This window comes from Oreochromis niloticus, linkage group LG10, assembly GCF_001858045.2.
Source record: "Oreochromis niloticus isolate F11D_XX linkage group LG10, O_niloticus_UMD_NMBU, whole genome shotgun sequence".
NCBI lineage: Eukaryota > Metazoa > Chordata > Actinopteri > Cichliformes > Cichlidae > Oreochromis > Oreochromis niloticus.
Genome location: NC_031975.2, coordinates 28,392,044 through 28,464,132, shown reverse-complemented (window position 1 = coordinate 28,464,132; position 72,089 = coordinate 28,392,044). Strand labels below are relative to the sequence as shown.

The following is a 72,089-nucleotide window of genomic DNA, read 5'->3' as shown; positions in this document are numbered from 1 at the left end:
TTTGAATCAATGTGATTCTTGTAAGGAACTGCATTTTAGGTGAGGCATATGTAGACAAAGATTGACTTTGAGAGTAAGCCACTGAAGAGAATGAGACCGAGTGCAGTGATAGTTTGATTTCATTTTTGTGTCCTGACATATCACTGTGGCTGCGTTATTGCTGAATAAACTGAAATATCAATGGTATGTGCATCAGTCTGTCAAACGAAATGAAAAATCTTTGACTCAAATTGGTTTTGCACTGATGAAGGTCATTTCATTGGAAAAGAGCAGACCAGCTGAAAAGAAGAATTGACTCTCACTGTTTCACTGCTCTTTTTTTCCTGCTTCAGTTCGGCGTGCTCATCTTTAACAACCACCACGGCAATTGCAAAATGCTGTACTGCACAGAACTCCCAGTTAATTTAACAGCCATACCACATGTTTGGATGGCAGTATCTTTGGAAGCTTATAAAAGCCCTTTTTCCATTAGTACCTACTCAGATCGGCTCGATGCGACTTGAGGCAGCACAACTCGGCTCAACTAATTTACCATTAGGATCAAGTACCACGTAGTGTGCATAGGGTCATCATTTGTATGATCCAACAAAGGCGGTGTCGAGGCAATGATATACCTGCTGCGTGGCTTTTCATCAGACTCTGGGATCATGGAGTTGTTTCTATGTAACCATTTCCCTCGTTCCCGGGTTCAAAAAATTTGCAGTTTTAATTTTCATGAAGGAGAAGCTCTCATGACTCAGAAGAAGAAAAGCCTTGGCCCTGGCAACAAACAGAGATTTAAAGATACACGAGTCAATTAATTGTATTGTACCGAGACTTTGAGAAAGTCTGAACAAAATATTTATTCTGCTCCACAAAACTACAATCAGCCCATAAACCCTCTTGTGAGACTGAATAGAAAAAGGGGAGGGGTAAGGGACTACAGATATATACAAACAGTGTTTTGGCAAAACTAGCAGATCTAATAAATATGGTTTGGTTTAAAAAACTGCAAACTATTTTAAAGTGCTGCTATAAATACTGTTTTTCAGCACACTGAGAGCACCACTGTTAATATAGAAACTTGGTATATCGACATGTCAAAGTAAATTAAGACAATTGAAATTACACTTATTTCAAACACTAATTTACACAAAATGCCACAGAAATGAGGCTATGGTGCATTTGGCTTCAATAAAAACAAAGAAGAAAGTTGGTTTTTTTCGTCCCTTTCACAAGGAAAAAAAGATTCAGTGATTATGCTAATTTAGTAAAATGTGAAGGGAAAATACTTTAAGCTTATTTATCCAAAACAAACTAAGGTTAAACCATCAGGACCAGAATTTAAATAAATGACATTAAATGTTGCACATCATAGAAATCACATAATATATCTGAATGCATTAAAACAGAAGTAATCTAACAAGTCTTCAGTATACAGAATGATCAAAGTGCATGATGGCTTTACACCAACACTTCTTTAATGGTTAAACAAGTTTCTGGCAGACACCTGCTCGTATTTAGGAAAAGCAACTCAAACAGCCTCACAGTGATGTCAGGATTAATATTTAATGTCTGTTCATATTTAAATCCTTTTAAGAGGAGACACACGGATTGTAATTTTGCTTTCTGATGTCCCTACTTCAACTCATTGTGGACACAACATGTTGGCTAATTATATTATTTTTTGAGTGACTGAACATGCAAGTCTGAAGTTACTGCTTTCAGCTATGGGTTACATTTGTAAATGGACTTTATGGTTAACTGGTAATTCTAAAGTACCCGAGGGATGTGCTGCATGTTGTCTGGCTTTTTAATGACATGGGCATCAATTATTCAGTTGAAAACATTTCACTGCGGGAACCAGACGGTCACTTAATGATTCAGATTTGTTATTTGCATTTAAATAGAAATAAGAAGAAGTACTCTTGAAATATGAGTAGTGTCTACACATTCAACCTAGTTGACATGTTGTATTATGTTATATTTATAATGAGAACAGCAGAATAATTAACAATGAATTAGCATCAGAGTTTTATATAAAGATGTAATCTACACCTCACAGGTTTGCTCATTACCAACAAAACTGATCATTTTCAAAATTCATCATAACTCTGTGTTCCCCTCTAGGCCATCTTACAATGATTTTAAGATGTTTTTCTTTTCTGTTCACAAGTCTCACTACAAAACTTGTTGAGGGTCGGACTTTGACGATGACATGATAGCCCTGGGGTTTTGAAAAGGTTCCTCATCTACCCTCAGGGGCTTAGTTCACCACTCAGCCAGTGCAGGCACTGAATATACAAAATAGACAATGCTGGAAAAAATAGTCATTGAGGCAGCAATAAGAGATAACAAATGTGCTGAAGGCTTTGCAGCCAGAATGTTAAAAAAAAAAAAGCAGACTTACATTTTTTTCACTTTTACAGAAAAGGAGGAAGGAGCTTGGAAAGATGGATGAAAGGACAAGAGGAGGTAGAGGAAGAAGAGGGATAAAAAGACAAGGGTGTATAAAAATATAGTGAGAACAGGAGGAAGCATGAGGGGGAGAGAAAGTGTTGGTTGTTTTTGTGCGTTTGCTGGAGTGTGAAATGCAAAACAAATTTCTATGCATGTAAACAGAAAAGTATAATGTCAAAGAAAAAATAGGCTACTGGCGGTGGTGGAGGAGGGCCTGTGTACCCTCACTAACTTTACAAATAAAGTACACGAACCCCCCATCCCCCCTACCCACCGCCTCTTTTGTGCTCAGCAGCCAGGGGGAAAAGAGCATTTCAGGATATACAGCTACATCAACCAAACCCATTTATAGAAAACACCTCATATGCAATATGAGGTCAGTTAAATGTAACATGTGTCAGGTTATCTGAAAATAGAGATGAAGCGAAAAGAGATTACTGATGAGATTTTAAACATTTTTCTAAGGAAATATTTACTTCAATAGATTTATAATCAGACAGAATGAAACAAGATTCTTGTGGTCCACTTAAGCAGACAGTAAGAAAAGGCAGCAATTAGAAGCGTTTTAATGAAGCTAAAGAATGTAGTGAGGACTACAACACAAACCTAAGGTATGCATCTCTGCAAGGTAAGTTTTCTAAGTACCTAGCTGGCTAATCTGTTAGCTTCTAGACCTGGCCTTCCTTCCCTTCAACCTGGTGTCAAGATATGGTGGTGTCAAGTCCCCACTCAAGTTCACATTCCTGCCCTTCCTTCTCTTGCTGCCTCCAACACACACACACACACACACACACACACACACACATATAAGTCTTGCAAGTGCAGTGGACTCAGACTGAGACTGAGTCCAAAACTAAAATCTTCACTTTCTTGTTCCACGTCATCACCTCTAATGATCAAATCTGCTAAGATACTGACCCAAGGCATTCCTCAATTTCCCTCTCTTATTCCATTTGTTTTCCAGTTCCCTTCTTTATACCTTCATCTTTCAAGTTCTTCTAGACATAAAAGTGCACCACAGGAGAGGCCTTAACCTCAGGGTTGGAGCAGCTGCATGATGACAGAGTAGAGATCAAGCAACAATACAGAGATGATTGAGAGCAGAAAACACCACAGACACGGTTTCTTTACATTAGCTTATTTTGTCCACGCTTTATGTGCATTAAAAATGTAGTTCTCAAAGAGTATGAATCAGATTCCAAGTTTTTTGTTGTTTTAGTAAAATAAACCTATAAACACATTGATCTTTGTATAAGATGCAGGTTTTTGAACATCTGGCATTGCTTTTTTCAGTTTTTGTTTTAATAATTTGATCAAAGTTCAGGCAATATACATCAGTGAGCCTTTACTGATGCTTCACAGACTTTTCAAAGTGGGCTTCAGACAACAGCAGCTGACAAGCTTCAATTTGAAGAACAAGCCACTCAATCCAAATGGCCATCTGGCTTTGAAAAGGCAAAATTTTGGTGCAAAAATAGATTGTATCAAAAGGGACCAGTATTATGATTCTAAATGATATTGTCAGATATCTACTTCGTGCATAGATGTGTGTGCTTGCATTAACTTCCTCTCATCCTGCATCATCATTACTGCACATGTTCAGGTGTGCAATATTTGTTATAAAAATTGATCTTAGAGGTGGTAATCACATTTTCTCTTAATATTGTCCAGATCACTGAAAAGTAAAAAACATCATTTTATTAACATGCTTTGTCCAGACTGTTTATGATTTACATTGTGTAAACATATTATTTAAACCAGACCTTGTTCTGTTTGTTTACAACAGTCATTGAAAATGGACATCTGATTTCTGATGAGGAGACTGATTACTTTTGTTTAATTACTTTGATTCCTGTGTATCTGCTACCCCAGTTTAACACAAGAACACAATATAATCTGCCATGTACAACAACAAGGACACAGACAGACACCCATTCACTGTCTACACAGTCCCTGCAGGCGAGTAGTGTCTTAATAAAGTTTTACAGATCTACGTTGGAGTTCAGCTTGCATCATCAATTCCCTTTTGTTTATTCATTTTCCAAATATAATTTCCTACTGAAAAAGGCGTAGATCCATAAAATATGCATGACCTCCCCACTCCCACACAGGCAGAGAAAAACAAAAAGAAATTGTACAGTAAGAAAACAGTACAGCCTTGTTAATTCAAGGTTACGAATGCAAACTGGAAATGACTGTTGCTTATAAATAATGTTTATTATTAACATTTCATCAGTCGTCAATGACGAGAATTGTGTTGTGTTGTGTACAAGACTCAATGTGTCTTCTCAACTTTGGGCTATGATTTTAATTCATGAATTAGTTGTCTGTCATTTGTAACCCAACTGAAAGCTAATGTGGGTAAATTTAAAATTTAAGAGGTTGTTTGGAGGTCTGATAGAACATGAGGCTCCACATGTTTCTCCAAGGGTGCCATCATCTAAAAAAACACAGGCTACATAAATTATGCACTGATGCTCTTTTAAAAGTTACGCAGTACAACCCTGTCAGCTGGTCTTCAGACATGGAAAAGCATGCGATGGAATGGAAGCGCTGAAAAGGTGTCAGTACCACCACCGAGTGGTTAAATAAAGGAACAAGTTTTGCTGAAATGCTGCAGAGTAGTCACATGTCACATGTTTCCTGTGCCACCAGTGCCCATGAAAGACCAGATGTTGTAATAATGGCTGCCACGTGATAATGCTCCCATTTTAAGGATTAAGGTTAGGTTACTTGGATAATGATACCATAAACTGCAGGTGGTTCTAATGGAACAACTTTATATTCTCCAATTTCTGATTTGTTTTGTTTGTCCTTTATTTTTGTTTAAATTAAATTTTGGCAGCAGGGATTACTTGGTTAGGTTTAAGAAAAATAAAGGATCATGGCTTGGATTAATATATGGCCCTTAACAGTAATCCTAATTGCTGACAGATGAGTGGGATGTGACAGAGCCCTCTCACTGCTGTCATAGTCCAGTACATCAGGGCTCAAAGAAATCCTTATGTGTAAATGAGCCACAGCAGTGACTTTGATGAAATGTCACTAATTGTTGCTCCAGGGATGAGAACGGCCTGGCGATACCGAAATTAGTACCTCTTGAATATAGCTTCCCATCACATTTGCAAACACATGTAGATGTGGACTACTGGCCTCTACAAAGCCAGGCTGAAAGCTTATGCTTGATCGCAGCCTGTATTACAAAGTGAATTTGGTGGGCTGAGCATGCGCTCAAAAGGTAGTTTCAGATTTAATTGGACAGGAGGTACTGGTCCTTGTAGTTGTTCTGTTCACAATAGTCATGGAGATATCCTCAATAATGGAAATTCAGCATGAGAGGTTAGGGAGAAAGTGCACAGTCAAGTGTGCATCTCTTACCAATTCAATCTTCCTCTTGTTGGAGCTTCAGAGTGAATTCAAGCTGAGGTTGTTTTATGATACAAATCCCATTTTACATAAACTCATACAATTTATAATAATAATAATGATAATAATAATAATAATAATAATAATAATAATAATACTAAGTGTGCACTCCTCCCCCCTTCTAAAATGCTTTTTAAAACAGATCTCTGCTAGCTATAAAACAGAAGAATGTCTGCAGTTGTCCCCAGCACACCAGCATATGTGCTGTCAAAGTTGGTTTATCTACTTCATGTAAGTGGGTTAGTGGCTGTGCTTAACAATCAATCATTATGTCTTTAAAACAAGAACCCCTGACACTTTATAATGCTAAATTTTAATAGCTGTTCTCAAAAGGTGATGGAAAAGGATCTGCTGGAGTTGTTCATATAAATAATGGTGCACACAAATTCTGTTTGAATGTGTTCATACAAAAAGTGAACCAGTGTCCTGAATGCCAATCATGGTGGGCCTTTGAAGCTCAGGAGGTAGAACATCTAGCTGAAGTTCTCCATTTACTGCAGTCCACATGTCAACGTGTACATGGTCCATCCAAAAAGGTGAGCGTATGTGCATTAGAGCTAAAAAGCATGTCCATAGAGGAATACAGCTAATAGTATAAAAACAGTGATGTGTGATTCAGCAAATTTTATATGATCCAATACCAAGTAAATACAGGGCAAGTATACCAACTGAAACTTTTAATTTATAAAGGGCAGCTTACTGTATGTATGGGAGAGCAGTATGTCAAGATTTATCTGATAGATCATCAGTTTTTAAATCCTGAATACATTTTAATGACCACTTCATCACTGATTTTTACTTTACCACAATAATTAATCAACAAAACAAAACACACTTAGCTTTTCATTTCATAAATGTGCCTGTCCCTAAAGCACTATGGGTCAACTTCTGTTTAAATGTGATATAGACTACAAGTCTAGAATTTAAAAAGATGTGAATGTCCACACAAAACAGATGTTTTTGGGGGGAGTTTTTGTAGTGCATGTTTTCATTTCCAAAAATATAATTTAACACACGCTTTAGTGGGCAACATACAGAATTAGAGGCTGGAAACAAAGTATCGATGATATCGTGCTAGTATTAGCATCAATACCAGCGCTGGTATCAATATTTGGATCAATCCTTCCACCTCTTGTATAAAAGCACTTCAAATGCTTTTAGTAAGTGTGTATACAAGTACCACTCCAATTACAGTTTACCAAATGCCATTTAAATGATACTGAATCTGTTTGAAAGTGTTATGTCAGGTAACACCAGGCTCTAAAAAAAAAAACCAAAAAAAAAAAAAAAAACAACAACAGCAGTGAGACAACACTGCAAACTCTGAATTATCTTTGTAATCACAACAAGCCATTCAGTCAGCACTGTCCTTTGGTTCCTCTGAGTCAGAGCCGAGTCTTAATATGACAACAGGGGGATTTTTTTCTTTTCTTGGAGCTGCAGCGAAATGAAACATGTCCCGACCAGAACTGAGGGCTCCTGACAAGCCTGTCACCATGAGCGTGATGCTACCTAAAGAGCACGCACTGACAGCTGAGGGGGTGGAGGGTGGTGACATGGGGGTCAGATTGGTAAGAGTGAAGGGAGAGTGATGCGTTTCTGACGGCTGGGTGTTACCCATGTCAAATCAGTCCTTACAGGGCAGTGCTGATTCACGCAGTGTCATTCAGTGATGGAATAAAATGATAGTGGTGAGAGCGTGTCACACAGGCAGACAGGCCAGAGAGACACAATTACCATCAGATCCCTTAGAGAGAGACAGAGACTAAGAGAAGGACATGAATAAATTGAAAGAAGAGAATTAAAAATGAACAATTTGAAAGAATATAACAAAAAGTGGAGAATTTTTTTAAAAAGGGCAGAAGTGTTAAGTGGCAAGGTGGTAAGTTTCATTACCCGCCATTAAAAGAGTTGCATATTATCCAGGTCAGGGCAGCTGAGAGTCCTACAAACTGTGGCTGAGAGTCCTCTGGGCTCTTTTAAATTTAAATCGGCTACTCACAGGTGGCAGGAGATGAGGAGACAAAAGTATCAAAGTCGAGGAGGGAGAGGGTGTACGAGACTCAGATAACTAATGTCAGGAAATGAGGGAGGAGACTGATGGCTGCGATCAGGAGAGACAGGAAGACTGACAGCTGCTAAAGCGGTTTATGGAGTTGGTTGGAGTGTGGCAATGATGTTGATATCAAGTGCATTTATATACTAGATGGTCTAAATGCCACAACATTAAAAAAGGAATTCTGTAATCACAACTATAGGTGGTCTATTGGGCCAAACAACCAGGATTCCAAGAAGACACCTAAGAAACTAAGCTTGATAGATAAATAGCAATAATTAGCGATAAAAGCAATTAAAAAATAAATTTAAAAAGCTCTTTAGCTTTCTGGTGGCGATGCTAATATGGCAGTAACAGTTTACACTGTAAATATAAGAGAGTAGGAAACAGAGGTGTAAAGGAATGAAGCTACAGCGTCAAGCAAGACAAGCAGCCATCAATTAGCTGCTCCGGGGAGGTTTATGGGAAACATACACCGTGGAAACAACGTCACCCGAAGCAATACAAGCAAGGCTGCACAGACAAACAATTTCAGATCTTCATTATACCATGTTTCTTTTTGGATTGTAAATCCAATTGTCTCAAATCTCTCAAGAAGACCCCGAGGGGAATTCTAATTAAATTCACTTGGATTCAATGAACAGATTCAAATCTGGCGATCAAAATGTCAAGGTCACTCATCACAGAAAGCACATCTTTGGCCCCAACACAAGAATATCGTAGCCAATAAGTTATAAAAACAAAATGTCAGCATCATCGTGATGTTCTGCAGAGACTTCTCTGGCTAAAGGGAGAACATTTTTTACAACAAGACGTTTTGGTCAGATAATAAATTTGTGCCAGTCTGATGTGTCCGCCTTCAAATTTGTGGGGGCTGAAACGGTGTGAAAGAGACACATTTTAGAATTAGCAATGCCCATAATATCATAGCTACAACTTTGTGTTCTAACATCATCAGCTTTTATGGCTTCATAGCAAACACTTTCTGTCCTTCAATGAATAATGAAGTGACCGGATAACAAGCATGTTTAGTAACAAAGACAGTATCATTCTTAAACTGGCTTTCTAATTTAGGTTGGAGTCTTTACAAGGTCATTAAATACAATTCAAGTGCTGCTGCAGATATGGAATTGGACGAGAGTCAGGTTTATACGACATGTACAATAAATTTTGGCAACATGAATCTCGATGCTCTGACAGCACTGCTGCTGCTGGCATCCACAGCCATCTGCTGTGGCTGAAAAGTGGCCTAGAGGAAGTAGGGAGAGGCACCGAGATCCAACTGATGGTTTTATGAAGTTAAAAAAATAAAACAACAAAGCAACTTTGTCTCTAAACACAGTGGAGACAAAAAACTTCTGTTTTGACAAAGACCAAAAATTGATCCACATAGTCTTGAGGTAATCTTGACCTCTACAAACAAAATGCACAAAGTTCACTTCAGATGAAGAAAAGCCATCAAGTCACAGGACAAAAACACTGCATGGTCAACAACAGACTACTATTACCAAGATCTAGATCTTCCACATATCTGACAGCTGCAAAAGCGCAAGTTATTAAGAAGTTTAATTTGTCTGAAATAGCTCTGTCTGTGGGATTTTTTTTTTTTTTATTTGTAAATTTGTATCACTTTTATGGTGAGTCATGTGCAGCCATAATTCTTCTGTTGTTTTGTTTCATTACAGTTTTGCTCCTCTTCCAACACCATTTTTAGCTCGCCTGACAAACTAAACAAATTAAAACCATGGCACAAGACACAAGACACAAGCTTTCTGACAACTCCCACACCAGAGGGACAAAAGATCCAGACCAGAAACTCAAAACTAAAACGCTTGTGGAGGAGAGCAGTGGTGAACTGAGCTAATTAAATCTCACTTCCCAACTTAAATTGACCAAACAACTCAAAGGCAGGCAAAAGGTTTTTTGTAAGAACTCATAGCACCTGCAGGCAATGATGCCTAACGAGGCCTCTGAACACCAGCAGATTATAATTATCCAAAAAGAATTGAACTGTGTTAATAAAGCCTGGAGTAAAATGTTCAACTATCATACATAAAAATAAACACCTCAAGCAAGATATGTTTATGACGTGAAGAAGGAACCTATTAAAATTAAAGAAGTAGCTTAATTCTTGTTTAGCTCATTTTACATGAAATGCTGATTTGGCTTCATGATGATGGTGCCAATCAGATGCCTGAAGACACAGTTTCTATTAGCTGTTATTTGTACAAATATATTACAAATACCTTCTAAACTGCATTAACTACAAATCAAATTAATTAATGCTAGTATTAGAAGAGTGTGTGATTCCAAACTCTATTCTCGAACTATCAATGGCCATATTCTGATCTTTTTAACCTGGCTTAAATGTTTTAGCAGAAGTCTGATGTGTGATCCACAGAATTTTACAAAAATATCTCCAGTTCACACCTATACAAAATGAACATCCTGAAGATATTAATTCACTCAAAGATGTTGCAGTAGATTTAAGATGTGTTCAGGTCTGTTTATGGGAATCAGAATCAGATCTATTCCAGCAGACCTACGGCACCAGCTTCTATAAAGAATTGCTTTATGAGTCGTTATAAACACTGCTGTTTCTAGTCTAGTGAGTTCCTCATATTCATTTTTGAGTCTTTCAAAATTACGCGATAATTTTGTACCTAATTTGTGATATATTTTACAGCCAGGGATTTATGTGTTGACTGAAAATGAGTAAGGTGTTTCTTGAGCTCTTACAGCAAAAACATACCAGTGACTTTATGTCACAGTGTGTCATGATGATGAGCAAAGATCACACAGCATCATTTTAACAACTTCAAAGAGTCTGACAAAAAAGTATGTGACTGATGACAAGTTATGCATTGATGTTTGATTTGTGATCCGCTTTCGTGAATGCCACTCTCAACAAATGCTGGAATCCAAAAACCAAAGTGCAGCCTACGATGTAAAAAGTTTTTACAATTTGTTGCCGTTATTTTATCCAGCAGATGGTTTTTGTCAACTGAAAATAAAGAAATATATCTTTATTTGGTAAAATTGAGTGTCTTTGTCTTATAAGGCTTCCACACTAGAATTTCTTCCACTTAGACATTTTACACACTGAGTGGCTTTTATGGACTCAGCTTTGTTTAATAACAGTGGAATAATAAGCTCCATGGGAGGCAATTAGTGAAACACTCTAAACTGATACCTGTGATCACATGAAATAAATCATTAAGCAGACTGAATGCAGAAAAAAATTAGCAAGTCATGGCATGTAGTCAACATTTACACTGAACATAAGTATAAAGAGATGTTTGTCTAACAGGAAGATATATTAAACCACACTCATGTGATTAATTGAGGGGAGAAACTAAACTCTTGACTCCTACAGTGAGGGCATTTGGAACCTCTGTTATGGAGTAGGGGTGCCTTTGCTGTTTCCTTTGAGAAAAGGATACTGAAATCCACCCATCCATTCAGATGGACGTCATCTTCTTTAGAATTATTGATCCACCCAAAGGGAATGATGGGATCCCGAACAGTTTGAGTTTGTGAATGTGGTTAGCTTCCCATCACCAAACCTCAGCCTGATTAAACACCTAAGTGGACATACCAAACTGCAAAAATAAAAAAATGTATATTTTGAACTTGTACAGATATGTAGTCCCATCTATTGGTGCTTATTTGCATTTTCTAATATTCTTCTCTAACTGTGCCCCAATAGAACAGCTTCATCTTTCGTCTGAAGTCACTATTTGACACCAGTTGACCTTTTGCCACTTGATTAAAACATCAAAATGATTGGCACCCCATTTCCAGAAACTCTTCTGATGTCATGTCTTGGCTTACTGAAGAACATAACGAGTAACAACATTGATTTTCCTTTAAGTTTTCTTTTATCTCTACATGTATATTTTCCTATTTTGTACCTGTATTCCACTACAAAAAACTAAATTGAGCTTATGTTCTCAATTTAAGATGGAAAACGTTCCAGTGTGATATATTTTTGCCCAGTTAACTTAAAGGACAACAAAAAGCCGATGGTAATAGTTGCAATATGTATGTGTTATATTGTGAAATGTGTTATATTGTAGATACCAGCTTTAACTGTTCATAGCATATATTTTTTCCCCTCCGAAAATGAAAAAAGAAAATATTGGAGCGAGAATGACATCGATGGGGGTGAAATCACTTCTTGAAAGGCTTCACATAGCAGGAGAGAACAAACAGCAGTGTGATTTAACTCCCCCAAAAGCTGCCATAATCATTCAACACTAATAACCAGGAAATGAAACTGGACACCACATTAGCCCAGCACTGCAGTGGAACATCCAGTTGCTCTCTGTCAAATTACCACATTAGTTCTAATGGCACATGGAGCATTCCAGTCGGACACAGCCCTCAACCTGTCCAGCTACAGGAGGTGGACTCAAGATCATGAGCATTTGTGAGGTCTGAATGATAATGTTGTGGTTGTGTTTCCTTCTTTACGGTCTCAGGGGAGAACAACTAAAGTCTTTGGAATGTGAAAGTTGCGTAGAGATGAGGGTTTCGTGTTTAATGTAAAACAAAAGGCGTCGTTCATTGTTCTGACAAAATGATGTGGATAACTGACATTACAACAGTGAATAAAAAGAACAAATGCTTGTTGTAGTGAACATTAATGTCCAACTGAACTGAAAATATTCTGACTGGGGACAGCCCAAACTGCCTGCCTCTACTTTGCTATATTCGTCATCCATCTTCGTCACAAGGCAGGCTCAATCACTGGGCCCTTTTCCGACTGGTTAATATTCAAGGCATGGCAAAAGGCATCCTAATGGGACATCAAATGAACCACATGGAGTGGGCTTGTTGCCATTAGCCAGCAATCACAAACTAAAGACCCTTGTGACTTCTTGCACATTTGATGCTATGATAATAAAACCTCTGCTTTAATGAAGCAACTCAAAAAGATGTAAAATGAAAGAAAACAAAAATATTTTCATCTCGTTAATGGTCTTCATGTGGTGGTTGACGGTTGCAAGAACTGCATCTCACAAGGTGTGTGGGAGTGGTAGTTACAGATTGGTGCAGCCATCCAAATAAAATGAAATTTAAACTTCTATTAAAATCAAGTTTGCAGGTTGGTCTTACTGTGGGACTGCATTTAATTAATGAGTGATGTATCCTGCACATCCAGGTGATCCGGGGTCTAGCAAAAGACAAATGCAAACTTTATCCTAAACAGACATTAACAGCACACAACTATCGACATGCTTCTTTCATAAGAAAGAGTCCACATAGCAAGAGTCAGTAGAAGCACTGAGAGAAGGAAAGTGCTGATGATCAAAGCAAATTAAAGTGAGCACTGCAGATTGTACTGCCAGTTAAGGGACAAACGATCCATCCATCCATCTTCTTTGCTTATCCAGTTCAGGGTCGCAGAGAGGTCGCAGGTGTTCCCATGTGTCATAGGGCAAGAAGCAGGGCACACCCTGGATCAGTGGCCAAATTCATATTCACGTCCGTCTACTGCCTTTCCTTCACTTGTTCTCATTTTCTGAATAAAGTCGTCTTTCTTAAGGTTCATATTAAAACATTTGTCTCCATGTGATTAACAGCCAACCATTTTTGCTTGTGTAGTTTCACACAGGGAAAGCAATCAAAAGCACTTGCAGCTTGTTTTTGGAACAGCTGGATGGGTCATTTGAAGGGACTCACAATCGACTGGGATCCTAGCCCAGTATCTGTCCCAGCTTTGATCTCACCGGATTCCTAGCAGGCGCACAGAGCAGAAACCAAGGAAAGAAATTGCCTCCAACAAAGTCTGAATTTCTATTCTCTTTTCTCCTGAGGTGTGTTTTATCCCCAGCTCGCTTTCTCTCAGTTGATGAAATGCAATATTTGGATTTCCTTAAATGACTGACTGAGCCTCTTATTGTGACTGACTTTTCTTACTAAACCTCAAGACACTTATTCTAATATTCCATTCTGCGCGTGCATGCACACACACACACACACGCGCACACACACACACACACACACAGAGAGAGAGAGAGAGACAGAGAGACAGAGGGGGGGGGGGATTCATTTGACATTTTATTTATTGAGGAACTCCACTCCACACAATAAAACTATGAAAAAGGTCTCATCTTGTTTATTTTTGGGCCAAATTGATATAATTTAGGGCAGTTAAATTAATTTCACATACAGATAATAGGTATGAAGATAATGTTAAAAATTAGTTTCATTTGATATTTTAAAAGGAAATATGTTTGGAGGACTCCACTGGCAGAATTAAAGAAATGAATTTAGAAATGAAAAAATATATAAAATTTGACTTATACATACCACTACATTAACATCTGTCCTCCATGTCATTGCTTCCCTGTTTTTATTGAGCAGTGTTTTTAGTTTTCGTTGGTAGGCTGTGGTGTTCAAACGATACACAGTTGGTATTAAGTGGCCCAAAGTGTACCAAGAACATATCCTCCATTCCACATCCATCCACTTGCACCATTGATGGATGGAGCCACCCTTTCATCTTGCCAACAGCAATGAAGACTCATCACATTTTTTTTCTCCAATTTTCTGTTGTTCAATTTTGGTGAGACCCTACAAAACTGTAGCCTTGGTTTCCGCTGTACTCCATGAGCTTCAAGGTTCGATGTGATGTCCATTCAGAGATGCTCTTCTGCATGCTTTGGTTGTAATGAGTGTGGGTTTTTTTTTAAATTACTGTTGCTTTCCTATCAGCTCAAAGTGGTCTAGCCATTCTCCTCTGACCTCTGGCATCAACAATGCATTTTCTCCCAGAGAACTGCTGCTCCTTGGATTTTTTTTCTTATTTGGACCATTCTCTGTAAACCCAAGAGGTGGTGTGAGAAAACCCGAGCAATTTTTGAAATAGTCAGACCAGTCCAACTGGCACAAACAGCCATTCCACATTCAAAGTTAGTAAAATGACCTTTCTCTGCTATTCTGATGCTCAGTGTGAACTTTAGCAGGGTGTCTTGACTATGCCGTAAATGTATTGATGTATTGAGTTGCTGCCATGTGATTGGCATATATATAACTATCCCTCACTCTAATAAAACACACACATATATATGTGTGTTAAACAAAAACTGACTTAATGTTATTGAGGTTTTACCTTGTGAATACTGAGTTTGATTTTATACACATTTACCAGTAATCTTGGGGAAAGTTTCAAGCTGCAAAATGTGATATTAATTTCCCTCTCCAAATTGATATTCTCCATTCCCTAAAGAAATGTCGGGGGAGCAAAATAAGAGCAGATATTGACTTTTTTGAGTCACCGACTTGACTAGTCAATCAATTCCAGTTTCCTAAATATTTACCCTGGAGCTCACTGACAGTAATACACCACAAGTCATTATTTCTTCTCTTTTGAACAAATGTCAGCAAGGTAAAATGACATTTTCTCACACTGGAAGATGAACTCTTATTCACCCATGTTGCTTATTTGAATATCATCAAGCATCAGCAGTGAGACAGAAGGAAGTTTTGGTTTCAAGCTCAGACAAAATTATATTCAAACAAATTTGGAAATGTGAGTATAATCACCCCATTCTCAATCCAGGCTGTCAAACGTTCTTTTATCAAAGCCCCTGGCCTCTCAAAAATACAGTGTTAAGCTGTCATCACACACCAGGTTTATGACAAAGATGAGATGACCTGTCACTCCCAACACATTACACAGGGACACTTGTGAACGACCCCTTTTTGTATCAGCTTTAATCACAGGCTACGTCTACACTAATCCAAATAAATTTAAAAACGTCTTTTTCGTCTTAAAACGCTCCACATCCACAGTAGCGTTTTCAATCATTTCCGAACAGTTGTTCATCCACACTGAAACGACTGAAAACGCTTACGTTGCTGTATTGCGCATGTGTGACACATTCGACCTGTGTTATTTCTGTCTGCCGTTTATTTACTTTCCGGCTCTTTGAAACATCACGGCAAAACGTCGAGGAAAAGCACCGAGTTTTTTAAACTGACAATGAGGCGGAGTTGTTGCTGCGAATAACACAAAAGTACAAAGTTGCAAAAGCGAGTGAGAATAAAAGAATTTGAAGAAAAGCTATCTGGAGCATGTACAAACTGATATTAATCTTTAATAGGGCTGTCAAAATTGAGAGCAAACAAAACAACTGCTGTATAATACCCTCCGCTATCTTAGTTTAATTGGTCACATGACTACATCATATGACTAAAATGCGTCATCATTTTAAAAAGTCTCAGTTTACGCAGTCTACACTGCACCGCGAAAACAGCGTTTTCAAATGTTTCCGCTTTGGAGAACATTTTCAAAAAGCTCCGTTTTCCTTGACCAAAATCACCATCTCAGTGTGGACGGAAGGCCAAAACTGAGAAAAAAGGATACGTTTTCAAATGAAAACTTATTAGTGTGGACATGACCACAGTAAGGTTTAAATATGGAGGGTTAATGGCATGAAAGGGCATATTTTAACCCAACCCTTGATCCGTTCCTAAATCTAACCAAGTATTCTTTGGTGCCTAGACCTAACCAGGTGTGTGAATGCAAACGTAAACTGCAAGTGAAAAGGAAACAAACAAAATAGAGTGCAAAACACAAAGCTTCCAAATGGGACATGAACTATGGTCTGCTGGCTGGAACACTTGTGATTTAGTCCACTAACTCTGAACAAATAATTGAGCCAACAGCTGTATAGAACAATCATTACTGGCTACCCTAATGACCACTACCACATTTAATAAAAATCTGTGATATGTCAAGAAGTCTGCACAGTGTGAAATCTCCTCACATTTCACCCTTCATTTCTCAACCTGTTGTCTGCAATTAATTTATGGTTAATGCTTTTTCCTTGAAGTATCAAGGTTAGGAGTGCATCATTTTCTTCTTTTTAAATTAATCGTTTATGATTACTGTGGTATAAAGCTTAAAACAGCAATCTGAGTTTTCTAACACGTTCTGTCCTCTCCTCATTCTTCCCACCACCCTCAGGGTAAACTTCATTTTTCTCCCCATCTTCACTTCTATCATCCTCTATCATATCTTCCTGCTCACTATCTGCTACACATACAAGCTCCCAATTACATTCTAACTCTTTTGATGCTAAGGCAGATCAGAAGTCAGTCCGATCATCTGGGGAACCTGCTGCTTCTTCTCTGGCTGAGGCATATAAGCCCTTTTTCCATTATTACCTACTCAGGTTGGCACCCCATGGCTCGCCTCAGTTTTCAGGGTTTTCCATTAGGTTAAAACCCTAAAAAACCCTGGTACCCGCTACTTTTTTAGTACCTACTAAGGTACTAAGTTAAGGTGTCACTCGATGAGTCATGAGAGCGTCTCCTTCGCAAAAAATGAAAACTGCCATTTTTGAAACCTGGCGAGGTTTCAAAAGGATGGCCACAGAAAACAACAATGGTCCCCAAATCTGACAAAAAGCCACAGACATCCACCTTCGTTATGGCGTTGGTGATGCATACTAAATACGTCACGAGACGCTCGGCCGCGGCCGTTGCTATAACAACCCCACACACAGTGGTACTAAATTTTACTGAGACCTGAGTAGAGCCGAGTCGTACCACCTCGAGTCAAGCTGACAGTTATTTATGGAAAAAAGGGGCTATAGTGTTACATCTGGCATTAGCTTACTATTTTTAACAGCTGCTGATCGCTAAAACATTCTTAGCCTGTTAGTTACAATGTTCACCTTTCTTTTAAAAGAAATTACTTCATAGTTGGCTTGTGCCCCCTCTCCATTCTTTCTTTTCTTTTTTGATGCCCCCGATTTTTCTTTCTTGGGGAAGCAAATGGATCACAGTTCACATTAGCAGTCACCTTGATAAAATAAATTAGCTGTGTTGTAAAGGGAAGTCCCAGGGTGAGGTGGACTAAACCAATTTGCTTGATTTGTAAGGGGTGGAAACGGCATTGGAGAGCGTCCGCTTCTATTTCTAATGATAATAAGTTCAGGCAGCTAACGGATTTATTCAGGCAATTAACTTATAACACTTATTCGGTTGAAATTTTAACAATTTAAACAAAAGGTTTGGAAGGGCTCCTCCTGCCACTGGGCCTCTGGGTAATCAAAAAGCTGATTCTGGTCATCTGGGACAGAATTCTGGGATTACTTGTCCTGTTTGCGCCAACAGTCTGCTTAGATGGATGTTCTACACTCACTTGAAACAAGCAAGCAGCAAACACAGCTAGATGACTATCTCTGGATTTTGGATTTGGTGTTCCTGACAGATCGCACCAACCCACCCATTATGCTTAAATTAGAGTTGCAGAGTAAGGATAAATATGAAACCAATATCCCCAGTTGAGTGACTACAGTGGAAAAACAAGATAAAAGTGATGCAATGCTGCCACCTGTGGAGATTTTGTGAAACTGACGACATCTTAAAATTTCAATACTGACTTTGCATCTATTGAGCCTGTTCACAGCATTCGTACTGATATTAACATGGTTTGGATGATGCATTGTTCTACCTCTGTTGTGCTTCTGTTGATGGTGATTCCTGACTAATTCTCAATCACCAATATATTGAGATTATATCCATGGCATTACCTGGCATGAGTGGAGAGCTCTGACAGAAACTTCAAAGATATGCAGCACCATTTGGACCAAATTATTTGTGCAACTCTTTTTTATGTTGAGTATAACTCATCAGGGCAAGATCCACAGTTACAGATGACCACCGTGTGGCTCACCTAATCATTTCAACCATTTCCCAGGGCCCTGACTATGAGAAAGTAGCTGCCTACTTCTTGTGCCAGAAAACTCACTGTTGTAAAAATACATTTATTTCTGCTTTTCCAGTTTTGAAACTTACATTTTTATTATTTTGGGGTATAGTTGGATAGCACTGCTTTAATAATTTAAGCACTAGAATGTTTCTGATGGAATATTTCTTCTTTTGTTTCTGTTGTAGTTGCAGGTGTCTCAGAGCGGCAGGGCTGTCACAGCTGAGCCCACTGTTGTATCTGGCAGTAGATCCAAACTGCTTCATGACTCAGCTTCCCTTTTTTTTTTAAAAAAAAAAAAGTCATGCCCTGGTTATAGGAGTCACCACAGTTTTTATCAGTATGACCAACAGTATGCGAATGCTTGAACTGTACATCCACATGTGATTACTGAACATGTCATTCTAATACTGTGGGCTTTGTTCTGCTACTCTAAGCCTCTGCACTTTTGGTTTCAGGCTTTCCACCAGATTTTGGAAACTGGCTGCAGGGATTTGCTCTCATTCAGCCAAAACAGCATTAGTGAGATCCAACAGTGTGCGATAAGGCTTGGCTTACAGTTGACAATCCAGTTCATCCCAGAGGTGTTTGGATGGGTGGATGGGGTTGAGATCTGAGCTTTGTGCAGCCAATCAAGGCTTAACTGTTGTGAGGCCCAGCACATAAAAACCAGCTCCAGACTGAAGGCACATGCAAGTATCTGTGCTGTCCAAATGATTTTTTTTTCTTTTCTTTTTTTTTTACATAGTTAATTTAATGACGTTAAACAAAAAATGGCTAACTAAAAAAAAGAAAAAGCATTAACATACAGCATAAAAATCTATTGTTTTTTTAAACAATGACTATAACAAAAGGTCAAAGATTGCATCTGCATTAATTCATTCAGCATTAACTTTGCCAATAGATGTGCATACTTTACTTATACAGATTTAAAGAAAATCACACATTTAAAGCACAAGCTCTTCTCCACCAAAAATAGAACAAATGAAAATAATTTGAGATCTGAGTGGATGATGGCACATTTCCTCTTGTGAGACACTCTGCTAATTACTTTGATTTTTTTTTTTTTTAGTCTGCATCTTTCAAATTGATGCTAAAGATGTGACATGAGTAGGAGGAGTTGTCCATGAAGAGCAGGAATAGACTGGCTGAGAAATGAGTGAAAAGATGCTCTTAGATGTCAGACTCCAGCTTGGGCAGCAGGGAAACAGGAGGGCGATCTGACCCTGACTGAGGAAGACACAGGAAGTGTACAAAATGCTACAGGGTTTGCACACTGGGGCAGAGACTGGGTTCTCATTCTGAGCTCCATGTGTGGCTGGGTACATGCAGAAATTACACTTGCTTATGTTGGAAAAAGATCATTTTTGGAATATTGTTAATGAAGTAAACATGTTTTCTCTCATGTTTTCAGTGATTAGAGTCAAACTTTCAGTGTTATTAATCCAATAATACCATCTCTGACACACTCTTTTAATATGACACCTGTACAAAAGCAGCATGTTTCTTCTCTTCGAAGGGGAAAAATCTCATCTTCAACCTGACACTGAAATGGCAAATTAATTGGAATAGCCTTTTCCCAAAACTCTTACTGCTCTATTGATACATTTAAGTCTTTTTAATTTTTTAATAAGAAATTATTACTTAATTGTGATGTTAAAGTCCATTCATTAGTCAAACCTCAGATTCAGAAGGAACAATGAAATTTTCATTCTTTTTGTGGAACACTAGACAATCCTTGAGCATGTGAGCTTGTGGACTCGGATGAGGTACTCGACTGCATTCTTCCTGCGGTGGGGTGTGTCAGAAGCATGGAGTATTACGACGATTACTGCAAACAGTTACAACCATAGTGAGAGTTTGGGTCTTATTGCTGGCAATAAGTCGGACTCATTCTGTGTTTGCTGGACTTCATAGGGCCTACTCTTTGTCACTGACTCATAATTTGCATGGACAGAATTTCAGCAATGGGGTGAAGGGTGTCAGGTTTGGTGACTGGTTTGAAGCCGAGTTCTAGGATGAGAATTAGCACTTCCAAGCCTGAAGCAGTGTCTGACAGACACTGTACCTGTCTCTTGTCTCAGTGGAGAATGGAACATGAAAGTAAGGATGTCGATTTACTGGTTGATCTTGATTTCCAACCACATTTATGGTCAGGAGCTGTAGGTGCTGACTGAAAGAACCAGATCACAGATGGAGGAGCTCAGAGCAGAATGGCTACTTCATTGCATCAAAAGGAGACATCTGAGGTAGTTTGGTCATCTGACTAGGATGTCTCCTGGGCGCCGCCTCAGTTGAGTGTTTCAGGCACATCTTACTGGGAGAAGGCTGCAAAGCAGACCCAGTACCTACTGGAGAGAGGTTGTCTCAACTAGTTTAGGAACTCCTATATGGGCCTCCCAGAAGAGCCGGGGGAGTTGGTCGGGGTGAGGGAGGTCTGGGCATTTACACTGCTGGTGTAGTGTGTATGTAAGTACAGAAGAGCAGTTAATATTTATTGGAATCTCTCTAATGCCCTTCGTGTCTGCTTATGCAGTAGAAATGTTAGTGGAGGTCAAGGGTGATGCTCTTAGAAATTAGCATATATGCAATGGGGGATTCAGTGATTTAGCATCTGAAATTAACTTTGACTGGAGACAAATGTTTAATGAAGGAGGGGTCAGAGGTCTAAGCCATTAAAATTTCAGTCACATAAAAAATGCAGCTGGTCTTTTTTTTTCCCCCTAAAGAGCGCTGGGACTTCTGTGTCTTTTCACTCAGACCATGCTGATGGAGTTCTGATTATAGTTCAGACATTGAGGAGCATGATGAAGGCACAGAGCAAGCTATTGGAATCACTGATACGGCCTGCTGCTGCCATCAGCCAACATTATCAATTTGCATATGTGTATGCGCCACATGTCTGCAGTTGCCCTTTCCAAATGCCATGAAAGGTCAGAAAGCAATAAGTCAAAGTGCCGCTCTGCTTGGCAAGGGTGTCTGATTTCACAGGTCGTATGCATCATTCTTTAGTTTAGCAGAAAATAGTAAACAGTAAGGATAACACAGAAAGAGACCTAGAATTAATTACTGAGTCTCCTGAGTCTGGCACTCATTTGATTGAAGAGCCCCGACCTGTGCTGCTCCGGCAAAACTTGATGTTTATTGAAATTTATACTTTATTATGCCTGGCATTTTGAGCAGCACAGGGGTCGGCAAGTTCCAGATCAATATTGATGCTCAGTATATGAATCGATACAGGGCCTGTATATCCTTATGAGTGATAAAGCTAACAGTCAGAGCAAAATTTCTTTTTCTTAAAGTATCACAACTCAAACTGAAGGCCGCTGCTGGAAAACATATCAGAGCATTTTTATTCCAAAAGCAAATAAATATTTATTTCCTGAGTAACTTGCATTCCTTCATGGTTTGAGAATATTCCAAAATGTATGTTAACTGCAGATATAACCTGAAAGCATCGATGTAGAAATGGAAAGATTATTTACTTTTCTGTTCACTCTAGTCACTGGATCTCAAGGGAACAAATGACTGTGGCAGAGATATTAGAAAAGGACATGGATCTCTCATTAATGATTTCTCTCTGATGAAGGTGATACTGTAATGTCACTTATTTTCATCCTAAACTGAGAAAACAGTTGAGTGTGGTATCTGGCAGTAATATGATCATTAGAACTGATCTTAGTCTTTTTTATTACATTCCAAATCTCAGAAGTTTATGTTCTTTAGTTAAAGTAAGCACAATCTGTGTGATTTTGGGCTGTCCTAAGTGTGGAAGAATCATGGTCATACCCTTAGCTCCAAAACTGCAGTTCTAATGTAAAATACCAGGGGTTTAAAAACAGCTAACAAACTTGATTAACAGGTGACATGGCAAATATATATAGCTGCTGATTAGGGATAACAATTATGAAACACTAAAATTTAATTCACCAAAATCAGAGCATAAACTTTTGGATGGGCCAACATCAGAGCCGAGAAGTCCAGCTCGATGACTCTAATTAGCTAATAAACAGTCAGCAGTAAAAGCCGCTTGTGTGGCAGGCACACATCTAAAATCCATTACTTTCAGCCTTAGTAGAATTAATTATTTAAGTATCTATTACTTCTTCATTGTGGCATTGTTCCCGCTGGTGCAGGGTCCGCTCTTCGGCAAAGGTTTCTCCATTTGGTTCTGTCCAAGGCGTCCTCAGGTGATGCGTTGATGGTCTTGATGTCCTCCTTTATTTTGTCCATCCACCGTTTCTTCGGTCTGCCTCGGGGCCGGCATCCTTCTGGGTCGATCATCTTTGCCGTTTTTGCTACAGAGTTCTCATCGCTTCGAATCACGTGTCCATACCACCTCAGGCGGGACTCGAGCATCTTTTCCTTAATTGGGGCTACACTTAGTTGCTTCCGTATGTCTTTGTTCGTAACACGGTCCCGTCTTGTAATTCCCAGGCTCCATCGGAGCATGCGCATCTCCATGGTGTTTAGGGCCTGTTCATGTGTGGTCAATGCGGGCCAACATGCGGAACCATACAGGGCTACTGGGCGGACCACCCCTTTGTAGATTTGTATCTATTATAAGTATCTATTACATAGATGGAATTAGTTATAGAGAAAAGGTATTTTCTTTCTACTGGGTTGTAAACCTATTTATTTCTCCTGTAAAGCTGACAGTCTATGGTAATTTTATTCACTTTGGGAAACAGTCTCAGTTGGCCATTCAAGCAAATTCAAGTTTTGACATTTCCTTAATGGTTTCATTTTTCACAGTTCCACAAGGCCAACCAGTAGTGGCAAAGCATGAAATAACAAATTGATCAACATAATTTTTGAAAAAACAAAACAAACCAAAGAAGATAAAATATTGTAGCATGGAGAAGAAAATCTTGCCGAGTTGTGGCACTGAAACGTTTGTATGATGGGTCCTTCAGCTGTTATCATGACAAGCCAAGAGGACAGCAGTGAAACAAGAAATTCAGTCCCGCATTGCAGCAGCAAGATTACATGTCAAACTTGATGTTGTACCCAGATTTATCAGCCTCACTCTGCAGGTGCCTTGAAATGATCTGAAAGACCAGGATACGGCCTGGACACAGCAAGTTCACATGAAATTGTTTGGACCCACTCACAGGTAGCTTAAGGTCTCACTAATAGTCACGCAGATATGAAATATCTTTAATTATCATTTATCTCCTGGAGGCCCATATAGGAGTTCCTTTATCTCCTTTTCTATCAATGTAAAAAATAAATAAATTGGCATCCTCTAATCCATAAAGTGTGCATGCAGACATGCTGTCAGCTGTCAGAATCTGCACTAATTAATGACACAAACTAGAGGCTTCTATATTACTTATGGTCACAATCAAAATAATTTCATTTGACAAAAGAGCAAAATGTCAGCAGGTTTAGACGACACATTATGACTGAGATGTGATGATTTCAGTTGAAGAAAATGAATTTTGACAAGTTTATTTCTGCACTCACCAACTGTTAATGGATTCACACGTCCTTGTATTTCCTTAGTTTTTCTTTCTGTCTCCTTCCAAATTGTATATTTACGTTACAAATTAGCCCAGGAAGTCAAAATTGTGTTCTTTCTTTAATGTTGCCACTTTTCTCTCTGTTTTGTATACTTATTTCATTCATACATTATTGAAAGGTATTTTCAATACCATTCAAAGCAAAGAGTTTAGGGCACAAAGTATTATCATCATTATTATTTCTCAAGGTTTCAAACTTCCAAGAGATTTTTTCTCTTATTTTCATGATTACTGGAATCTAAATGTCAAAGGTTGTTGGTTTTTTTTTCCTTTTGCCAGTGTAATAATAAAAAAGCTGTCCTTAACCATTTAATTTGCTTGTCAGGGTTTCTCTGTCTTTACTACCATGATTAAATAGTTTAATTGCAGTTTCATTGAACTTCAACTTGAGTGGATGTCTAATCTGCCAGAATAAGGGAAAATGTTTGTTGGAGCACAAAACCTTTGGCAAAGCATAAAACATAACACTCAGAGTGTGAATAGAAACTGCAAGCTGATGACTTTCCACAAGTTTAATAATTTCCCTGACTCATTACACAACCACAGATTCAACATATTAGGGATTTAAGAAGAAAGTTCATTATGCTTACAAAGCAAAATCTGGAAAGCCAAGAAAACTTTCAGATGAAAGTGCACATCTGCTCGCTGTCAAGCCAAAGCTAAACCCACAGTTCAAACAAGTAGTTTGAACTGGTCCTCATAAAAACAGGGTCTAAATGTTTGTTCATCGAGTACATAAAGCAACAGCTGCATAAGCCAGTCATTTTGTACACAGACTAAAAGTTAAGCTCTCTGGCCATAATCACTAAAGCCACAAACAAAGAGGGAACAGCACAGAAAGCATCACCAACATAGGAAGGATGGATTCCACAAAATAGGAGAAAAGTTTGCATTCTTCAACCATCCACTGAGAATGACTTAGTACAAACGCTATCTGAGAGCAAATCCATCTGATCATCCTTCAAGCTCTGTAGCCAAACCACAGATGCTTTAATGTCCTTTGAGAATCAACATGGTAGGTTTAGGGTGAAACAATAGACAGATGGTTACCCTTTTAACCAGCTGTGTGTCAATTTGGATGCTCACGTTAATGTGCTGTACTGTGAATATTATGTACACAGTGCATGAATTTTGATAGGGTAGTTATCCTGTGGTAGTTGTAATCACATTTGACTGCTACTTGTTAGTCATCTGACTGCACTGAAGATGAAAGTTTATATAAGCATAAATAGAAAATCAGGCCACAATACATAGCACTGGCACATGACCTAAAGCTACCACTGTTAGCTAGTTAGCACTGAAATCACAATTAGCACTAATAACTTATCCTGTTATTTGGCTGTGTAAGTATGCAATTTGAGACAGTGATTTTCTGGCACAGACTGTAGGTTGTTCTTTTCTTTGGAGCGCTCTGCTATCAGTGATCTTATTGATTCTTATCTGACTGGTTGAAATTTATGTGATGGATGATTCAGCTAGCAGCCTGTAAGATATGTTTCTGTATGTATGACTGCTCTTTTCTAACTGGTTTCAGAGCACAGAGGGTTCTGTGTAACAAACCGTCCGGCAAGTTAGATGTGCCCAAATGTATTCATCTGTAAGCCTTACCAAATTATACTAAGTGCAAATTTTAGTCAGTGAGTAGTTATTTATGGCATTAATTTGCCAGCTTCCAAGTAGTGTGAAGGAAAAACTCACAAAAACACTTGCAGCATGTTGAAAAACTTTATTGCTAGTACTTTTGTCACAAGAACTAGCAAGATTTTATGTGTTGGGCTCTGAATTTTTTCTTTAATATTGATCGGTAAATAAGCAAGTTGAATTTTCAAGTTATGTAAATAAATGCTACTTGTAAGTAAATGCTAACAAAAAAAATATGTATATTGATGTGTAAGCTTTTATTTGTGCCCGAGCAAGTCAGCAGTGTTATTTAAAAATCAATTTGTAATGAATTATGTAGACTTTAAGAACAAATGCTGTAATATAATGTGTTTGATATATCTTTTTTATTGCTTTATGTGGCAGTCCCAGAAGTGCAGTTCTCTAAAATATTTTTTTAAATTCAAGAGACACAACTGAAACAATTGCAGACTGTGTTCCAGGTTTTTTATAAGCACTGAGTCATAATACGGAGACAGTTTATCAGATCCCCATCTAGAAATAGTGTCTACACAGAGCAGACCTGTTTGTCCTTTCACGTTCCACAGAGTGTCAGAAAATGAGACAGTGGTGGAAATTTTCCATTCCCCTCTGTGACAGGCAGGATAATTGGCTTTCAGTCACATCTGCTGGAGAAGCAGGTGCTTTTCAGGGCTGTGGTTTTCATAAAGTACTGTGCTACATCTGCTAAAGGGAATGCAAAGGTATAGGGGGAAAGCAGTCGTGTGTGAAAGATGTGGCAACTATTTTTTATGGCCCATGGCTTTCTGACGCATCATTTTATTGCCATGTAAGGACATCCACGAGTTCATGCATGTAGACAAATTGATTCTTGGAAACAGATAGTATTAGAAAATATAAGGAGAAAAAAGGCACCTTTTTTCCAACCTTTTTCCGATTAAAATAATTTACCCTCCTGTAGCCACAAGAGTGAGATATGACTGCAGCTGCTCCAAGAGAACATCTGACTCAGGAAGGTGTTTCTGTGAGTCACCACTGAATAACAGGTTGGATTTTTTCCCCCAAATACAAGGGGATGAGTGAAGAGCAACAGACAGATAAAACCTTGAGCCTGAATGAAAACCAAGATTGTTCAAAATTGTGCCAACAACTTACCCATTTGTTCATTTTGTCAGCAACCTGTTAGCACCTGAAGGAACCTGCTTTTCCCAATGTGGTGTAGTTCAAATGATTTATGTTGTCCAGTCAACGCTCCATAGCAGACTCTGGAGAGAGGAGATGGAGTAGGAGACCTTTCCATATAAATCTTTGTGACAAAAACATCCAGAAGAGCACCTGAGGCATAAACACTGTATTATCTGTAGGATAATCTTAATTGAATAATTCAATCTTATATGTAAATCTTGCAGTTCCCAATACCCCTAAGAGCATGCTTGATTTGATAACAGGTCATGCATTAGCAGCAAAATTGGTGAAGCAGTCGCGTAATCTACTGATCTGTGTGCTCCTTTCATACAGTCTGAGGTTTCGTAATGCTCTGTCAAAACTGTCTACGCAGTTCAGGAATAGTAACAGAAATACACTGCTCAAAAAAAATTAAAGGAACACTTTTTAATCAGGGTATAAGATTAAGTCAATTAAACTTCTGGGATATTCATCTGGTCATTTAAGTAGCAGACAGGGTTGTTAATTAGTTTAAGCTGCTTTGGTGTTAATGAAATTAACAACAGGTGCAGTAGAGGGGCAACAAAAGACAACAGGTGGAGGACACTGAAATGTGTTTTCTTCCTTATCTTTTCTGACTTTTCACTAGTTTTCCATTTGGCTAAAGTCAGTGTCACTACTGGTAGCATGAGGTTTACCTGGACCCTGCAGAGGTTGAACAGGCAGTCCACATCTATATCTGCATTTGCCAGATGGTTTGCTGTGACTTGGAGCACAGCCTTAAGAGCATGGGGGACATTCCAGGAGACAATTTCTCTAGGAGAGCTGGAGAGGGCCATAGAACGCTCTTAACTCATCTGAATTACTGGTATCTGCTCCTTTGTTCAAAGAGGAACAGGTTAAGTACTGGTAGAGACCAAGAAAATGACCGACAGTGACCTCCATGTGAATGTCTCTGACTAAGAAACAGACTCTAGTGGGCCTTATGCTGACTGGCCAGTACCATGGGGTCCAATTGGCATTTGCCCTAGAATACCAGAATAGGCAGATCCAACACTGGTGTCCTGTGTTTTTCACAGGTTCAACCTGAGCACGTGTCACAGACGTGAAAGGGTTTGGAGAAGCCATGAAGAATGTTATGCTGTCTGTCATTCATTATGACTTTTTGGATGAAGGAATTTATACCACTGACTGGTCCCAATGCTTGCCTTGACGTAAATCCAATAGAACATATATCTGGGTTATATCTGGGACATTATGTTTTGGTCCATCCAACACTGCAGGCTGCACTTCAGACTGTCCAGGAGCTCAGTGATTCCCTGGTCCAGATCTGGGAGGAAATCCCCCTGGAATACATCCATCATTCATTGGGAACATCATATATGGGGGCCATACAAACTGAACACATTACCCAGTACATACCAGCATAGATGTTCAGCACGATTTCTTTCCCATTGAGCCATCGAGATCTGATGTGTTTTCAGTGTCTCCCTCAATTTTTTGTTTTATTTTGTATATAATTGATTTCATTTAGTGTTTCATGTAGTACTTTGAATTTAATAGAGCTTTAAAGACCACATTAGGAGACAGGAGCTGCATTCTCTCTTCATTCATTTCTTTTCATTACTGTGTCCACATATGGTCTAAGGATTAGTTATTACAGAGCAGAGTAAAACAGCTTGTCCTCCCATAGTTTTATGATCTTTTGACATTGCTTTCATGAAGGTTACATCAGAAACAACCTGGATTCATGGTGATGATTTTACAGTAGTGTCTACAATAGACATTAGCATGCCGTACAGAACTTAATAACTTGATAAATACAATTTATTGGTCTTGATTTACTAGAAACACTAGTCATGGGAGTAAAGCTCCATCCTCAAAGGAAGCGATTTGCAGCGACACTGACCTAAGACCATAGAAAGTCAAGCACATTTGGAGACTTCAAGCAACTATAAGCAAAGAACAGGAAAAAAAAAAACCTACTGACTTGAAGTAGGCAGATCCCAAAGTGAGGCACAGTGAGTAAATTTCTCCCTGTGGATGTAGCTTGATGCTACTTTCTTTGCTAATATTAGCTGTCGTAACGGTAGACAAGAAATGACAGTACTACTACACTTGCTGTCTGGTTAGGTTTATTCAGCAATACTACAGGTAATACATTTGTATCCTTTTGTAGCAATCTATGTAGCAATGTAGACCTGTTTGGCTTGGTAGAATGCTGATTGGCTGAAAAGAAAAACACCTGAAGAAGGACAGATGAGAAGCATCGAGTGGCTGCAGTGGGAGATTTCCATTGTTTCGATTCATTACAAAGACATTCTTTGTATGTTATCACTTTTGACTTTTCTTAACCCGAAGGAGAAACAATAGCGCAAACACAAACAAAAGTAGGCCATATAACTGCCTTTCCACATATTGTTGACACTGCCCTCTAGTGGCACTACACATCTACAACATGCAGATCTGCTCAGCTCTGTGTTGCTGGGGTTTGGGTTCAATAAAATAAAGGTACTTGTTAAATCTAGGCCAAAACAAAGTGCAGAAGCTCATGTTTCTAGGCACAAACAAAGTGAATATGTCTTTTTGTGCCTGTTTCACATTTTGTTATGCGGCTGAGCCGATATTAAAGTGAATAGATGTCGGGGTGTAAGCATATTTGACATTTATAGATGGCTTGCGGATGTCAGCAGCATTAATTTTCCTTCTTGTGGAATCGATAAAATCCAATCTTCTTTGATAAATGTTTAAAAAGAGTTTTGAAATTTGCCCTTGCACCTACAGTGATATTGAAAAATCTGAGAAGATGTGCTAGTTTCCTCCATCTTCAAACAGTACCTGAAAAAATGTTTTTGCTTTTAAAGACAGATGTTTTAATTTACCCGATCTTTACTGAACTCCTTGGTAATACCTTTCAGTCTGTATATCAAAACTTTACCTACTTCCAACTCCAAATCCTGGATGGATTTGGCACAGATTTTTCTCTTTCTTTGTAATCCCTGTATTTGCTTAACTCAAGGAGAAGTGACTCATTCAAACCATAATCATCTCCTCTCTAAATAAATCGCCGGGTATCTTCCACGGACCTGAGCTTTTGTGTTTTGCCTCTCTTACCGTACTTTTTTTCCCTTTAATTACTTTAATCATCTCTGTGACTGATGATGTTAAAAAACACACACACACAAAATCTTAACCTCATAATCATTTCATCTGTCAACACAGAAGCTGGGATAGCTTTTAGGCAGCAGTTATTCACTGAACGCTGCTCCATAGCGTGGCCCATTTTCACGCGTCTCATGGGATGTCATATAACGCTCAACTTGTCACACCGGCTCGGATAGAGAGGTGCCGGGACAACGTTGAATACACTGAGAGACCACTTTACATGTTATTGCCTCTGAGAGGCAGTTCCCTGATGATATAAACCTCTAAATTGCAAAGTGAAAAAGCTGCTAATGTTTCAGCGCTCTATCATCTGCCGCTTTTCTAGATATGGCGCCTCTGCTCTCAGTCATTTCCTACCTCTTCATGTGGGATGTCTGCACATGACAGTAAATATCACATTAGACATATGACAACAAAGAACATCATCAGCAAAGCAACGGAGTACAAACAGATTCACATTTACAGCAATAACATCTCCCAGTGTGGCCAGCCCAGCCTGTTATAATTTTGGGAACTGGCTGCAGTTATTTGTCCACACTCAGCTACAGCACCACTAGTCAGGTCTGCAGCTCTTGTTGGTAGCAAGGTCTGGCTCATGGTTGGTGTTCCAGTTTAACCTGAAGGTGATGAATAAGGTTGTGATCAGAGGCTCTGTGCAGGTAAGTAAAGTTCTTCCACACCAGAACTGGTGAAACTGGTTTTGTGTGCGGGGTTGAGGTTAGGTTGAAGCAATAGATGGACTGAAAGCATACTTTAATGTGTATTTATCTTTTCTTATCATATTGACCAGCAAAGGGGATAAAATGGCCCCAAAAACATGCACAGACTTCTCATGATGTTGTCTGGCGGCTATAGAGTTTGATTTTTCTTCTTCTTCGCACTTAACTTTATTTCAGAGGTGCACATACTACAATTATTAGACTTTATTTTACTCAGCTAGGTTTAGTCGACAGCCACATAAAGGTTTATTACATAACACCTGTACAAGTTCATAATATTATAAGAATTTAAAAAAAATACAATATTAAAAAATTTCCAAGAAGCAAGTATCTAATTTTCACTGATGACTATAATATTAAAACCGAATCAATAATGCAATAACACATTATAAAATACTAATATAAGGCTGAATAAAGGTTTTTCCTGCTGAATAATGGTTTTCCCTTTTAGTGAATGAGCACAATTGATTTTGCTTCTTCTTTTTGCTAAAGAATCTGAATTTCTTCTTGCTCTGCAGTTGCCTTAAGCACAATTTAATCTACTGTCAAACACATCCAAGTCGTTTCTACAAGAATAATATTAGGAAATATAACTACACACAATTACACAATGAAATGTCAGCATAAGTAAGTAAAATGTACTTTTATAGCTCTTATCTAAAGCAATAGTCATAACGTGCCACAACTGAAACAATATAAATGGATAAAACTTATTAAAGACAATCCTGCACAGGGGGGTGCTAATCTTCTTTTTAAAGGTATCAGCAGTGTCCACAGATGTTAAGTCCAATTGAAGAGAATTCAACAAATTGGAAGACACAACCTCTCTTCTTGTTTTTAACCTAGACCTAGGTACAGCCAGCACTGATCAGCAGTTACATATGGATGAAGCGTAATAACCATGTTATGATCCTGTGACATAAGTAGGTTAAGATCTTCCGTAGCAGACTCTGAACAACAGTTTTTTCAGTAATTTTCAGCTTTTAACTGAAGATAACAATGGACTTTACAGCGGTCCAAAATGTGGTGTGGCATTTGAAAAATGATGGCAATGCTACGTTCACACTGCAGGCGAAAGCATCAAATCCGATTTTTTTGACCCTATGCGACCCATATCCGATCATGGTATGACAGTGTGAACGGCACAAATCCGATATTTTCAAATCCGATCTGGGTCACTTTCGTATGTGGTACTGAATCCGATACATATCCGATGTTTTAGAAAGCGACTGCTGTTTGAACGGTCATGTCGCATTAAATCCGTCTTTTACGTCACTGACACAAGACAGACGCCAATTATCAGCGACGGAGAAGCGCCCGAGAGGACATCGCGAACGCTTCCTGGCCATCCAGTGTAGATGTCAGTGAAACTGTTGGGAAGACAACGTGAACATTTTATTTGTACTGAATAATCTGCAGATTCTAACAGAAATCTGCAACTATCCTTTGAAGCACCGCTCCTCTAAAACTGCAATAAGGATCATTATTAGGTTATCTACATTATTATGTAAATAACAGAATAATTTAAAGCAAAAATTGGGAAACGTAAAGTCCGAAGTCTTTATATTAAGGGCCATCAGTCAAACAATATTGTTTGCTCTGGGTCTAAACAGAGCGCGTTGTATGTGACATCTTTTGCGCATGCGGGCCGCTTTGAGCGTTCACACTAGAGCGTGTTTGCTGTCGCATTTTATTTGTAGTGTGAACACGCAGACAAAAAAATCGGATTTGATCAAAAAATCGGAATTGAGCATTAAGACCTGCAGAGTGAACGTAGCCAGTTGTCATGACAGAGTTGGATTAAAAGTTAGGATAAAGTTAGGATCCAGGAATGACCTGTACTTGAACAAAAGTCAGTATACCTTGAAAGTAACTTGAAGTGACTGTTGCTGTGATTTGGTGCTGTATAAATAAAGCTGAATTGAAACTAGCTCATGCTTGACACAACTCCATTTTGCAAAACAAAACCACAATGAATTGCATGTGAACATTTGAGGATATCAGTCAGATATAAAGAATGGTGGGCAGCGCTGATGCCTCACGGCAAAAAAAATCGTGGGCTGGAATTCACCTGTCAGCTGGGGCCTTTCAAGTATTTGCATGTGTCATCACCAGTTACTCCAGCCTCTTTCCATACAAACATGTATGTGGTTTGGCTGAATGGGTTAGATTAATTGGTGATTCTAAATAGATCTAAATATGAACGTGAACGCCTGACTCTCTGTGTTAGCCCTGTGACAGACTGGCGACCTCTCCAGGGTGTACCCTGGCTTTCACCCTGTGACAGCAGGGTTAGGCTCCAGTACCCCGTGAAGAAAAATGGATGGATGGCTAGAAATAAATAAAACACATACAGGGCCATTGAACTATAAAACCCAACATTTTTAGTCACTAAAATGGCTTTATATCCTTGACAGTCAAGTCAGAGTTATATTACTTGAGATGTTACCAGAATGATGAGCAGTCAAAACGTTTGGCCAAATCAAGGCACAGCATGTGAAGGAATCTGGTCTTCCTCAGGTTTTTATTCATTTGTGAGGTTTTATCTCCCTCGAGCGGTCAAAGGTGGAACTGCACCGTGTTGATGCGAACAACTCTGTCCTCATTCTGTCCTCATGTATCTTAAATGCTGTTTAAGCTCCCGTGAGCACGCGGCTACAAAGCAGTCTGTTAATATTGACGTGGAGGGTTTGTTTGAAGCGGTAAACGAGTAACTGTGACGTTATGCAAATTAGTAACAATGTCTCCTTTGTATCACGAATCCAAACAACGCAAACAATTCAAAGCCAGACTTAACGAAAGTGGGGTTCCCCCCTTCAATTTCGCATACACTCACTTCGTGTGATAGAACTGGTGAGTCGTCCAAAATCAATAAAACTTTAACATTATGAAAGAAAACCTGATTTCGAAAGTGTGCCGTGTCGTTAAAAGCCCCTTTAACTGGCAGCAACGCCACCTTTAACTCCGATTCATAGTAGAAAACGTCTGACGCCGAACGATACAGGAAGAACTGGGCTGCAAAATTGAAGTTGGTTAGAGCCAATGTAAATGTCACTTTTTGTACATTAAGCCCGCCTTTGTACGAAATGAGCCAATGGGCGCTCAGTATGGGAACTTCCGCCCCATAGACTGAGCATGTTCCATTGTAGGAGCTCTTCTGAAAGAGTGCCGTGATCGTTAGAGGTGCACGTCGTTATATGTGTAATTTAGTCAAAGTTGGTTAGAAAGCTGTAGCCGCCAGTGTTTTTATAGCTCAGAGTTGCAGATAGGTTGTTGTCGTACGCGCAGAAGCGACGGCTGGTTACAGGGACGAACTGCGGCGGTCTCACCGAAGGAATTCCTGCATCAGCGGCAGCTCATCCACCTTGCTGCACCGCTAGCACAGGAGCTAGCCAGCGTAAGCGGTGACTGACGGCGCCAGTGTGCCGGAGATATATATGAATATGTCTTCAACCCATGGGAGCGATCGTGTTTTTAAATAACTTACAAGTCAGCATCAAAACGTCAGGGGCTGTTAGCTTTACGCTGTAGCCACTTAGCCAAGGTAGCTCGCTAGCTAACGTTGCCAGAATTGTCTTTCAAAAAAGGGCAACGGGTGAACAGGAGACTAAGTGTCCCACCTCACGCTGTTTGTGTTTTTTGTTGGCGCTCCTTTTTTAATCGTTGAGGTTAAAGCAGGCACATTGCCACAAGTCGTACAGAATGAATGGGTTCAGCACAGAGGAAGATAGCCACGACGGACCGCCTGCTCCGCCGTTTTACGGCCAGAGCTGCTGCCTGATTGAGGACGGAGAACGCTGCGGCCGGTCTGCTGGAAACGCCTCCTTCAGCAAGAGAATCCAGAAGAGCATATCACAGAAGAAGCTCAAACTGGACATCGACAAGAGTGTAAGACAAACCATGTTATTGTGTCTTTTAAAGTCTTAAACAGAGTGCGGGGGGTGGCTGAAAGTTGGTGGAATCTGAGCAGCTGTCAGCTAATGCTAGTTAGCCGGTTAGCGTCAGTTATTGTGACCACAGAGGAGGAGTTGGAGCTTTCCGGTCCTGCTGGAAGTTAAAGTTAGCGGACTGTGGTGGTCCTGCTTACTGAGAGATTTAGCTGTCATGCTGACGTTAGCTGTGCTCGTTACTTGAGCGTCGTGTGGGATAGCAGTGTCCCGAACTCAGAGCTTTCTGTCGTCGCAACAGTTTTCTCCAACACGCCCCCGCCGCTGCTCATAAAATGGCTGTTGCCAGGGAAGCTTAACGAGTTGCTTAATGTCAGTCCAGTTATAGCAACAATCGAGTTTTAATGCCGGCTGTCGACAATTGTTAAAGTTAAACTCCACACCGCATCGATACTGTGTGTCTGCTGAAGAGCTTTGCAGCTACTTGGCTTCTTTTATGGCAGTTATTTAATGGCACGCGCTGTCTGATACGCATTTATTACAGCTGATTGTGCCAGCAGTTATCACGTGGTCTGTGTGGGCCCACAGTGAGAGACACTTCTTGAGACGTGAAGCAGAGGCTTTTTTTAGAAGTTCTGTTTTCATATTTGCTTTATTAGTCCTGGCAGTTATGATAACATCACACAGTGTTTAGCAACAGACAGCACTTTACTCGGAGTGAGCAGACATTATAGGTAGATACTTTATTGAAATTATTGGGAAATTATTGTTACAGCACCAGGATAATGAATAAAAATTGTAGGGTCCATAATAAACAACGACATCGTTAAAGTAAAAGTGCCTCGGGCCATTGTGAGGGCCTCATACTGTGAGAGCAACTGTTCCCAGCCCCAGTTTTGTCAATGTATTCTTTGCACAAAGATGTCTGGGAATATGACTGAAACTCAATATTGTTGGGGCTGACAGGCTGCCATATAGTTCCACAAACACTGGTTTTGTTTACTGTGTCGGGGAACAAAAACAAAAGCATTCTGTAGCTCAGCGCAACATTTGCAAACTGAACAAAAAAGGGTCATCTAACAGAGTGACAAACTGGAGAAAATCAGCAGATTGGCACATTTGAAGAGAACGCTGTCAAGCTTTTGAGTATGCCCCACTTTAAAAGCTGGAGAAAGTTTTTATCAGTTATTAACAAAAACAGCAAATCTGTATCAAAGCAAAATTCCAGTAATAACAATGGCAAACCCTTCTTTTACTTTCATTACAGAAATGAGTTTGTGTATATTCTTCCTTTTAGTCAGATTCCCTCACACTTTGAGAAACACTGATTTAAACAATTGGCAAATGAGCAGCTCATGAACGGTGTCGGCATTACTGCGGCTGCTAAATAACACAAACATACGGTAATCCTTTTGGTGGGTTTACATAGCATCCTTGTGTGATCTGCTGTGCATCCTTTACCCAATGAAGACTTCTGTTAGTGTGTCCACAACATTAAAACAGATTAAGAAGAACCTACGGGCCCCAGTTTTGCCCCGTTATGCACAGCAGTTTCATATCGACGAGTGTACAGGTGTCTGTTGTTGCTGCATTAAGCCACTCTGCATGCTTTGTTCCTCACGGTGTCCACTCTCTTTTGTGTCCTGTGTGTTTCCTAGAAAGCGGTGTCCGTGGGCGTGTTGATTTCTTAGACCCATGTGTCAGCTCAGGGAATGAGCTTCTATTCATTTGTGTTTGTTTGCTCTCCTAGTTAATTCATGACATGCAGGGACTCAAGTGACACGTCATACAGTGAAGGTGTGGCCTCGAGGAGTTACGTGCTTATGATCACACAAAGATGCAGGGATTGTTGCGTTAGAGGCTTTCAAATGAGGCAACACATGGAAGACGAGCAGAGTGTAGAGTCACAGTTTCAGTGTGGAGGTCTTTAATGAGACACTTCCTGTTTTGAGTGACACATTTTGGATGATTGCTGCATGGCTGCTTGTGTTAAGACACCACAAACAAACGAGAGGCTTAAAGTAGAACGGCAAAAACAGAGAAGTGTTGGGGTTTTTTTTTACATTAAAGCAGAAGCTTGAGAATCATTTTGAAAACTGTATTAAACAATCTGGAAATGACCAGTGAGACTGGTAAACCTAAAACTTTGCATTAATGGAATTCTCCCATCTTTTTCCACAGGTTCGACATCTCTACATCTGTGACTTTCACAAGAATTTCATTCAGAGTGTTCGCAACAAGAGGAAGAGGAAGACCAGCGATGATGGAGGGGAGTCCCCAGATCATGATGTGGAGGTGCCCGAGGTAACAGGGAGTGAAACGTTACTCATTATAATGATGCTGAAGTTCTGTTGTCCAAGTATTCAAGTTTCTTTCTTTGCTTTCAATGTTTTCCATGTACCTCATGTTTAAAAGCTTGTTTTTCTAAGCAGTCCATGATGGACTTTGAGGAATGCTTTGGATGATTTCCCTGCAATAGTTTTGGTTTCACTTTCTTTACTGACCTTGCGATGTATACATCAGTTCTGCAAAAATTCTAAGCTTGATATAAAAACCTCAGTTATAATATATCCACATCAGCACTCGTCTCCAGAAGAACTCTGGTTTATCCAGATGTTGCTTTGCATACTTTATGAGCATTGTCCTCTGTGTTTGCAGCAATTCTTCCTGCTCCTTTGCAGCCATATGGAGGCGTTTCCCTTTCTTGCTGCCTCAGTCAGATCATCTCTTTTTGACTTCAACAGCTCCATTTATTTAATAACATGATTGGCACTGAGCTTTGCAAGCAGGGAGCCCTTTAATATTGTTTATAAACTCCCAGTTTTGTAGGCATCAGTTAGTGAGTGGAAGGGATTGGCAGGAGTATGCTAGCTCCCCTGAGCCTGTGTTTGTCTCTCAAACCGAAGTTTGCCATCTAAGGTGAATGTGTTAACCACTCACATAAGGCTGGATGGTGTGACCACAAATTAGTATCACTGTTTTCATTTAGATTCAAGTGGCTTTGAGTATGTCACTATATTGTTTACATTATGTTACTTTTTTGTCAGAAGTACATATAATAGATGGTACCTTTTTAATGTTATAATTGAAAAAAGAGACACTTCTGTTAAGCAAAATTAAATATTTAAATATGGCTCGTTAATGTTTGTGCAGCAAACAAACTTTATTTCTCTCTGGGTAAAAACACCTAACTCTTTTTCTTTGCCTCACCTGATTTCCTGTCACTGGGGTGGGCGGAGCTATCTGAGCCCAGTACTAAAGCACCGCCACCAGAAACAAAGCAAAATAAGTTTTACCTTTATAAAAAATAAAATAACATTAAATAATAAAATTTGACAAATTCTCCTATTGGTCAGTTATTTTGGAGCGTCTTTGCTCCCGTTGGTTGTTATTCCACCTGGCTAGCTAGCTTTAGTCAGCATGCACTCGATAGTGTGTGCCATGAGGTTTGTGCTGTTGAAGAGAACTTGGTGTGGATGGGTAATATTTGTCCTGTATTAACTTTTGGGTTGTGTAATGAGAGCTGTGGGTTCATTGTTAGTAAGGGTCCCCTCTCATTGTGCTCAAGAGCACTCCTAGTGGCCTGTAATGATACATTTAAACTCCTTGAACCCCCACAGTGGATGTTTGTCTGTTCCCCAGTGCAGCCATATTTGAGAAGGCAGCACTAAGCTCAGACCACATTTGGATTGCCACAATTTCCTTCTTTAAGAAAAATAAATCCATTCTAAATTTACTTGTTTTCATGCTGCATTGACCCACTTTCTCTCTGTGCATCATTAAAGTTTCAGCGCCTTTAAAAGCTGAAAAAGAGGCAGAAACCACTGGGAGCCTTACATAAATCATGGAAAGCAGGATTCTTTTTTTTTAAAAAAAGCTCATCCTCTCTTTGAACCGACTCACTGAGTCCCTGCTTCTCTTGGTGATTTCAGGTGGACCTTTTCCAGCTGCAAGTGAACACGTTGAGACGCTACAAGCGACACTACAAGCTGCAGACCAGGCCCGGCCTCAATAAGGCCCAGCTGGCAGAGGTAACAGCAGAACTGATCCTTTTCATTTAGGGTGTTATGTAGCCTAACTCTTTCATCAGTGAGACTAATGTGAAAGTGGATTTGGGTTTTTAAATCCAGTACATCTCACAAATTTTTCTTTCTTCTATTGAAATTTCACTAATGTGCTCCTTAAAGATTTCTTTGGGATTGTTGATCACTGAGCTGCTCTCATTAGTGTGTGCTGTGATATAGGAAGTGTTGGTGCTCCCATTCAGCTGTAATGGGAAATTGTTAGACTGATTTCCCAAATCGACAGGTGGACTCGGTGCAGCCAGCTCCGCCCTCGTCCTTATAATTACCTTCTGTGCTTTGCGCTCCCGGTCATCCTGAGACGGGGTCAGCCGGGGTCGGATGTGGTGTTGGGCTAACAGTGGGAATGAATGAAATCAAACTGGGCTGTAAGTTGGATGTTTCCCCAGGCTTTTAGTCACATTCAAACCCTCCTATTAACAAGCCTCCCACATCATTAATAAAACACCAGTCAACAGCCCCACAACCAGTTACAGCTGTCCTGTGTTCAGCCGTGTTCAGGAGAACCATAGCAATGTGAGAGGCTAAGCAGAGGATGTTTGGCTCTGTAAAAGTCGAGGTAAAGAACACAAAGGGCTATTTTTCAGGGTTCAGTTTAGGCTCGGTGCTTTTGGTGATCGATGCTTTCAGTGCAGACACCGCAAGGACTGTTTCCAGTACTTATAAATTCAGTGGAGCCAGTTTTGCTCTTTAGTGTTGTTTTCACTCCGTAAAGTGTTTTTGTTCCCTGAGCTTTAAATTCAACTCCATTTGCTTTTGATTGATGCATCACTTGGTCCTCTTTGCAAATGAATGATCAAGAAGAGGTTAGAAGCACCAACTCTTCTTAAAGCAAGGATTGTAGGTGTCCCGAGGGCACCTGTGCATCATTAAATATTAAGTCAGTCAGTTTATTAATCATATAATCCAAGTTTCTTCAGGTGTGAGGGGTCTCACAGGTGGTGTTGCGTCTTCTCTCAATTCTAGAGTTTTTCTAGGGAAATTTCTTTTCTGGCCTGTTCAGACAAAACCGGTGTAGAGACTTTAGTTTGTAAGAGGTGTGTTTACATAGTTTTCAACAACTTATTAGTCAAAGCTGAGTAAGAGGAATCACAGGGTTGCTTTTTGAAGAAGTATAAAGTCATTCTCATTTTTTGGACAACAATGGAGCATTTCTACAATAATAACTCCCAAAAACGCTGCTCATTATTATGTGACTGAGTTGTATAAACATCATATCAGAGGAGGCGCCAACTTAGAAGTGATCAACTTTTAAAGTTTCTCCAAATCTGGCTCTAGGAAAACTTGGGAAACCAGTGTGAGATATGGAAAAGTTTGATATTTCACAAGTGCAAAAAAATGAGAAACTGTGTCTCCATGTTCTCAATTACAAATATCACAAACTAATCTGGATCCAGATTTCCTTCTGGGGATTTAATTTAATGGTGTGGAGGAAGATTTCAGCAGTGAGGTATGCAGTCTCAGTCTTTTCTCTTACCAACCCTGAAACAAACGATGTATATCGCTTTTCTTTTAACCGCTTCCCTCTTTCTCTCCCTTCTACAGACGGTGAGCCGTCACTTCCGGAATATTCCGGTGAATGAGAAGGAGACGCTGACCTACTTTATTTACATGGTGAAGAGCAGCAAGAGCCGCTTGGACCAGAAAGGGGACGGTGGCAAACCGCTGGACTAAACTTCCCCCACAACCATCACAGCGGCAGCTACAACCACCACAACAACAACTGTAGCTACAGACAAAACCTGGACTTCAATAACAGCTCCTCTGCACCCTCCTCCTCCTCTCCTCTGAGAGCAGAACATGAACTGCTGTTGTCCTTAAAGGACTCAAAACAGAAATCCAGGGTGAGATGAGTTCATTTTGGCTTTTTGGCCCTCTTCACAGAAATGCAGTCTCTCCCTTCTGACTTGGCCCTCTCCAAGGTATTCCCTGATTTACGAAAGCCAGGACCATAAAGACTGCTGATTACCAGGACTCACTCTGCAGAGTTTTGTCGTCATACTGTAACACAACTGTGTCTATATGTAGAAAAGAACAGCGTCCGACTCAAGCGACTTAGCTGAATGCAGTATCCTGCCTTAAGAGTCAAAAAGATAACAAAACAACTTTTGGTAATTTTGGTTTTCTTTGCCAAGTTGACTGTTAAACACGCTCACAGTGAGGAATGCTTGTGCCAAACGGGACTGCGAGATGGAGCTGAATGATGCGATGATAAGTGGGATTTTAATTTTTGTTTTCCTTCTTTCTTCATACGTGACTGTTGGAAAAGAAATGCTACCCTGGTCTGAAGTCACATCCAGAACATCAAGGCTCAGGTTCACTCTTTAAAAGCTGCAAAGGGTGAAGATGATGATTATAAATGATGTGTAAAACATTAAAAGAAGAAGAAGAACTGAGTTAGGATGTGATACATTGTGACTCAGTCTTCTATTTGTTAGTGGTTTCTTTTTTTTCTTTTTCTTTTGTACCTGTGAACATACACCTGCTAATTTCTTTATTTCTGTAACCCAGTTTAAGTTTAAGTAAGCTTTAGCTCAGCCTTAATTCCACAAGTTGTTCAAAGGTTGTGTCTGGTTGCATATATCATTTCTATTTTCTTTTTTTTTTTCATTCCACATTAAGTGAAAGCTGTGCCTGCATGAATGGTTTGGGCTGTATTGTGCTGCCATTGGACGGTGTTTACAGCGGATAATTTCATTCCTCCAAACTGGGCTGACAGGTTAGCCTGGTGAAAGGGGGAGAAAAAAAAAGTTAATGCTCTTCTTTTATTCCCAATTTTGAATATGTATTACATGTGGATGCCCTTCTTCTGTATTGGCGGGTGAGATTTAAAATTTTTAAAACTTTAAAAAAACCTTTTCATAGTGGTAAACCTGCTGCTGCTTCAGTCCAGCACGGTTCATTTGGCAGTAAAACAGCATCAAACAGCAACACGTTTTTTCTCTGTATAGTACCAGTTATTTACATTTAAAGCAAAAGAAATAATATGTTTGGTTTTTTGTTTATTTTTTTTTTTTTTTTTTAATTTTTTTTAAGTTGCCTGAAGTGATGGGAAATGAGTGGGAGCTGTTGGGTTGCTAGCCACCGTTAACCACCTGTTGATGTGTTTAAAAACACTTAATGTGATAAATCAAACGCGCTGCTGACAACCTATAAGTTTATTTAAAAAATTTTAAAGCACTGCTGCAACCTCCAGGTGACGGACATCTTTGCTATTTTACAGACACATCCTCTTTCTCTTTTATGGTGGCGGAGGCACGGATCGTACGTGCACTTTGGATAATTGTGCGCACGATTTGTGTCAGGTTTGTCCTTTTCACTGTCTTTTTTTTTTAAGTGTCACATTTTAAATTTTGCTTGTAGGTTTGTTAGTGTCATGTAGGTAACATCCATCTTTATTAATGTGTAGGTCATGCCACGTTAACCTAATTGTTGTATTAGGAAAAAGAAACATATTTAAGTATGACTGCTTGTTGCTCCTATTAATATAAATAAATGTATTGTACAGGAAGAAGAAAAAGCCTCATCTCTGCTCTTTTAACATGTTGTGACCAGAGGTTAATAACACCAGACTAATTGTACAATAGAACCAGCGGTGTAACGTGATGTGCTTTAAGTTTTTTCTATGTAAATATTATACTTTGTACTTCTTAAAATAAGTGGCATGGAGTACAATCTACAAATACCTTATGCTCTATCACTATAGATGAAGCAGAACGTGTAAGTAATGCATCGCTGGACAGCTGGAGATATTTTTAAATAAAGTTATATACACATTATGCTTCAATGGTTTAATGTATTATCCTTTACAGTACTTAAACTGAAAATAATTTGATGCTAATTAGGATTATGATGTTTAAACTGGAGCTCTTCATTTAATGCTTTCTGCATGAGAGCCTGAAAATGAACTCAATTTCTATTACAGATATTGGCACTGTATTTTTATTTTTTGAAACGAAATACGCTGGCGATTCAGATGCCTCAACTTTGTCCTACATGTTTTCCTCCACACTATATTTAAAGATGAAGAAAAAGTTTTCTTTTACTTGGTCAAAAGTTGCAGTTTCCTCATGCTGTATTTTTGCAATGACACCCATCGACCACAAAGCGTCACTGTTGCTACTGTAGCGCGACAGCAGTGCATTGATTTTTTTTCGTACATTTGGAAACAACACTTACTTCACGCTGTACTTTTATTTAGCTTCTTGCAAAAAAAAGAAATAAATAATATGATGGAAAATGTGGAGAACAGCAGACTGTCAACCTGTGGAAATTATTTAAAGGATAAGGACAGTGTTACATTTTCAAAGTAATGAATTTGTTGAACAGCATCCGGCTTACATGATAGCGCTTAACATATTCCTTTTTATGTTATTTAAAATTATATGTAGATTTAAAACATGCCAGAAAAGCATTAACAAATGGATAATTTAGATGTGGGCCTACATATAACTTCTGTTGGTGAAACAAACTCGGGAAAAAATGAGTAAAAGTAAGATAAAAAAAAAAAAAAGTAATGAGAAATATTACATTTTAAATAAATGTAAAAAAAAAAAAAAAAAAAGAATTTCCTAATGTTCGAAAAAAAACTTTAATATCCGTACGGCTTTAGTTGTTATTGGTTTATTTTTGTATGTTTTTTTTTTTTTTTTTACTTGGGACCAAGCAATGCGTATAACACCTACGTGGCTAAAAAATAAAGCAACAACAATAATAATAATGATAATAATTTTAAACATGATGGGGAAAAAACACTTTCACCACACACAGCTAGTGTCTTAAAATAATCATTTATTTACGGAACTATATATATATATATATATATAATTTCACATCTAATGCACATTTCCATCACCACTGCGCACATGAATAAACCTTTATCCTTTTGGGTCTTTTGATTTTGTTTTGTTTTGTTTTTTACGTTTTACATGACGGAGTGAATAAAGTTGCGTTAACTGAACAGTCGGTGTCTTCTCCCAGCGGACAGTGACATCGTGTAGAGTATTTGAGGTAGATTCAGCAATTTCAATACGATTCCTACGCGAAACAACAGCCCGGAGAGTTCTCTCTCTCTCACACACACACACACACACACACACACACACACACACACACACAGGGTCTGTTGGGAGATAATTGAGCTGGGAAAACCTACTGTGGACGAAAGTGCCTGAAAATGAAATATTACAGCGGGATGAAACAGTGATAAACAAAAACGCGTTCCCCTTTCATGATGTGTTTCTTCCGGCTTCCGTTTATTTGACTGTATCTTTAGAAGCCAGACAGTACTTACTCGATCCCTGATTTAAAAGTTAACATTTTAATTTTATTTTTGACATGTAAATTATTTTCTAGTCCTATTTTATACACGTTTTTGTGTCAGAATTAAGTAAATTAAGTACAGTAAGTTTAGGGTAAGAAATGAAATATTCATATTAAAAAAAAAAGAAAGAAAGAAAGAAAAACGAAGAAAAAAATACGCCAACACGCACAAAACTGAAAGTTATAACTGCTTCCTGGTTTGACAAAAATCTATAAATTATTAACACAGAAATGAAAACCGGTGTCTCTGATCTGAAAAAAAATTGTAAATCACGCCAGAAATGCAATAAAAAATGATTATGGCGCAGCTCAAAATTCAAATTAAACATATCTAGATTTAAATGGCTTCATACTAAAGATTTCTTCCACCTTCTTATAATTTATTTATTTTATGCTTCATTTCCTTTAACTGGGAAGACAAAGTCAGGTAAACACACATTTAAGGGGAGACAGATGTGTTTTTGACACCCTCCATCGCGACATCTGGTCCGCAGGGGTAGAAAACATCAAGAAAGCAGAAATACCACAAATATCAAACACCTACAGTCGGATCTGTAAATCGGCTTAGAAACCACGCCACGAGAAAAGAAGACGTCTGTCCTGGAGTTCTCCACCGTTCCTCCACCTTGTTGTCCTTTAGTTCGCTCTTTTTTGCGCATCGCTGCACGGCCACAGCGACGTGCTCAGGTTCACTCAGTGGTTTGTTTTATTTTAAATCTGATTTGAATCCAGAGTCTCTGAGGAGGTTTTTTCGGGTGGAGAAGTGGATGTCACTGGTTCAGCTCCAGAGCCCAGACCTGCTGCGGCCACCCGGTCCGGCCTTTCACCTTCTTCTCGGCTCCCAAGGACTCCGGCAGGCCGTCGGTCTGTGGGAGGAGGGGGAGGATGATGAAAATGAGGAGGGAGACCAAAACACCACAACATAATCAGCAGGACAGAGAGCTCAGGGTCACTTTGCTTTTATTTTATTTGACCTTTTTGCACTATTTCGCACATCATATGCAACTGTATTCCAATCTTTGTCTCGTGTGATGCACTCTGTTTTTAGATGTGCTTTATAAATAAATCTGGATTTGGAGTCTAAGTTTGTCCTCCTCATGTAATCTGAAGAAAACTGAAGGCTTAAGTGACGCATTCATGGCTATGACATCACAGGATTTCAGTAATTGACAGTAAGTCTTCTTCTGGGTCGGAGCATCAAGCTAAAAGTCTGTATCGCCTGACACGTACCCCAATATTAACTAGTAATCTTTTAAATTCATAGAAACGATAATGACTTTATCATTTGTCTAAAACAACATTTTATTGTATATCTAATAAGGAAAGGACATTTACTTTTCTTCGGCTATGATTAGGAACTATATAATTAATAAATAATAATAATTGTTGCTGGTTATTCATATCAATATTTTAGGCGTGCACATATTCAAGCCCAAACATCTGAGTCTAAATCTACAATTAGAAACTGTTAGCAGACATTATGCATTCACTATAATTAATACGTCATAAATGTTTACAGACACAAATTGTTAGATGTTTTTTATTTTTTGATATGTTGGTTTAAAATATAATTTGTCCGATAGTTTAACTGGGACTCATAACTAGGAATTATTTGAAGGAAAAATGAGATGAAATAAATTGATATAATTATAAAGCGATATAAAGGCTTTGGTTGCAGGTTAAACATTAACGGTACTTCAATCCTTAAGGTCATGCTGAATTGTTTCGTCCAGCGTTCAACATTTTCAGGTCTACAGCTGCTTTTACAATGACTAACATGTTACTGAATCCCAGAAAAATGCTTTGGGTTGGGGTCATTTTGATTCGGCACTTCACTTCGACACTCGTAACTTACCAGCTCCCGTTTTCGTTTCAAATCCCGGTTTTCAAATTTCTTAATTTCGGCCTTAAAGCCTTCCGTCTCCCCGGAGTCTTTGGCCAGGACGTCCATCAGATAAGCAATGTAACTGGTCGCCAGGCGTAAAGTTTTAATTTTTGACAGTTTTGTGTCCGCCGGCACGTTGGGGATGCACTCCCTGAGCTCGGCGAAAGCTGTGTTGATGCTTTCCGTCCTCCGGCGCTCCTTCTTCGGCCCCGACGCTCTCCTCTTCCCCATCCCGGCCTGGAGCCCTTCCAGCCGGGCATCGTGCGTCGTTCCGGGCGCTCCCAGCTCCGCGGCTGGGTAGGGCGCCTGAATCTGGAAATCAGGGGGCACTTCGCCGTGGTTCACCACCCAGCTCTGGAAGTACGGTGCATCCTGGTGACACCGCTGGACGAAAGGGAAGGGTTCGTGCATCAGGTGGTGGTGATGCTGGTAGCCCCCGATGAGGTTCATGCTGAGCGGGATTGCAAATATGGTCGTTGCCGTGTTTCCCTTCGGCCTCTCTCTGCTGCCGCCCCAAAACGATCTTTGCTCGGGGATCTGCAGCCAAAAGAAATCATTCAAGATTTGAATACGTCTTCCTCTGGATTTATTAACAAGTCAAACAAAAACAACCGCCGACTTTCACATCGTATTCATTCTGAACGCCCAGGCCGAGAAAAACGTTTTAAATTCCACAGAAGAAATCTCGGCGATGTGCAGAGCTCCACTTGCGTTTCCTTCTTGAAATCGTTTCCAAACGAGGCAGCTCTGACTTGACCAGGAAATTTGACCCTGGTGAAGGTGTGAGGCCCCAGGTTTATATGACTTGGATATCTGCGTGGAAAGGAGTCGGCCAATCGAGGGCAGCGCCCAGGATGGGAGGAGAGTCTGGATAGGCTTCTGAAAACATGCACCATAATTTCAAGACCCTGCACAAGGAGCAAATATCGGCTATCCGAAAATGTTGCAGGAGAAAGTACTTTGAATCCTACAAAGATTTACAGATTTACAAAGTCTTGTTTTACTTTTGGAAAGCTTTTACGCACGAACTTTACGCACTGACATCGCTTAATCATTTCTGACACTGATTTGCAGCAGCACTGTATTATCTACATTTTTATTTGTATTAACAACTCCAGGTTGGACTACATGGAGTCAGAGATTTAAATAAAAAATAAAAAATATGAAAAGTACTTTTTTAAAGCCTGTGTGTATAAATTTCAAAAACAAAAAGAATTAAGATTTACCAACTCACAAAATTCAGACAATTCGACTGTTTTTAATGATAATCCCAAATAATCTGAATAAAGCAGGTTTTATCTTTTTGTTCAGCTAAACATTTAACATTTAAAAGAATGGGCGAATCAAAAGGTAGAATTATGCATACATTGTAAAATCGACATCATTTTATCCGTTTTATCGTACCTCGGCGTGCTCACGTATCACTTTAGTTGCTTTAAAAACATGAAATTATTTTTCTTTTTCGGTCCTTCTTTAAAGATTATCTGAGGTTTTTTAAAAATATTTTCTTTAAGGCGTAATAGCCATTTTCTTATGTCACATGTCAAAGTTTAGAACTATTTTATCAGAGTGAAAAGGCCTGACCAGTTTTTTTATCCTCGTCTTATTTTCCAGTAATAACATGATGTGAATGTCAGAGAGTAATGAGAAGTGTAAATGACCCGTTTGAGGAATTTTTTGTGCTACTTTTGGCGCACAGAATCAGCGGCCTGTCCGCGTCATACCTGAAGGCGAAGGCCTGCACTGGCTTTATCATTTTTTTCCTCTTCCTCGCGCAGCTCCTCGCCCACCAAACACATCATCTTATCGCCATCGCCTAAAAACATTATCCCATTACATTACATGACCTTGACGCTATTTAGAAACCATTTACGGCGGCGTCTTATCTAAATACAGCCATAAATCAGGAGGTGTCACACTCCTGCAGCACGGGTACAAGTATTCCATAAAAGCTCTCCTGGCCTGCTCACTGTTTACAGCTCAGGAGTTTGCAGCATATTTCACCGACCAACCTGCGTTACAATAAATAATCATCAGTCACAACTTTATGTTCCTTACTTCACACGAATGCACTCAAGTCTGCACGGAAAGGTTCATATGAATGCGCACAATGCTTTGCGTTCTTTCCCGTTGTTACCATTCACACTCCTGCAATACACTTTTATTCTTTGGACTGAATTATTTTTTGTCTATATAGCCACACAGATACTTTGAAGTCCACTGTATTTTTATGAGGGAAAGGGGTTATGATTGATTTTGCACAATATAAATTTGTGATTGTTGCATTTTAAAATACCGAAGGGGCTCACAGCACCTGGAGCAGCTACAGCGCTGAAATTTGCTGCTCATTTATTTGACAGTCTTAGGGGAGCCATTCTTCATCATGACCACGCTGACTTTTATACTTGCGTGCATCATCCTGAAGAACTGTACTTATTTTATTTTGCTTTTTATTTTTATTATGGACACATAATACAACAAGAGCCTCATGTCAAAATAAAATATTTTAAAGCAGAAAAATAAAAGCATGTGCAAAAAATGTACAAAAGCAAATAGGACGGTGCAAATTTACATAAACTCTCTCTATATAAAAATATTAAAAAGTAATTAATGAAGAAAGCATTTTATACATCAATTAATTTCTAGTAGAAATTGACTGAATGTGTCGTTGATGTACTTTTGTGTGGTAATAAGACCTGAAATTTAACTAATTTAACTAATATACATCTGGCTGCTAATCTCACTACCCTCGCCTCTAAGTACTGAGATATTCTGTTCATTGGGCATGTTTACTTCTATAATACAGCAAGTTATTGGCAATAGGAAGCCGAGCTGCTGGGATTATAATATAGGACCGATTCCATGCAGGGGATTTGTTATTTGGCTGCAGTTGCATGTCATGCATTATCATGTGTTATAACTCTGCATCCATAAAGCATCTTCGTTTTACACTAAACAAACAGTAAGACATGGATATAAGATACACTATTTAAGTGAAAAGTGAAAAACCACAGCACAGTGGAGGGGTTTTTTTTACCCACAAGTGTGATAAATTGTGCATCTGTTTTCTTTCTTAAATCCATTTTCAGGCCTTCTTGTGTCAAACATATACAAACTATTAAAATTGTTCAAAGACAAGAGGAGGAAAAAGGGGGAAAGGTTGTTTTTTTGTGCAAATTTTCCTTTAATTAAAGAAAGTCCCCTGTGAACTGAAAAGCAGATGATTTTTTTTGTTTTTGCTATAAAACAAAATTTAAACTTTTTTTTCCCCCCACTTTGGTTCCACGTCTGTATTTAGATGCATTTTGCTGTTAAACTGTAAATTCTGATGTGCAATTAGTCGCTTTGCAAGCCAGCACGGATCTTCTGCCTCTACAGTCAAACTTTATTTTCCTCCTCTTCCCCAGTTCAACAAATACGCCAACGAAACAATGATATTGCATTTGGCATATTTTTATGCAAAGCTGGGGCTGCTTATGAGCCTCCTCTCTGTCCTGTTTGCCACTCGCGTGTAGCCTCCGCTGTCAGCGTGAAAAACACCATGCAGCCTCCAAAAAGAAAACCTGACACTGTTGATTAAGACGTCCACTACACAGAGATGAAATACAACACTGGTCATACACCCACACGCCCTCTTACTCCTTTTCTTCATCTCTCTCTGTATCACTTTCTCCACTTCTTCTTCTCCTTTTGCCTCCATTCTTTCTCTCAAATGTTTAACCAGAACCTTCCCTCTTTTTGATCTCTCATTTTTTTCTGCCTGTTTTTTTCCTGCCCTGCTATCACTAGAGGTGCTGAAAGACCTGAGCAGCAGTAATAGTCTCTTCATATTTTGCTTTCAGCCCCAATAGACTTCAGTCATCTCTCTCTCTCTTTCGCTCTCTCTCCTCTGTTCCTGCTTTGCCAGGAGAAACATCCAAAATAGGTCATAAGGAGCCATCTTGGCCCTGTTATGAATTCTCCTCATAATTGTTTGTGTCATCATGTAGATTTTTCAATAGACACTGCTTCCCTCCTCTTCAGATTGCTTACCCTCAACTCCACATTTCCAAACAAATATTCAGCCTGATTCAAAGCCGAGCAAGCTCAGCACAGCAGAGCACGCTCAGCTCCAAGTGTTTATCATGCAGAGGCTCTTACAGTATATACATATATCCACCTCTGGCATACGTCGACGCCAGCACACAAAGCTAATTAAGCCCATTGGGTACAATTAGACATGGCGGCTCTTTCTCATTCTGGGAAATGTGGGCAAAGTGGATCATGCTGCAGGGTCAAGGAGTTCCTGAGAGGCCCAGTGCCCAATGGGAGAAGAAATTCCAGTGTCCACTATGTGGAGTGTTAAAGAGGAGCAGGACAGGGTGCAAAAGAGGTTAAAAATGTCAATTAATAGTTAATGTAGGATTATTTTGTTCCTTGCTGGTGCATTTGAGTTCACGCAGAGGTCGAATCTCTTTAGAACAACAGAAAATCATTTTTAGTGAATCTCTGAAAACTGAAATTTGAATTAAATTCTCATTTTTGTCAGTTTGACTTTTGGTTGTTGTTAAATTCTGTAAATCTCACATATTCTCAGTACAGTCTACTTTATTGTTTCTCTGCTTGAGGGTGTACGTCATTCAAATTACACATAAATTAGTTATGTAGTTACTGATTAATGTCTGTTATCCTTGCATGCAGTGGGACAGATTTGATTTTATGGTGCCAGATCTTAAGATTTCTGTCTCAGAGATTTTATTTTATTAATACTTGTACATGGGAATTCTTTTATGGGATGAACATAAAGTAAAATGCTTGTTACTAAATTATTATTGTTCTTTTCTTGGAATGAGATTCAAAATTCATGAAAAAAGGAGCATTTTAATGGGAAATCTCAATAAACATGATGATGTCATGGAATTGTGTGTAAATTTCAAACATTTCTGTTTCATGTCTTCACATCTGAGGATTTGCTTGCATGATTTTACTGAGAGAAATAATGAAGTGAAATAATTTATTCATAAAATATTGGCACACTAGACATGACAGTGTTAATGTAATCTATTACTTACTGCAATGAATATAAGGTCCAGCCATCATTACTGAAAATACAGCAGCAGCAGCTCAATGTGATGTCTGTCGTGTATTGTTATTATTTAGCTTTTTGTCTCCATGCAGCCAACCGCTTTTCCTGTTGTGGGTGCAATTTACACACTTTTGCAGGAAGACAACATGTTGTGTGTGTTTGTTTTTTTAGTGTATGTTCTATAATCTTTTAAAGGGCTGCGTCTATAAAACTGTGGGTCAGTACTGATACCTACAAGTACAATTTGGCCAATAAACAGTTGTGACATCTTTAATTTATGCTTATTTGTGTATATGTGTTCCATTGTGTCAGGGAAACAAAGAGATTAACTTAAAAATAATCTCACCATCACAATATTTTTTTCCATTTTTTCACTGACATTTTAATGCAACACTACAGATAAACATCAGCACGATGTTTGCTAATGGCCCCTTATTTACAGACTTCAGTCAACAGGGCCAGTATCGGGCAGCTTGAGCCCCTTTTTCTCCACAAAAAATGAATAAATCAGTTATGTATAAATCAGACACTCAGAGATGATCTGCCATCCCTGCCAGAGTCCCTCTCTCGCTCCTCTGATGTTAATAAAGCAGACGCTCTCACACATCTGCAGCTGTTATCATAATGCAGTGAACAATGAAACTTTCCTGGGTGTTTTTGCTTCCGCTTTTATTTTTCCTCTCCGAAATATGATCTCGCTGTCGGTGATGTCATTCATATGAATCACATTAAACACTCAGCTAAGCCATCTGTGTTGTATGCCCGACTCCTATAAAACAAACAGGACGTGGTTACAGGTTACAGTATCAGTCATGTCTGTGGCTTTGTTGCATGTTTATCAGGAACAACAGAGATTTTGGTTATAGATGATGTGGTATTTTAGTTTAATGTAATGTAATCAATAAAAATTAAAATTCTTGCAGAGATCCTGGTGAATGTTTTATTTGCTGTAGTCTAATTAACAAAAATATACCCCAAGCAAACTCAAACAATAAAATATGTTTAGCATGTCATTTGGGAGCTTTACCAGATCATTTACTTTTACTACATACACTCCATGCTTGCTTTTTCCCCTCCAGCCTGGTCTCACTTTCTTGACCGTGTCATTATCTGAGCAAAAAGGAAATTCTCCACATGTTTGACGCTGCCCACCTCACCTCTCGCACATTTTATTCTCTCCTCTCATCTATCTGTTGATAAGTGATTGTCGTCTCCATGCACGTCTGCTCTCTGGTCATTTGCGTCTCAAAGCTCCAGAAACTGTGCTCTAACTGCTGCAATTCTGCCCGTCCTCAGCTAATAAAGATAAGAGCGGGGCGGCTGGAATGTGGAGCAGAGAGGTGACGGTGACGAGCCGAAGGGACGTAAACTGACATAAACTCCAACACTTTCAGTTATAAACCTTTTACCTCCTTTTTTTGTTTATCTGACAAGTCATGTGGACACGTTTTCAAGTTATACATCTCAGGCTTTTAATAAAACAGCAATTATTCTGTCTATTAGCAGCTCATGACAGTTTTTACACTTTCTGGGAGTTATGAAGGAAATCTCTTTATTTGTTAGCACCTGCGGTCATTCATTAAAAAGAATTTAATAAAAAGGAAATTGTTTGGTGTTTGTTTTTATAGTATTTTTTAGTTAATACTGATGGAGAAATAACTCCTTATAAGACTGCAGAAAGTTATTAAATGCATAGCATATCAACTGAATGACAAAACGTAATCATGAAAAATGAAAATCATTGTTTCTAAGAGACCAGTGCTTTACGGTGTCTTGTTTTGTCTGACGAACAGTCAAAGACCTGAAAATATCTGGTTTGTAATCATATGAAACAGGAACAAGATGCAGATTTCCACATCAGAGGCATCCAAACAATCATGTTTTTGCTCAATAAATGAATTAAAATTATTTATATTTTATTTAAAAAGTCCAAACATAATCCGAGGCACATACAACTAATCATGTACATCTTCAAGACCAAATGATCTGTCAGTTAAAAGAACAATATAAGTAAGAGTTCAGATGTTAATTACATTGTTAAAATTTAGAAATGCATCAGATACAGCTTGCATCATCCACCCTGGTCCCTGCTTTATTCTTTATGGAAACATCAATATAAACTAAGACCGAGTCGAGTCCTGTACCTCGGGCTCACGGACCACCGGCAGGTCCGGCTCTAATGATTTCATAGCAGCAGATTTAACAGAGGGTGGCTGCTCTGTGTCAGACGACCCCAGAGGGTTTAGCAAGGCTGACAGTCAAAACATCGGCATAAAGGATTGACCCTGAGAAATCCTGAGGTGGAGATGGTTCAGGGACCAGCTTCCCTAAAGGCTGACGTATAAAAATGAAAGCCTAACAAAACTGGAAAGCACTTAAGGTCAGCTCTTGTTGTTCTCTCTCTAATCCTCCGTGTACTCGTAATTTGAGCGGATTCTATTTGTGTCTGTTTATGGGGGGTTTTCATATTGCTCCAATATCAATATACTGAAATCTTCTGGCCTCCAAATGAACTCTGAAACTGGACATCTTTGAGCTTTAGTTAAAAAGTAAAAGGTGAAAAGAAAAAGATGTCTCTATATTTAGATGAGACCTCTACAAACTCCCACAATGACTAGCAGGTTAAATCCCAGAGCTTTCTAGCTAGGAGCCCACAGTGAGTGCTAACCGCTGCACCACCCTGCCACCCTTACATGTGGGAACAATAAGTTTTTACTGTTGTTACAGCTCGTTGGAAAAAAACGAGTTTACCATGCAACACGCAATGAGACAAAACCCACGAGAAACACAACCTGCATTTAGATTTATACATTTGGCATCAACATGTTTATTATTATATAAAAACATATCTATAGTTATCTATCTCAAGTTTAGTCTTGATCGACATATAGACATATTCCAGTTCTTTAATTCATAACATATTAATCGGTATTGTAATGGCTGAAATTAGATAAAATTCCACCAAATCTGGATAAAAGGGGACTTTTTTAAGGTTATGACTGGATGTAGTTGAGACAACAAAATCCCTGGATATCTGTTTCCTGGGGAGCAGATATCATTACTACACTAACTTGAACAAGCAAAAACAAAAACTTAAATGTTTCTGTAGCATTTAAATAAGGAAATTGATTCAGGAAAACCTGTGTGATGCTTTTATATGTAAACCTCTTTAGAAGGATTTCTCAATGTAAGACAAACTGTTTACCCCTTGCTTATAAAATAGGGAGAATAAGCTGTGTGAAGGCTGTTGTGTATAGTAACACTCTGTACTAGTGTTGAGGTCATTGTGTTTGCTGACATAATTGCCCCACAGGCTCTTAATGGCAGAGGCAGCTAGTTAAAGTCTCCTGCTTGTCCATTCATACTCAGCGCTCTCCACCTCGTGCTCCTGCTCATTAAAACAGCGAATGGGCCACAGATGTGGAGTCGCCCATTAGTTTTTACCTGGAAGGAGCTTAGGGAGAGGTGAAGGTAGGAAGTTAACCATCAGGGCCGGGGCTTTGTTGCCCTGCTGGGGCCACCCAGGCTAAAAATGTCTGAGCTCACACTGCTGGAAGGGGACGTGTTCGTCAGCTGACAGATGTTACCTGCTGCAGGTAGACAAACGGCAAGTTAGAAATGTCCTCAAAAGGCGGGCTTAAGGGTAGATTTTTTTTCATGACACACTAAAATGATTAACGTATACAAATCTGGAGGATCTGCTGGTTCTGTTTTTAAAGTCCCGCATCAATCAACAGCAGACAAACAAATCCCTTAAACCTGGTTTTGCTTACAGGATCAATATGAGCATTGTCTCTAGCTCTTAAAGGGACAGTTCACTACAAAAATTCATTGTAAACATAGTGCTTTTTATCTATCCGTTTTGGAGTGATGTGCCCAGTTTTGGGAGATATCAGCTGCAGAGACTTATCTTGGCTATACTGGAACTAGATGCCACTCGCTTTGCTTTGAACAAAGCCCCAGAAATATGCAGCTGGAATCACTTAAAGAAATCCGCAAACCTTGTTGTGAGAAGTCTAATGTAAAAAATATTTTCTTTTTCCTGAGCTACAGCCATCAACGGTATCACCGTTCAGGAAGTCTGCATGATGAGAGGCTCATGTTTGTGACGGCACAACATTTGTAAACATGAACGTTATCCACCCTGAGCCTAACTGCAGTGCTGACACATGCTTTCTTCTGCATGTTTCGCTCTTCCTTCTTTGGAGCTTTTATTTTTAGTGAACAGTAATAGTTTCAGAAACTAAACATTGCTGCAAAGACTGGAGGCATATGACAAAAGTGCATTATATAATAATACACAAAAGTAGACATTTAATGAAGGCGCTTTTCCAAGACAGTATGACACAGAGTTCACAAACATATCCATGAAGGAGTTCCAAGCTTAGTGTGGAAAAACTTGACTTAACCCCATCTAACACCACAGGGATAAATTGAAAGCCCAACTGCAAGCCAGGTCTTACCGTCCAGCTGAATGTGCATTAGTACATGCACCCTGCAGTACTTAAGCCTGAAAACTAGAAGATCTGAGATACTCCAGATTAATGTCCTTGGTGTTGACATACAGCTGTAATGTTTCCACAAAACTTTGGTCAAATTTCCACATACTTCAGACAAATTTGAGGCCAACATGAGAATAAAACCTGCATTAGTCAGAAATGTTGACCCTAACCTGGAATTGAATGACTCTGTAATGTGAAGAGGGTCACTCTGGCTGGAAATATCCAAATAAATTGCTGTACGTAGGTTTACTCGAGAGTCTATAAAAAAATGATGGACCTAACATCTATTTCCACCCAGCATTTTTAAATCCAGATGTGACAAGCAAGGCCAGACCTAACGAGAATAGCGTACATCGATATAGCGGCGACTTGTCAAACACAAAGCAGTCGCGCCCTACAGCACGAGTAGCCCCCTGTTGGCTATTAGAAAGAATATCAGTTTAAGGCACTTCAACTTTGACTTTACCTTAAACCCAGAGCACCCTGAGGGCTGAAATAAAGCTCACAGTCATTTGGCTCATTGAGCTGAGCAGCATGAGCGGAGCTATGGCAGAAATACTGTGCAAGCACCGTAACACAGACAGACCCTCTCAGTCAGGAAAGTAAGTCAAATCTACCAGATAAAGAAGCAAATAAAAGAGCAGATTTTGAGGTTAAACTTCACTAGGATGACAGTGTTGTTCAGTGTCTGGTAGATCTGTAAATATCCAACTGATTGCTACACACATTAACAGGTTTCCTGACCTATAAACCTGCAAAACTGCAACATTTGTGTGTATCCAAGCTGGCTTTCTCGTTTTTCTGCACCTCCACTGGTCAATAATTGATTAAAGAAGCTTTGACAGAACAAAGTAATTGTTTCATGCCATAACTGGCCTATTGACCAGGTCAGACTTTAACTTTTACCTTAGGGTTTAATTGGGTTTATCTCACTCAGATGTGACCAGAAAATAACAAGTAAAGCAGCTCTTCGTGGTTTTGAGTGCTGCGTGGACAGATTTCTTTCAGTTTGTCTCAGCTGTGTTTGAACCTCTTTCTTATCTGTAAAGATCCTAAAATAGCTTAGCAGCTCTGTGTCCCAGCTGGCATTAGGCCTCGTGATAGTGTCAGATCAGCCTGAGGAATGCAACGACAAGCTCTCAGACTCAGATTGGATGCCTATCAGAGCAGCGTGAGCTCTGGATGCTTATCATAACCATAGCCCGTTGTCAGCTGATGGGATGACCTTTACAGTATCAGCCACTGGATGCCATCTGAAGGCGAGGCAGCAGCGACGGGACTTTCCCTGATATTTTTTCACACCTCCCTCATCAGACCTGTAAACCATAAAGAGCATTATTCAGAAATCAGAGGGGTACTTTAGGAAAATGAGGCAAAGTAAGCTAAATTTAAAATGTTATCTCACACTGCGAGCAATGAATCATCTTCTCTGCGTTGACTTCGAACCTCTAATATGCATGAGTCCATGAGTGTCAGAGAGCTGAAGGTGGTGAAACAGGCCTGCTCTATACAAGTCAGCACTTAGAAAAGGTTCATGAGTGCGAATTTTGTGTTAATAGCCATGGCAAATACGTAATTCCTCAAGTAGATTTTCACAATGGGTGGCACACTCAAGAGTCTCTGTAGAGATGATTGTGGAGGTTATGCTTCAAACTGATTTTATAAAATCAAAAAGGAACATAAAAGAAAAGAGTAAAAGTTTGTTTAGCTTGAGTGAAATAATCTTGTGGTAGTTGCTGATTTTTATACGGCTGTAAAAAGTTCAACTTAATGCAAAACTATAGTTACTGTACAAGTGTGAAAACATTAGACAGATTGTCTGTGCCAGCTGAAAACTGTTTATTTTCAGCAACTCAAATTTTCAGATGATTTGGTTTAAATATGGAAAAAATACAGCTGGTGAAGATTCACCCTGCCAGTGAGCAACACATCAAGACACAGCTTTTGCCAAGAGATAAGGACTTGTTCGTGACTACTACGGTTATTCAGTTCTAGGTCTTACCCCATTGAGTATTGTACAGTACAGCTGCTCAATATCTCAGGATGTAGAGCATCGACTAATTGGAAAGTTGGTGGTTCAATCAGGCCGCCCAAGTCTGCTTGCCAAATATCCTCGGGCAAGATACTAAGCCCCAGATGCTCTCCGATGCATCCATCAGAGTGTGAATGTTAGAAAGCACTTAAGCAAAGAAAAAAAAAGACCTTTCTGAGCTGCTAAAACTACATATGTTCCAACAATCATAATTGTTCTCTTTCATTGCACATAAAATGATCAAGGTGACATGAGACTGCATCCTAAATAGCTTATATCCCCAGCCCAGTCTTGCACAAGATTATTCTATACAGTAATAAATAATAATGATAATAATAACTTAACCAAGAAGTAGTCAAAGAGAAATATGAAAGCATGAGATGTGCATATAGACCTCCCTTGGTGAGTGAAGCCTTGGTGACTCGAAACCTGCATTCTTTCTACTGGCCAGCAGAGGGCGATACCTCTGGTTATAAAAAGAAGTCACATTGTATAGAAGTCTATGGGAAAATGAGCCTTCTTTAGCTTGACCTACCTTTCTCTGTGAACTGAGAACACATTTGGCTGCTGGATGTATGGTTTTATTTACTAGTTTTCAGTATTTTTTAATACAAAATGACGTTCATTTTGTAAATTATTGCTATGTTTTGAGCAAAACGGATGGTAAAGCAGGGTATGCCTTAGGCCACGGACACCTTGTGATTTTCACGCTTCTTTATGAACGTACAGTCACTCTACCCCTCGTCAGAAACGGTTTTGCCCAAAAAAATTTCGATATGCCAGTAGAGGAACTACACCATCATGTAGCTATAAGTGCCTCGACATGACTGTTGTTGGATTTGATGGTGTATAAATAAAACTGGTTTGAATATAATTGAGTTATATGGCCCTTGGTGTACTTTCAATGTTTCTACAGAATTTTGAAACCTTGCCCTCTGTAATCTGGTCAACCATACATGGTTATGTGAATGTAGGTGTGGGTGGCACTGGTTTCTTTGTCCGAACATGGTGGATAACACTGATCCAGCCTACTACCTTCTATTTATTCCTATCAAAATGCTTTTGCTGCTGCCAGATATGGAGCACAGACTGTTTTCCCAGAAAAGCTCCTCTGGATGGCTCGTGTTGAGTCTACACCCAGAGTTTTAAAGCAATCATGTTACAATACTCAAACTAAAGATAATTGTTACTACTTTAAATTACACATAAGAGAGAGATGACCTGAGAATTGTGGGGTGTAATTCTGTGGCCGGGACATAAATCTGACCATGAATGCTTTGTGGCCGCCCAGGTCAGTCCTCCTGTGGGAAAAGGGAGATGAGAGACTTGGGGTCAATCTAGGCTAAGCCCTGCTGGTGCCAGTGAACCCCCTCTTTCACCAAACCAAGGTCAAATACTGTTTAAGAAAAAGATTGCATTTTTGTTGCATGTTATTGCATTTTTTACTTATGGGGGGGTTGTCTGATTGTTGGCGTTTTCTCAGTTATCGTAGGGTCTTTATAATATAAAGCACCTTGAGGTGACTGTTGTTGCGACTTGGTGCTGTACAAATTAAATTGAATTAAATATGTCAACCTGTTTGCAGCAACAGGAAAGGTGATGAGAGCTCCATCATCTTGACAACAGTATAGCACGCATGCAAGCATCTGACAAATGTTATTTTCAGAAAACGACAAAATCTAAAGGCCGGAAGAAGGCTGCTGAGTTTCGGCATCTGAAAAAAAGCCAAAGCTCATGTGATTAAATCATTTTCTTGTTTTTCTTCACAATTAAAGTCTTAAATGTGTCAAACGTGCCTTTACTCAAAAATTAGTGGCTTTTGTTGCTTAAATTGGGCCTTTAATAAGCATAACCATTAAAAATAGTAAATGATTTATGTTTAATATAGAGAAACAAATGTTTTTCTGAAAAACAAAACAAAAAAACCCCCAAAAACCAAAAAAAAACAAACCAGGGACAATAGGTGACCTTATGCAATTTAGCAGGAGTGCATAATCAAATATTACCCTAAATGAAGCCAATATAGAGCATTATTACAAACTGTGGCAGTTTATAAAATGGTCACAAATTGTGTGTACATGAACACAAATTTGCCTTGGTTTTGCAGCACTTACCACAAATTTGAATCTCACATAGTTCATCTAGAACTTTCTTTTATGAAACAATTTTTGGAGATTTTTAACATATGCAAAAATTTAGGAAAGGGTGGATTTTACCTACTATTCTGTCCACAATCGTTTCCTGAACCTAACCAACTAGAAAATAAAGCTCAGGCGCAAAATAATATTAACGCTGATCCAGGTAGCCTTCCAGCTGGATCACAGGGGCCAGGAACTACAAGACGGAGCTGGTGGCACAATAATGGGAGAACGGAAGCACTCCTGGCATCTTGTTCCTTTACATTTTTTGGCTACTTATCCCCATTTTTTTAATGGCAAGTCTAAATTAAGCAGTAAATATGTTTTTGTGTCTCAAAAAAAAAATACAGAGAGCAACCGCTGTTACCACTCGCGCAAAGCTACTCATGCACAAACACTGAGTTCTATTAAAAAAATAAATAATGCGTGCTGAGGAACACTGTTGCCATAAAGATGCCACTGAAAACGGACAATTCACTACATTTTCACTATTTTTACTACAATGTTGCATCATGCATGAACTTTATGTGGGGTAAGAATATTAGAAGGAATTATATAGCCTGGGCTACATTTAGCTTGAAATATTTGATGGGATTCAACAGTTGGGTGCATCACATCACGTTTATTCTCACTGTTTGTGTTTTAGATTCGTAATTTAAACAGGGGAAACATTAAAGAGGAGAAAAGGATTGTAGAGGATTGACTTGTTTCAATCAATTCACCCAGCCTAATTGTGAGTTCATGATCCTGTTACGAAATAAAATACAATGAAAAAACAAGAATGATGGGTCAGCTGAATTAACGTGAGCACGACTGAGCCCAGTCTAGTCGAACAGACGGGTGAGTTTGGGAGCTCGGCTAAGGCGCGATCCCGCCGCTCTCTGCACCATTTTCCCATTCCCCGGCTTTTCCATGTCGACTTCGCTCTGCAGCTTCGCTCCTGAGGAAAAACAGACGCCCTCTCTGCCGCCACCCTCCCCCTCCTCCTCTTCCACCGGCTTTCTTCTCCTTCCCCCTTTGCCCCTTGGGCTTTTTTTTTATGGCAGGGCTTCTAACATATGACCCTTACCATGCATTAGACTGCATGTAAGCATCCAAACACGACAATATAAAAAAGAACAGTGTACGATAAAGTACACGAATTTCGTGTGTACGTATTGTTTTTTCTCAAATTTTTCTATGAGGTGAGACCACCTCCCCAAATCCTCACCAGCTCTCAGCAGCAAAAACTGAATTTTGATTTATCCCCTGCAAACACACTCGTACTGTAATCCAATCAAACAGCAGCCTCAGAGAGTAAGAAATCATCTTTGCCTCGTGGAGATTTTCATTCAGCTCTTTTCTTCTTCGGCCCATGCTAGCTCGTCTGGACCTTCGCCCCTGTGGATCATCTGGCTTGCCGCTGTGTTATGTGGAATGACAAGCTGTAATTTGGTGTACACGTTTACCTCATTTGCATGAGAAGCATTTGCGCTGCCTGCCACCGAGCTGAACAAATTACGGCGGCGGTTATTCTCAGAATAAATAACGGAGGCTAGATTATGAATGTTGCTGGGAAATGAAGGAGTGGCTCATTACGGCAGAGCAGCTTTTTGCTAAGTTGGTGTCCAGTGTCTCTTTCTCCATGACTTCCAGGTGAATGACATCACTGTTTAACTGATGCTGCCATTTTTACTCGTTATTCAAACCAAAGAAAAGGTTTTTAAATTCTTCTTCATGTTCAAGTCTCAAAGACTCCAAAAATTACCCTCTGAACAAATCGCTAGTTCAAAGCTGCATATCCTGTTGTGAAGGAAGCCTCTTTATATGTATTACTAACTCTTACCCATTGCTTGTGTTTAACCAGTACATAAGATCATTTAAAAAGACCAATGATGGGATCGGTAATATATTTTTAAAACTAACTTGATATGTTAGACCATGAAAAGTTTCAGTTTTCTACAATATGTTGGTCAATACCCATAAAACAACCACCACAAAAAATAAATATAATGGGAAAAAAGAACAGGCTAATTTAAAAATACCAATCAAAATTTAATATGTTGGCACTGCCTTCATTAAAAACTGCCATTTTAAGAAGCTGGAAACAATGTTTGTTTCATATCAGAGGAAACTGGATTGGAGACAGTAAACACAGTAAGATTGTCCTCTTCCCCCAACCACCTTCACAAAGGCAAAGAACGTTTCCAATCCATAAATAACAAACCTGCAAACTCCTCTAGATGTAGAGATGCAGACAGTAGAAAAGACAACAGTAAATCTAAAATGTGGATGGCTTTCGAGTCTGAAAGATCAGAAATCTGGCAAAAATTTAGTTCAAACAGAAGAAGGATCAAAAACGGGAAACTTCTTTCATCGGATATAAACAATGTCTGTGGAGGACAAGTTCATAATTTTGAATTTTAACAACAACCCGCTGTGTCTCCAGCCCTTTCCTAACTAAATTTTGCTCATGAATTTCTCCAGACCTCCGTGAGCCTAACAGAGGACCACATGCAGCATTACCTCTAGACATGAAATCCCTTCCTTTACAGCGACACGTTACTACACCTAAACACACAACATATGACAAGGTAGTTTGCGTTGAACTAAATAACAGCACCTTCACCCAGTAACCGAATTTTCAACTGAGCCTGTGAGCCAGCTGCATAAATATAAAACCTTGTGACTAAAAACACAAAGACGGCATTTCAATTGATTTTTGTTTGACCTTATATATTTTGGCTTGAAAAGAATATATATATTTTTTTCGGTTAGACACCCTTTGGACCTCCCACGTCAGTTTAAAATCTTGAATATAGATCTTGAATAATTTTGTCTGCCAGGGGGGCACGCACCAAACACAGCAATATGATAAATGCTTGGCATGTATGTGCATGTGCCTGCTACACTTTCAAATCTAAACTAAACTCTGACCCTGTCAGTTTGTCTAGTTCAGCAATTTTTCTTGAACCATTCCTCACATGAGCCGCTTTCACTTTCTCGCACTCTACAACAAAAATACTATAAGAAGCAAAATAAATCCAGACATAAGATGTTTAAAGGACTTTTGCGTGCTGTATTGCTCTGGACCAGCATAATAAAAAAGTCAGTTACAGTCTTGCACATATGCTGTCTCCTTGTGTTTCATCCTGTTTATTGTATTCCTGTCCTCCTTTTTTTCTTTCACCACAGCAGATGGCCACCATCCTCGACCTTGGCTCTGCTGTTGGGTTTTTTTCTTCCTACTGTTGCCAAGGGCTTGCCCATTGGGAATTAATGGGTTGGTGGGGTTTCTATAAAGCTGTATGACTTTTACTGTACAGTTTAACTTGCTGTGAGATGACTAATTATTTGATTCTGCACTACATAAATACAACTAAAAAAAAAAAAAGACTGAATTCAGCTATTAAAGCTGCAAAACTTCACAAGAGACTTAATATCTTAGTTTCTTGGTTTGTTTCTTTGTATAAAGAAAAATCTAAATAAATAATATGGATGATAAAGAAATCAGGCATATTGAAAGTAATCTGGAACATATATACACACAGATATACACCTGTATAGAGGTATATAAATAGACAATCTGCATTACATTTACTGTAATTAAACACGGACTTGACTGCACTAGTTGCTCATTTCTCAGATACATACAGCCAGAAAAGCAGAAATTTACACAAATGTAGGCTCTTGGCTCATTTATCGGGTAACTATGTGGACCTTTGAGGGCAACAAAAAAGTGTATGAACGTCCCCAAGCAGTAAAAGGTAAATATTTGTATTAGAATTTAAGGTGCAATCTAAAAAAAATGCGTTCAGCCAAATACAATTCAATTCAATTCAATGAAGAAGCCAATAGAAATACAAGAAGCCAATAGATAAATGATCAGTTTTATTTTTAGATTTTAAGGCTTTACTGTAATGTAATGGAAAAACCGTTTGACAAGTTTAATTTTTTTATTTGATCTTTAAGATTTAAAAAAAAAAATGCAACACCACTCATGCACCACATCATATGTGCAAAGATACAAATCAGAATAACACCCCAGTGGCAAACCATTGTAGCCCTATCACAACAATAATAACAACAACAACAACAACGCTGGAGCACCCGAGCTAAACGATGCGTGCATCAGCACATGTTTATGCTCACATGTTAGTACACCTAAACACACACAGCACATGACAGCTTAGTCTGTGGTAGTGAATCACGTGCAAAATTAACTTAGTTCTCGAACTGTGGACTCAGTTACATCAGATATTCCTGCAAAGAGGGCAGAAAATTAGTCATACATAACAACTGCATCTAAATTGAACATAGCTACTGCATTTCATTAGGGTTTAGATTTTTACTCACTGATCCACTTTCCTTTTTCCTCGTTTAAATGCTCATTTTTCAGTAAATTATTGAGCTATTTGATTTTGTCAAACTCTTTTACTGAGCTACTACACTTTAAGCTTTTGACTGTTGTAACACGAACTTCCCAAATTTTGAGATAATAAGGAATATCTTATCTTCTCTTATCTCTAGCCCCGCTCAGATTCACCGAAAGCTATCTGCATTATTTCTGATGGTTAAACACGCGAAAGAAAAACGATGACAAACAGCTCTTTAATCTGTAAATGCAGAAAAGGGCCGGTTTGCTTTGGGTTGTTTGGGTTAGGATTAAACGTAAATCCATGTTTCTAAAACATTTCGCAGACACAACTGTGACTTGTTCAAGACGAGTATTCTCTAAATTGGAAATAAATTACAATGCCAGTCATGTGTTTTTCAGTCACGACTAATGCTAGGAAATTAAAGAGAGGCAGATCATTGGAAAAGGCTCCTGCTATGTTGAGCCTCTCTCTTCAGGACTGACGAATCTTGAAATTAACCCTCGTTTGGTTTCTCTCTCATGCTTTTAAACGTAACTGACTTTGATTCCAGAAAGATGACTGATGTGAAAGCTTTAAGCTGCGCTGCTACCTTGCATCATGCTGTCAATATTTTTCAGGGTTGCAGAGCCTCGTTCAACCCAAGTACCTTTCCTGCCGTCTCTTTATTATCACGTTCTAAGGTATGTGCATATGTGTGCAGACATGAAGGCAGGCGTGCGTTTTCCTGCCTGGATGTGAAAGCGTCTCCTCCCTACCAGCCCTCTCGTGAGAGTTGTACATTATATATAGTTTATTTGTAAGGAGGATTACAGTGTCCTGGATCTTATAATCCATTCTCAGTTTAAAACATGCCCCCTCTTTTTCCAAACGCCCGAACTTTGAACCTGTGGGCTTTGGTTTGCTTGTGAGAACTGACCAACAACCCCACCCCCAAAACAAGTCGACTTCCCCCGCCAGGCTGTGGTGGAGATGGGGAGCGTTGTTTTACGGCACGATCTGTCTTGTACGTCTCAGGCCAAATCCTATTTTTATGGCTTGCTTATACATTCCTGCTGAAAATGGTTTACATACCGAGGCAGGGAGCCGTCCTAAATCAGCTGGCAGCTCCGTGCAGCTGGGACAAGGTGGAAACCTTGTCATCAGCCCGCTCCACCGGCGATTAATGAACCCCAAATTAAGATAATAACATCTTGTTCTGACCCAAGCCAGCGGATTACATCACTTTCACGGAAATTCAATGTCAGCTCTTGTCACTCTCAGTCGCCATCGAAACCGGCGGTATTTACCCACCTTGTTTTTTTCCTTGATTTATTTTGAGAGCGGACCCGTCCTGTGCCCATTCATGAAATTGGCTGGGTGTTTTCTCATTCTCGCAGGGTCCTTCAGTGCAGTTCAAACACTGCTGAGTGAAGGCGGAGAGGATGTATAATGAGCAGAGGAGTTAGAGGGTGATGACTCTGCCATTCAGGACCCGAGCACAATCTGCACTAGTGTTTCAGGCCAAGGCCCTCGAGTGCAGCCACACAAATCCTCTGTTCCCCACTCTGTTTTAAAACCTTGTTTCATTCATGTTAGCAGCTCATAAATGGCCGCCCACAGCCTCAGCAAAAACAAGCCGAGGCCCTTCACTTTTATACGACGCAATCTGCTGTGGGGCCCTAATCACCTCTCTGTATTTTTAATAGAGGAGGCTTAGGTTTGATAAGAGGTAATACAGAGGGCAGGAATGTGTTCCTATATTGGGCAAAAACAGCTGTATGCAACTTTTAGAACATAACTGGTGAAAAACTGACACGAAGAGATGTGTTTTCCTGTTATGGTAAGTGAAAGCATCCTTCTTGTTAGGCCAGTATAAACATGCGTCATTAAAATAGAGTCTAATAGCCATAGGCCCTGGGGCCCAACAGTGTCAAAGGGCCCCAAAGTCCAGAGTCTGGGTGAAGTGGCTATTATTAGTATTTCAGTCTGCAGAAAGCAAAGACTCAGTGATATGTGTCAGTAACTGAAAGATTTTAAACATTCTCTAAATATTCAGGAGAATGACAGTCTGTTTAAACTGATGAGAATTAGGACATTAGGTGAATTACATTTGAAGATATCAATATTTGGTGAGATGTCAGTTAAAAATCCAGAAATGGTTTGGTTTGCCAGTGAGGACAGAATTAAACGGGTTTTTGTTTTTTTTGGGTTTTTTTAAATGCCTGCTGATTTTTTGTTCCCAAAGTCTGGAAAAGACATGTGATTGGATTTAGCATTTGGAAGCCATGTTGCTATCCTGGTTCTTGTTTTTTTGTTATCATTGGGCTGCGCAATGAATCGATGGATCAAAACCAACATTCTGAACTTCTAATCATTGTAACCTTGTCCATGTCAGTAATTTCATTTTTTGTTTGTTTGTTTTAAAATTCTGCAAATGCTTCCCTGTTATCTACTGTCCCCTTTATAGCACACTGCTGTCACATGACGCTGCCCTGTCCCGTCTGCGACATGGAAACGTGATGGAGTAAAACTCAAACACTGAGTTGACTGCGAGACTCGAACAGTTTGTAGCAAACAAAAATGCCGTGTTCGTTGTTTGGAGACGTTTTTTCCATAGTAAAGATATCAAACTTGGAGCACCATCATATCACCAAAAAAATGATCCAAGCTGAGCACATTTACAGTACAAAACTTGTGTGTATTAATGATAATTGTTGATTAATCAAAATCAGTGTCGGGAATGTTACTTTTAAAATATATTCCACTACAGATTACAGATTACATGCCCTAAAACATTTGTAACGTATTCCGTTACTTTACTCAATGAGAGTAACGTATTCTGAATACTTTGGATTACTTAATATATTGTCATGCTTTTTACAACTACATGAATGTACTATTGCTGTGTGATTTATTACTTTTACTGAAGGTTACTCGCTATACCAATACCAACTAGGTTTCTAAGTCTTAATATAAAATGATTTACAGTAGTGTGGACATTAGGTAAGGCTGCACTTTTAGCAGCAATCTCGTACAGAAAACTATTCCGTGTGTATATAAAACAGGTCCGGAATACAGTTACTCGTATTTTAAATACGTAACGCCGGTTGTTATGCCTTTTGGTCAAAAGTCAGTAGTTAGTGCATAATCTGATTAAGTTACGTAACTAAGGTGATAAATAAGTTCAAAGTTAAGAAATATTATAAGTAATTCATGCTAAAACAGTTAAGATGTGTGTGTTTGAAATTTGCTCAGAGTGAGACGTCTTAGTCGCAAGCTATCTTTGTATTGTATGTGCGGAAATGGGAGCGAGGGAGCGCTCGGATCTTTTGCCTATCTTTGACATTTTTTCTCCGTGAACGCTGTGAAAAGTGCTTCGGCAGTATTAAAACAGTGAATAAGTTCATGTACACGCTATAAGTGCCCTACACGCTTGTACCTTGGGAAACGTTCGTCTTTGTGAGTATTAATGTGTTCAGAAATAACTTTTATATGTGTTTACATCGAGTGAACTGTGATGCTAATGTAACGCACGTGTTAAGCTAGGCTAATCTTTATGTTTCTCATTAGGATGTGTATTAGCTAGCAATTTATTTTCACCTTTTGTATGTTTCAGTTACAAATAAGAAATAGAAAGGAGAAGCCTTGAGAGAGGATAAGGCTTCAAAAGATCTTCATTAAAAGCAAGAAAAGCAAGCCTTGTGTGGAAGATCTCATCTATTTTGTTCGCTGGCTGTCTAGCTTCACATGGTCACGTGTCGTGAGGGCAGCACACCGGTACATGTATTCTGTTACTCCTCAACACTTATCACAATCAAGGTAAAAATATTAATTAATTGTGATTTAATTTGAGATTGTTTCACATAAAGACATAGAAACAACATATATATAAAAAAAAGCTATGCAGGTGTTTACATTAGTCTGTAATTTCAGCTCTACTTCTCAGATATACAAATTGCAAATTCTGACATTGAGGATAAGCATATTCCTCATTAATACTTGTAATCATGGAATGTTTTTTTAAAAACTATTTTAAGATTAGTCATCTAGCAAACCACTAAAAATGATCTAAATATGTAATTGCACTTATCAAACCTGAAGCAAACTCTTGTTGGAAGGTCGGTGAATAAAATTAACCTTACGTTATTTGACAGGTCAAACACGGCTGGGAGGTCCAGGATAACGATTGTAGGGCAGTTTAAAAATATGTACAAATGGGTTTTTTGTACCAGGCTGTAAACATAGTTAGGCCTTTGAACATGGGAGTCTACGGAGATTGATTGGAGCCAAATGGCCATTAGAGGAACTGCAGTTTCTGGTACCTCTGGCTTCACCGTTTAGGCCTAAAGGTCGCTGCTTGGAAGTTATGCTCAGAAGAGATGAGAAACCTTTTAATTTTCCTGGTGTGGCTATAAAGCTAATGGGTAGCTGTCTTTAGAAGTGAATGCTTCCAAAGCAAAATAACTGGAGATTGTCTTGCCTTAAATTGTGTTCAAATTAAAATTTCTAAAAAATATAATAAAGTCAGATTTCTTCAGCATCACTTATGATGCAACAAAAAACTTCAATAACTAAATAAAATAAACCAAAGCACAATGATGGAAGCTTTTTAGTAATAGCTGAATTAAAATCCACTTCTGGCATCTTAATTTTGCTAATTGATGTTTAAGTATGAATAGGTTTGGTTAGAAAACGTTAAAGTGTTTGTGTCTTAATAAGTCTTTATCTCTACAGCTGATGTATATGTTTCTCAAGAATGCTGATCCCTTAGTGTAATTTAGTTTTTTCCCACCACTTACAGACATCAAAACTGCAAATTCCATTCACACAAGAAAAGGATTGTAAATCATTTTGCACTGTTTATGTTTGCTGTAACTTCTTTTTTTTTTTCCACCACCCTCCCTTTTACTCCCAGAACTCCTTTCTGCACAGGCTGCTTCAGTGACTACGGAGGAAAAGTTGTTGAATTTTACTTTTGTTTCTAGTATTATCCCCCGCCGTCCCTTCTACATATTCAAGTCACTTCTAACAAAATTGCCTTTTCTTGTATGTGGGAGCCAGAAAATAGTTCTTAAAAGTCTTATGAGTGAAAAGGATGTTACCTCATTAAAGAAGAGGCCATAAATCTGTCTCGCTCCTCAGCAGCACCGATCCACATCTGGCCATTCGCTTCAGCCACTCATGGTTTCTCATTCTCGCTGAGCCCCGGATGGGATTTATGGTTCATTCTGCTTTTGTCACATGTTGTTTAGTCCAGCTTCCCTATCAGCAATCTCATGTTAGTACCATCCCTTGTAATGTTTGGGATTTTTGCCAAAGTGTAATGCTCTTTGCATCAAAAAAGACTAAGGCTGTCTCCATGAAAGTGCTTAAAGTGGCTGTGTAGCTGAATGTGTTAACTGCTTCTGTCCAGGATGATTTCCTCCTGAGATAACCAGGAATCAACCTGCATGAATGCACGCTAACTGGGAAAATAAGGTTCTTTTGATTCTAGATTTGGGGCTAGACTTTTATTTTGAAAAAACTATATATGCAAGATGTATATCTGAATAAGTTACTTACTGTTTTAATTTATTTCAGCTAAGGTTATTCATGAAGGGGAAAACCATTTGATGATGAGGATGAAGATCAGCATGTTCAATGACAGTTTTTACCATTACATTGTCACACACATCAGATCTTAATGACTCAGTTTAAACAAATTATTTTCTAATGGTGTGGTGGTGTAATAGTGTAGGGGATCTTTTCTTGGTATCCATTTCTGAGTGCATTATACCAACACAGTCACCAGATCTCAGTCAAATAGAGCACTTTTGGTGGAATAGCAGATTGTCATCATATAGGTGCAGCTGTCAAATCTGCAGCAACTTTGTGATGCTATCAAATCAATATGGACCAAAATTTCTGAGGAATGCTTCCAGCACCTTTTTCAAGCAACGCCATTAAGAATTCAGGCAGTTCTGGGGGAAAAAACGAGGATCCAACACAGTACTACTAAGGTTTTACTCTCTGAAGTCTAAAGAAAAATGCAAGGTTCTGCACAGCCCTTTGCTGACACTCACCTACACTGTCACCAGACGGACATCTTTGAAGCTGCTCATAACAAACTAGCTGAAGTTATAGTTGTGCAAGAAAGGTGGTATAACTTTGAATAATTTTACCTCCTTTGTACCATTAAAGATGGCCTGACTAGATGAAGTCAATTGCACCTGTATGGAGCAGTGTCTGGGCAGGATATGAAATACTCCTTCAGGTATCTTATCAAGCAACTTTGAAAATGTCTCCAAGACATGCAAAAGACAAAGAACCAATAGCAAGCTCTTAATTTTTTTAGTCAGTCTAGTAGCAAGCTTTTGAAGGAATAAGTTGCGCTGCAATAGAGAACCAGAGTCCACAAAGTTAAGTAGCTATAGAGTCGTGTTCTTTTAATTTTGACCTCAGTCCTTTCCTGACCTATTGGGACAAAGGTCTTGTTGCACCAACCCCAAAGAAGAAACACTTGATCATGCGTGTATGATAAAATGTATAGTGACAAAGCAGATCTTGAGGCAGGAGTATGTGGAAAACAGGGTGGCACTTTTCAAACAAAGATCCTACACAAACAAAGGAAAAACAACCAAATGGAAAGCAACTAAAATAAAACTGCAAGATGCCAACTCTTCTCTCTCCGATATTACGCAGATCTCGTACTTAGGCCTTCTGAGCCAACGTGCACGGTCTGAAAATGGGCTGCCAAAAACTGGGTATATATTCTGTACATCTGTGGTTCCATAGTTTACACTTTTACCTAACATGTGAAAGATCCCGGGAGAAGACAAATCTCCAGGAAATCAAACTTGGAGATACCCACTGTGGTGACCACTTGTGAATAAGGGGATAGCTGAAAGTAGCTGTACATACAACTGTTTAAAGAAAATGACTTCTCTTGTGTCCCAGTTACTCACTGCTCTACTAATCATGCAAACCTGTCTTCACTATCACTGATTAGCAGCTGATTCCCAGGTCCAATTGACCAACTCATCTACAAAAATACACAGAAACCCACATGCCACACAGATAACATGTGGGAACTGAGCACAGTCAAAAGATCTCCTAAATCTTAACCCAAAATGCTTAATCCAAACCTGAGTCATACATGTGCTTAAGCCTGAATAACGCAGCTGTCATCAGTTTTCCAAGAGAAATATGTTAATAAGTTAATAACTTAATAACTTAATAAGTTTTGGAAGGTATAGATAAATAATGCCCTGCTGTTAAGGTCAAAACACCTCTTTGTGTTCTTCTGGTTGGCACAAAGGATACGCCACTTGATTTTCTACAGTGTAAAATATTTTGTAAGTACATAATTAAAATTTGCTAATTAGGGCTAAAAAGCAATCAAATCAGCTTTTACAATTTTAACACGTTTAAAAACTCACACAAACCGCAGTGTGTGTGTTTCTGGTGGTTTTGTTCTGTATTTGTGTGGCTTTTTACCCTTTTCCTCTTTCACTACTTCATAACCGAATGAAGATTAGCCTTCTGGGCAGACAGGCATCCACTCCCTTCTCCCACGGTCTCTCACAGCCAATAGATCAGTGTAAAAGCAAACCTGTGACATCGGGTCATGATATACTGTGACTCAACTTTAAGTGTGCGTACAGGTCGGAATCTCTGTACGTGTAGACAGAAGCACTGAGGCCGCAGGCTAACACGCAACGCCAGACGCTTCCAATTACATCTCCGTATCTGTCAGGGAGCCTCCGAGCTTTGCCCTTTATGAGCACGCTGTGGCCTGGATGGCAGACACACATACGTCTGTTTACAGCCCACAGCACCTTTTTTTGAGTGTCCAACAGCTGATTTTGTCTCAACTTCTATTTTCAAATAGTTCAAAATATTAATCTCAGGATATAGGCACTATCCATTCATTAATATGAATGAGATGCAAGCGTTTTGTATTGGTTTCTTTAGCCTGGTGTGTTACTGCAGTCCAAACTTGCACAGGATGGCAGTG

The 72,089-nt window shown here is 39.1% G+C and overlaps 2 protein-coding genes and 1 long non-coding RNA gene across 4 annotated transcripts; 2 read left to right on the top strand and 1 right to left on the bottom strand.

Moving 5' to 3' along the window:
* Window positions 1-33,951: 33,951 nt before the first annotated feature.
* sap30l (sap30-like) lies at window positions 33,952-41,727 on the top strand. Its single transcript, XM_003453454.5, has 4 exons — window positions 33,952-34,731; window positions 36,912-37,034; window positions 38,663-38,761; window positions 40,358-41,727. Exons 1-4 carry the CDS (start codon window positions 34,546-34,548, stop codon window positions 40,484-40,486), a joined length of 537 nt encoding a protein of 178 aa, XP_003453502.1. The 5' UTR covers window positions 33,952-34,545; the 3' UTR covers window positions 40,487-41,727.
* A 1,707-nt stretch (window positions 41,728-43,434) lies between these two features.
* On the bottom strand, window positions 43,435-65,515 carry LOC100689786 (heart- and neural crest derivatives-expressed protein 1). Of its 2 annotated transcripts, XM_025910849.1 has the most exons (3): window positions 65,405-65,515; window positions 45,990-46,556; window positions 43,435-45,000 (listed from the first exon to the last, which is right to left on the bottom strand). In XM_025910849.1, exons 2-3 carry the CDS (start codon window positions 46,467-46,469, stop codon window positions 44,905-44,907), a joined length of 576 nt encoding a protein of 191 aa, XP_025766634.1. In that variant the 5' UTR covers window positions 46,470-46,556; window positions 65,405-65,515; the 3' UTR covers window positions 43,435-44,904. The 2 variants fall into 2 exon arrangements, with proteins under 2 accessions (XP_025766634.1, XP_003453509.1); XM_003453461.5 differs by lacking the exon at window positions 65,405-65,515 and having other exon boundaries at window positions 45,990-46,812.
* Window positions 65,516-67,208: 1,693 nt separating this feature from the next.
* Window positions 67,209-67,867, top strand: LOC109203852 (uncharacterized). Its single transcript, XR_002063511.1, has 2 exons — window positions 67,209-67,552; window positions 67,710-67,867. It is a non-coding gene; the product is annotated as an uncharacterized LOC109203852 (long non-coding RNA).
* Window positions 67,868-72,089: the final 4,222 nt, after the last annotated feature.

What these genes read in the sequence shown, in the direction of transcription:
- sap30l (XM_003453454.5), top strand. Translation starts at nt 34,546, where the DNA reads ATGAATGGGTTCAGCACAGAGGAAGATAGCCACGACGGACCGCCTGCT. An exon ending in AACTGGACATCGACAAGAGT is followed by an intron (nt 34,732 to 36,911) that starts GTAAGACAAACC and finishes CTTTTTCCACAG; the next exon opens with GTTCGACATCTCTACATCTG. An exon ending in ATAAGGCCCAGCTGGCAGAG is followed by an intron (nt 38,762 to 40,357) that starts GTAACAGCAGAA and finishes TCCCTTCTACAG; the next exon opens with ACGGTGAGCCGTCACTTCCG.
- LOC100689786 (XM_025910849.1), bottom strand. Translation starts at nt 46,469, where the DNA reads ATGAACCTCATCGGGGGCTACCAGCATCACCACCACCTGATGCACGAA. An exon ending in TGAAACGAAAACGGGAGCTG is followed by an intron (nt 45,001 to 45,989) that starts GTAAGTTACGAG and finishes CTCCTCCCACAG; the next exon opens with ACCGACGGCCTGCCGGAGTC.